The following is a 72,089-nucleotide window of genomic DNA, read 5'->3' on the forward strand; positions in this document are numbered from 1 at the left end:
TGCGTAATTATTTTTCTGCAGTCTTTAATTAAAGACATTTACTTTTCTTGTAATGCTTAAACTATTTTTATACAGGTTTTAAATGACCGTGCTGGCACATCGCAATGCTTAACTTTAACTTTCATGTATATAGGCAGGGTGCCTGATGTCCAGTCCAATTATGAAAGTGGCTTTACGTAATAAAATATTGATTAAATTATATAACGTTTAATTTTTGATTTTTTTTTTTACGTTTGTTACATGAATATTTTACTTAATGTTTTATAACAAAATAAATATTTTTTTTACTATTACAAAATTATTGTACAAGTGTTTGCAGTGTATAGGTAACCGTCAACTGGTGTTTAGTGACATATTTCCCAAAAGTGAAAACGGATAAAGCTGATCTTGAGTATTTAAACAGTCTGAAACAATCCCGACATATCGAGAAATGAGCAACAGCAAAATAGAATATATCCCCAAAGCGAGAAAAAGTGTAATTCTGTACGTGTTTTCACGGTAAATCTTGACGTCAACTGTTCAAGCTACATGTTACAACAATCCGGGAAGAGGTTCAATATTCTTGATTGATAAAGTTTACAAATATAACTGTCATTTTATTATTTCAGAGTTTAAAAGGAAGCTCTTTGTAAATATCAATGATAAGGGGAGGGGGTGTCCTTCGCCTTCGCAATAGCGAGGGGACATTAAATCTCATTTGTCTTACAGTCCGCCAGTCTGTCCGTCAGTCACAAAAACTTTAACCTGGGTCATAACTTTTGAATGAGAAAAGATAGAGCTTTCATATTTTACATGTACATTGCCTGTGACAAGACCTTTACAATTTTAATGTAATTTCTAACATCATAACCCCATGACCTTGACCTTGAAGTTTGACCTACTTTATCTTTAACATTGGTGATAACTTTTGAGTACGAGAAGATAGGATATTCATAGTTGATATGTGCACTACCTGTTACAAGACCTTTCCGAATGTACTACGGTTTTTGACCTCTTGACTTGGACCTTGAAATTAAACCTACAATACTTTGCGAAGTTATAACATTGGTAATAACTTCTGAGTGAGAGAAGAAAGGACTTTCATATTTTACATGTACATTACATGTACCTGTGACAACACCTTTCGGAAAGAACTATCATTTTTGACTTCATGACCTTGACCTAGAAATTTGACCTACTTATCTCAAATTTTAACTTTGGGAGTAACCTTAGGTCAAGAAGAGACAGGTTTTCATATTTATTTTTCTTATGTGCATTAGCTGTGACAAGACCTTTCAGACTGTATTATGATAATAAACCTCATTGGCCTTGATCTCCAAGTTTGATGTATTTTTAAGAGAAACTTTAATTTTGACTGTAACTTTAATTAATTCAAAAATCTAAATCTTTTTTGTATGATGGACAGACAATTAAGACAGGACACACAGACAAGACAGTTACAATACGCCATAAATTAACTGCATCTCAACCACTAAGACACCGAAAGCGGGGGACCACAATTCTTTGAATTTTGCTTTTTTAATTATCTTTTTTTTTTTTTTTTTTTTTTTTTTTATTATTATTTATTTATTTACTTTTTTTTCACTTCCAGAAAATTGTATCATATAAAGGTGTACATACTGGGTACCTGCCATATTTCTCCTGGAAAAAGTATCAAGACTATGAAATTCTAGTATAAGTACAAAAATCATTATTTACTTACATTGGGGAAAAACATACAAATAATGTACTATTTAATTATCTAATCAAGGTCAAATATCATTTTAGTAATACTTTAATCTATTTTTATGTTTCCCATTTTATTTTTAGAAAAACTTTTATGCTTAAATATATCATTGTATGCCGACTGATATTGATTTGACAAATGCATTTTACTTTTTTAGTTGTGTACACATGAGGTAAAAATATGGAACCTGACCGATTTATGTTTGTGTTTGTCTAGTTTCTGTAGTATTTATTTGTTCATTTTGTTTTACTTGTATATTAAGAAGTGAACTAATTCCATTTAAAATTAATACTTAAAAAATTCTTTGTTTTTAAGAAATATTACATGTAGGTACACAAAGGTTTGAATATTATGTTTGAATTATTTTAAAAGGCATAAATTAGGCAAACAGTCCGTTAAAAAAAAGCAAACAAAAAAAAAACAAAAAAAAAACAAAAAACAAAAAAACAAAAAACAAAACAAAACAAAACAAAATTTAAAAAAAACGAGTTTTATCTCTCGGTCTTTACCTGTCGACAAAAACATTGATTTGCAAATTATTAGCCTAATGCTATACATAATTATTATCCTTTAGAATAATACAGTCAATCTGATTGGCTTAGAGCATATCACGTGGTGGGAAACAAACCCTAACCCTCGGGTGACAAACAAATCTATAATCTCCCCCCTCTAAAAAGTCCATAACTATATATTGTAAATTTATCTATCGATAATGCTGAAGCCAAATATTTTTGTTCAAAAGCAAAAATGTATAAAGAAAACATCAATGAATATCAGTAGTTATGCAATTGTATATAATAGAAAGTACAAAAATATACAAATCATTAGAAAGTACCAATATTGTTTATATTGTCAATATTGTTTATAACAAATTCATTCGCCTCTTTAAAAAAATCCATTGTTAGAGAACTGAATAATAAAATGGGAATTGAACATTTTTATGATCATTTAACCATTACATTTACTCATTAGTGGCTAGAAAAATACTGAAATACTCTTAAGACAGCTTGACCAAGCAAACTTATAAAAGAAATTATTTTATACCGTAAACCCAAGCGTCAACAGAGAAACAATTGTTTCTTGTTTAGAATACAAGATAGCCCACTGCCACTGTTTACAATAGGCGTTAAATGTTGTTTACTCCTGTTACATACGTTTTTCTTTGATTTTAGTTTCAAAAGAAAACCTCTGGGTCGTTTAAACCGCACATCCAAACTGTGACCTGTATCATGTGATGACCTATTAACCTCTGAAAAACTTCATATAGAAATTATAAAGCAATTAACGCGCTTGACGTCATATTCAGTATTTTACTTTGAGGACAAATCATTTTATTAACTTAATACTAGAAAATTAAAAAGAATGAATTTTATAGTATAATACTTCGTTTGGTTTGGAGCAGTCTAGGCAAATCACTTTGCGGTTTGCAAATTGTAAACTGTCATAGCTTAGGCTAATTTGTGTAACTTAAATTCATTACGTATTTCAAAATTCTACCCAAGACAGATAGGTTTCATAGCTTATGCGAGTTAGTTACCCTCTTTTTTAAGCTTTCGTTTCTTAATCATTTTGTCAAAACACCAAACCCATTCCGAATTTATTTTCACAATTTTCATGTAATTTGGCGGATTTACAAATACAATATGGTACATGTATAACCTAAGATGTTATTTGACTCGTCTATTATAATTTATTTTTGTTCTCTTTTGTTATTGGGTGATAATTTGCATTATTAGGGTCAAAGTATTTGTGAAAATAATTTCCGCAGAAATCAGTATGCTATTATCATTATCATGAACATTTTTATGTCCATTTATTCAAAATGTATGCAACATTTTCGGAATGTCGAGAAGAAATGCAAGGGAGAGGAGAAGAGTTCGAGTTATCAACGACATGTTGAAAATCCTTCGAGATAAATTACCTGAAGAGTGGACAACTAGAAAGATGAGTAAACTCGAAATTTTAAGGAAGTCAACTCTTTATATCAGTCGCCTAGTTGAGCTAGCAGAGGAGAATCCTTTTGTAAAGGAGATTCGTCAAAAATATGAAATGAAAAAGTCCGTGTCAGAAAAACTGAGACCTGCGTCCGGAAAACAACGAAGAGAACCGAATGGGAAAGACAACAATCAAAGGGAGGGAAGCTTTATTTCAAGTCGGATACGAAAAGAAGGCAGTGTTTCATCTGATGATATGAATGAACCTGTCGTGGATACACAGTCCTCGGGGTTTGGAGAAAATTTTCACGGAAATTCATTCGATGAATTTAATACATCCGAAGAACTGATGCATGTTGATACCTTTGTCAGAACTTGATTTTTATACTGGAAAATTTACTAATTGTTTTCATATTTTTTCATGCTTTGTGAGGCAGTATAAATATATTTTGTATTCATTGCGTGATAAAGGCATGCGTCTGAATGATGGAGACTAAAGTCGAGAAGATTTACAGAAATCTTCTAATCGGATGAAAATCGAACAAAAACGATACCATTCTAAACTTTATCATTACCTCAAGTGACTGTTGGCTGCATAAAATGTAAATTAGAATAAGACACATGTATCACCTATCATCAAAAATATATTTGACTTAAATAATGTAAAACACAAACTTGTGTAACATACGTTTTTATGCGATAAGTAAAATTTAATGTACTAAAAAAGGGACCTGTCGTTTAGTTGATAGCAAATGATAAGCAACTTTGTACATTACATATGAAAAACATATATATTTTTAAAGATATACTTCAAGGAAGTAAATATATTGTGTATCTCGTAATTTATAAAGGGAAAGAACATTCTGATGTATAATCTTTTTAATGTAGAGTTAACCTGTATTTGTGAATTACTTCTCCACTTCAATTCCAAGGCCATACACCAAAACTTAAACTTCATGTATCGTCAATTCTAGTTATATCGCGGGTTCCACTGTATCGCGATATATTCCAAAAAAGGATATATATGCTGAGATTAGCTCATATCCTTTTTGTTGATGAACTATCTGTCTGTCGTCTAGATGTTGAATTTTGTGATGATTAAAAAGCATGGAACATCCGTTTGAATTTTTTTTAATTTAAATAAAACGTAATTTTACAGATTTCATTCCCGTTTTTATTTTATTTAGACCATTTAATTTATATCCTAGAAAAAAAAACCCATAGAAACGTTCATATTGTGAAAGTCTTAAGTTTCTTTTATTGTTTAGTTTTCATGTAGATTTAAAATAAAAAGTGTTACTCGTGACAGCGCCAAGCTTCCATATTTTTCAGTACCGCGATAATATGAGACTCTCCACTTTAGGAGGTAAATACAATGTAAGACTTCCTGTTTTAAAAAATAGACCACAAATTAAACGAAACAAGCTTGGAAAATAATTAGCCACGAAAAAGGTAAGCCATTGTTAGGTTTATGAATAGCATTTGATGAAAAGTTAAAGTAAGAATTTGGAATAACCTTTTTTAAGCAAAAAAAAAAAAATAAATAAATAAATAAAAAAAATAATAATAATAAAAAAAGTACCGCAATATAATGAGATAACAGTATATAGAGCAGCCCAGTCCTTCGGGCTGCAATAAATTATCTGAATTTTGATGTCACCATTCACTGAATTTGTTTTATAAATGAAAATAATGTCGGAATTTAGACTTTGATAAATTAAAGGTCGAATAAATTCTTTGCTACCTTTATTTCATTTTTTATGACGAAAACTTTTAATTTTCCTTCGTTGATTTAAAATTTTACATTATTAAACCGAAAACATCAACATTCTTTTATATCGATAACCATAGATGACTGTTATTCCTATTAATTTGGACTATTGTATTGACATAGGAAATACATGTAGTTATCAGAATTACATGTACATTTGCAGGTAAAACGATTCGTGTAAAAAAATTAAATTTCTTCCGTAAACGATCGAAGTCCTGATTTACATATCCTTCATAATTAGCTGTCTAAAACGTAGACATACTATACTTTATATCAAACGACATCAGAATTTACAAAGCCTGATTGATAATGGGAACATGTACCTGAATAAGAGTTTTTTTCTTTCTTTCTTTTTTCCCCCGATTTTTAGTAGCGATGAGCAACACCACATTATGCAGGAAAGATAACTTCTCTTTTTCATATATGGACAAAAAGCCTTGTCGTGAGTTGAAGTTACCTCTCTTGCTTCACTTAATCCCCGCATGAGCAGGTGCGTGAATTCAACCGATCAAGGTTCGATTACAAGGGCTACACCAACATCGCTCTTTTTTATTTTGAATAAGAATAGAAAAGAAAAGGTAATTTAATGGACATGATTGTTGTGTACTTTATCTTATTCAATTATGTTTTGGGTAAATATTATAAACAAACTTTTTTGATGTGTAACAGGAGAGGAGAAATGCGACGGACCAGACCGGGATTCGAACCCGGACCTCTGAATTTCTGCGGAGAGGTTCTCTACCAACTGTGCTATCTGACCACCGGCGATCGAACCCGTCTGAACGCCACAAATGATTCCCACTGGATAACTTTTAATTTCATGACTATTCGTTTTATGACTAAGATTTAAGAGTAATAAAAGAGTTTAGGTAAATATTTTTTTCAAATTCATGCAAAAAAAAGTTAAACGATTGTAAAATCAACATCTCTAAGTAGAAAGTACCTTTAAAAAATCGGGTCATGTGTCAATGTCCAATTAATTACGTAACACCATATCATCACTGCTTGGATCTCTAGCTCAGTGACTTAGCCCGTTGTTGAGCATATAAAAAATATTTCATTTATTGTAGCTAGAAAATAGATCAAAGTTAAACGAGGAATGCAAAGACATCACGTTAAATATAATGCATATAAAGCATTTATAATTCAGGTTCTAAATTTACATTCAAACAAACTGTTAATTCTTTCAAACATGCTCTAGACCCATTATAGTTTTTAAAATTCATTTTCTTTATAAATGATATCTAAACTTGTAACAAAAGTATATGAATAGACAATGATTTTAATTAAGTTAATGGAAATCAAACATAAAATGTCTTATCCGTTCAAATAAATTATTCAAATGTATTCAAATGTACCAGAAGAATTGGTCTTTCTTTTTTTAAAAAAAAGAACAATTTGTCATTTGTGAGATAATACGGGGCTAGATCACTAGGATATTGCATATTAATATTTATTCTTGCTATGGTTATCAAAGATTCAGAAATCATAACGCTGATTTCCCTGTAGTGCTGTCGGATAGTTTAATGGTTAAGAAATGATTTGTTGGAACGTTCTTCACTTTTCTATACAAAATGCATTTTTCATCCACATTCCAGAAATAAAAAATTAATTGGAAAACCTTTCCTTTTGTATGTGCAACATCTTTCTTTCATATTTTCCCCTTTATGCATTTTTTTGTAATATTGGATGGGATCATATAAAACTATAGAGCATGATTAAAGAAAAAAAAAGTTATCTATTTGTCATAAATTCTCAAATAAAATCAAAATTTACAAATTATTCCCTATTGTGTCATAGTCATCAATTCCATAAATCAAAGGTTTGTCGTATTTTCAGCCGTCATCAATAATCTTAGAAATGCAAATGTTCAATAGAAATAAAACATTAATGACACTCTAATTACACAAATAGAAAATTGAAAAAAATCAGAATTGAGTAACAGTACGGAGTTTTTGCAATAAAGAGAAAACAAAAAATTCCATACCCAGTGATGGATTGAGCGCATACCTTTCTTCAGTGATCAGAAAATAAAAGCTCGTCTGATGAAGATTTCCCTATAGAGTAATCGTTAGTGATTCAATAACATTAATTATTTCATATTTTCTCTATCATCTCATCATCGGAAGCGCCGAGTTGTCGTGCAGATCACAAAAATGATGTTTAACGCGGTACGACTCTGTAAGCATATATTTGCTTTTCTCATCCTTAAATCGTCTATACATTATAAACAAAAAAAGAGAATTATTTTCATTTTTGACTTTTACAAATAGGAATGTTAATTTATTATTACGGCTTTGGATAAATCACTATATAGTTATTAGTAGTTCACTCGGTGCATAATGAAGCAATTTTGATTCCTAAAAATTAAGCAGTCATACATGAATAGTCATTTACATGTATTAAATTTAAAGTATGTCTGTCACATTGCTTAAAATACATTATTATCAAACTCCGCACTTGGATTTTCCAGGAAATAATCTGTTGATTTCAAGTTTGTTTGTTTTTTTTTTTTTTTGTGTTTTTTTTGTTATTTTATTAAGATTTTTTTTTCGTGTTATTATATTAAGACTCTTTACGTGTTATTTTTTTCCAATTCTCCTCAAATATCCATGATTTTGTGTGGTCCTGATACCAAACAGATAAACATTTTCCTGTCAAAAACAACAAATATATATATCAACCAAAATAGCCTATTATATATCATTTGCAGGAGAATATCCCTCCCGAAATATTCACCTAGGTATGGAAAACATGCATGTATTTTTTAGCTGGATGGCTCAATTCTTTTTCACAAAGGATGATTTTCGAATTATCACCCTCGAGAGCAATAAAAAGATCAGTACACAATTTTATCATCTCATCTGTAAGGGACGGTAACTCACACTCCCCGACAGCGCAAGACCGGAACAATGATCGTGTGAAATGTTAATTTGGACATGACATCATCTTTGAGACCATTTGTAAAAGACATCAAAAGATCACACATCGAGGACTGCCCATTGACCGCTGAAGTCTAGATGATAGATAGGGTATTTGACCACTGAGTTTTGACGCCTCTCCAATGACCAGGTGATAATGTTCTTACACCTAAATGATGTTAGCATTATATTCGGAAGCTAACACCAAATGGCCCGCGACCGATTACTTTTCGTCTCAGAAAAAGTGATAATAGTTTTAATATCTTTATCTATCTTTTGGTGTTAGTGATCGTTCAGTGGTCATTAGCAATACATATCCTAAATATCGTCACATTAGAAACTCAAAAAAAGCCACCCATTGTGAATTTTTGATTACAAGAGACACCCCTTTGACCTTCCTATTTTACAGTGTATATAAATTACAAAATGGTTAGGCATGAACTTTCTCATTCAAAGCATTTTTTCAACGTTTTATTCTTGCTGACTGTTGTTTTTCCAAACGGGGCACACCACAAGAAATCTTTGATCAATCATGCATTAAACTCTAATTTGTCTGATAATTGTTCATTTCCCTAAAAGCACCTCGTCTCATGAAAATATCATTTTATGCAAAAAGACCTTTGAAAGTATTTTTTTTTTAAATAAACTTTCTTTTTTCCGGGGGGGGGGGAATGAATTGCTCACAACAAGGTCCTGTTTAGGATCTTTATATAGTTGTTTTTACTGGAAATATACTTTATTATATTTCACTGCATCTCTAGAAAAACAAATTGTATGATTTTTATTTCATATACAACCAATACAATTCATATAGAATATAAATTCCAGAGAAAGAATTATTTTTTTACATGGCATTATTCTTTTGCAGTGTACCTATACGTAAATATATGTATCTATTTATATAAAAAAAATATTGAGAGTAAATACTAGTGGAGTTATATTCCCAATACTTTTTATAGTGTATATGGATAACGTCAGAATATTCGTCGCGTTTGTTCAGACCTCAAATAATTTGTATGCATGTAGAAGTTCAAATAAGACAAATAATTTGGTACTTTTTTCATAAGATTCGTATTGTCACAAGAAGCATCGACGTCTTTATTTTGGAATCATGTATTCCCATATAGAAATTGAAGAAGGTAGTGAGTACATTTCAGAAATAATTACATTCAATGTATTTTTCTTCGTTGAAATCCATTGGAAATCTAAAACATTCAACGCCTATGAATGAACACACTCATAATCTGTCACGGCGAAAGAATTCAAAAGAGAAAGTACATATAGATTCGATACATTAGGAATATCGTTTTGCTCAATTCAATTGAAAATATATACCTTATTAAACTATTGTACAATTATAATAATATAAGTCTTTAAAAAATATTAAATTTGTCATTTTTTCCCAGCAATATTCATTTGCGTTATTTAACTTTCCTAGCTGTCAAAACCACACCTTTACTCATATCCACCGGCAAGTGGTGGCATCTCCATATGATGGAAGAATTCTCGAGGGGGACGTTTAACAACAAATTAAACAAAAAACTCACAGCAGTTCTGAATGGCGCTAAGTTTTAAGATTAAGACAAATGATAATTAACATTTACAAAGAGACTTAATTACATGAAGAAAACGTAAATGTAAACATTGAGTAATTACTTTTGGATGTCGTCGATGGTATAACAGCACCTGGCCGTGCGATACTGCGCTAAGAAAGGCACGGTATTCAATTTGTCGGCACGGTTCACCGACGACATCCAAAAATCATAATTCATTGCTTCAATGTAAAAGAAAGATAGTAATTTTGAACTTGAGACGAAGCTTTTTAAAGATGCTTTATTTAGTTTTTATTGTCAATATATCAGTATAACAATAAATACCATATTTATATCGTGTAATGAAATACCACGACTTTATTGTACTTTGTACATTTACAGGAAGTGTACACGGTATGCACAAGATGTTAACTCACATAAAGGTTTATATACATGTTTTACACGTACATATTAACAGAGAAGTAGCTAGTGAAAGAGAGAGAAGGGGGTAGGAGGGAGAAGAAAAGATGAGATGAGGTGATCCACTATGGATTATTGACGCTACTTTTGTAAGTTCTGCTTTTTACTCTTTGTACAAAGTTACAGTAAAAAAATCCATGTTTTCTATGTACATGCAGAAAGAAAAGAAAAATAAGCATAATCTGATTTTTATTCAATTTCTGCTAGTATAATTATATTGCTTTTAATTCTTCACATTATATAACTTTATACAAATATTTGTCTAAAATAAGATTTTTTTTTTAATTTATGTGTATTGTAGATGAGTGAATATGATTTATCCTGTAGCACTGATCTCATTACTGTTAGTCCATAGAAATGTACATGTACATGTATCTAACTCATATTTTACTCAAGTCATAAACACAGGTAATATCTTTTAGTTTTTAGCAGTATACGATAAGAGATTCATTTTAGTATTATCTTATTTTCAACTTACAAATGTATTAATAGAGTATTGCTCTAAGAAAAAATGTGGACAACTAATTAATGTCCTCTAGCAGCGCCGTTTGTTGCTTCTTTGCTGTTTTATTTTGTACATGTATTTGAACAATCCATTTGTAGGAATTCATTTAATTTCTGGTTCATATGTTTCTATTCCATTGTCTATGTAAATATGGATTTGTCTGTAGAATTGTATGGAACGCCATAGCTGCCTGAAGGTCATTTTCATATTATATGAGGTGGAATATCCTTTATGTGAAGTGGTGAAGTCATTATATATAGTGGTAAAATCATTATATTCAATGAAAACTTTATTATATGCAGTGGTTTTATCTTTATATACAGTGATAAAATCATTATATTCATTGAAAACTTTATTATATGCAGTGGTTTTATCTTTATATACAGTGATAAAATCATTATTTTCATTGATAACTTTATTGTATGCAGTGGTTTTATCATTATATTCAGTGGCAATGTCATTATATGTAGTGGTTAAATAATGTAATGAATTGATAATATCGATACATTATGTTGTAAAATCATTATATGCAGTGGTTTTTCCATTTTATACATTACTGATATCTTTCTGTGATGTGATGAATTGAATATATACAGTACGAACATAATTTGTGTGATAAAGCAATCATTACATTGTATGAAACCCGCTGCATGTGGAGTGCCAAGTTAATTTCATTCAGTGCGACACCTTTACATGAAGTGAAAAATCTATTATGTGCAGTACTAAGATCATTATATTATATAGTAAAATTATTATATATATTCCTTAAATCATGCTTTGCAGTAGTAACATCTTTATATGAGGTGGTTAATTAATTATATGATGTTGTTAATTTGTTATATGATGTGCTCAAATCTTCACTCATATGGAGACGCCACAATTTGCCAGTGGAGAGCTGCAAATTTTGTCCTATACTCGACACTTACGGCCATTGAGCAGTAAGGGATTTTTTCGTGCCAACACCTACTGTGGAACGGGACCTCGGTTTATGGCTTTATGCGGTCTCTTACGAAGGACCGGTCTCAACGTCCCACTGTCGGATTCGAACCCGTGACGTAAGGATTGACTCCTTATTCCGCGTCTCTTAGAGCAGACACTCTAATCACCGTGCCACGTTGGCGACGGCAAAGATGAAACTTGAAAATGAAATGTTTTCATGCAGCAATTTTTATTTTAAGCATTTCAATGTGATTTAAGGTTTTCTGAAGTCTTAGAAACAGTCTTATAAATAGTTGATATTAGTAATTTAACATCCCCCCCCCCGAAAAAATTATTAAACAAATTACATATTTAACGTAATCCAGTTTCCTTCCATCTACTAACAAATAGATACAAGTGCACATTTGCATATTATGAAATTAGAAATGATTTATGGTGTTTTGCACCAGGTTCTTCCCGGATGATCGGATGTGGTTTAATAATCCTTTTTTTTTTTAATGAAAATGTGTATTTTGCATAAAAATAGCATTTTCAAATAAAGAAATAACTATCAAAAAGAAAAAGTTTTTTTTTAGTTAAAATACAGTGTTTAACATCGGAATAATTTTTAAGTTTATTAGATTTTTATCAAATATGTAAACAAAAAAAAACACACACACATAAAATATCGCCAACCCAGTCTACACATTTTACCAACATGGAAATCAACAATCGCCAAAAAAAAAAAAAAAAAAAAATCTAAAATACTAAGTACTTATAGCACAATGGATAAAATATTAAATCAGAAAATTGAAACTGCCTACCAATTTTACTTGAAACCAAAAATCGTAAAGAAAATCTAAAATACCAAGTATTAAAATACAATTTTTACAGCGAAAACACATTAGCCTAAAAAAAGAGTCTGAAAATTTTAAATCAGAAATTTGAAAAATCTCGAATAGTCCCGGCTTTTAATTTGCCACGGCCCGGGTTTCCTATTTTCAAACACTCTTTAAACTGGAACTCCGCGCATTTTTTAAAAATGTTTTTGCAAGAGGACCAGTTTAGATGATGATAAAGAAGTTACCACTGCATAACATGAAACGACTAATGCATAAAAAGAATTGACCACATCATATAACAAATTAACAACATCATATAATTAATTAACCACCTCATATAAAGATGTTACCACTGCAAAGTATGATTTAAGGAATATATATAATAATTTTACTATATAATATAATGATCTTAGTACTGCACATAATAGATTTTTCACTTCATGTAAAGGTGTCGCACTGAATGAAATTAACTTGGCACTCCACATGCAGCGGGTTTCATACAATGTAATGATTGCTTTATCACACAAATTATGTTTGTACTGTATATATTCAATTCATCACATCACAGAAAGATATCAGTAATGTATATAATGGAAAAACCACTGCATATAAGGATTTTACAGCATAATGTAACGGTACTATCACTTCATTACATTATTTAACCACTACATATAATGACATTGCCACTGAATATAATGATAAAACCACTGCATATAATAAAGTTATCAATGAATATAGTGATTTTATCACTGTATATAATGATTTTATCACTGTATATAAAGATAAAACCACTGCATATAATAAAGTTTTCATTGAATATAATGATTTTACCACTATATATAATGACTTCACCACTTCACATAAAGGTTATACCACCTCATATAAAATGAAAATGACCTTCAGGCAGCTATGGCGTTCCATAGAATTGCATCAAGTATTATCATTTATATATGTATATATATATATATATATATACATATATGTATATATATATATATATATATATATATATATATATATATATATATATATATATATATATATATATATATATACTTTGCCAAATATCATGTCATTGTTGCATCATAAATATTTTCTATATAAGAAAATATGATATGCAATATTATATTATGCTTGTGTATCTAGCAATCAATGAGGCTATTTTTTTTAATATAAATCAGTATATTGTTACTCAATATTAAATGTATAAATGTGTAATAATAGGGTATAATCATGCCCCATGACTCCTTATTTTTAATTATGTATATATATTGTTTATCACCAATTTTTCGTGAGATTGTTGTTTGGTATTTATAAGAGAAAGAAAATTTTCACGATGTTTTCTATTGCTCCATATATAATCTTTAATAATAGAATTATTGGCGAGACTGAAATTTTCGCGATCGAGCAGACGGTCTCGAATAATTACGCAAAATTAAAATTTCTCGCGAATAAAAAGGTACTAACTACAATAACAATCATTGTAGACATGAGACACTTGTGCGTTTATTCATCTCATCTATTAAGCTATATTTTATTAATACAGTGACAGAAAAAATGGCATCATTTTGATTCGTAATTCTTGAACCGGATTTACCTTCTGTGACTTTGGTAATATCGTTAATGTAGAGACTATAGAAATCAGTAGCTACTTAATCTTAAGCTATGTTTATCTTGGGACCTCAACAACCTTGTTTAGCAAGTATATTTCAAGTATATTTCATACCTCCTGAAGAGAGAGAGAGAGAGAGAGAGAGAGAGAGAGAGAGAGAGAGAGAGAGAAGGGGGGAACGAACAGAAAGCACCCAATTTATCTTGAACATATGTTTTATGATGATAATTTATAATTATTCAATTTTTCGAGTGTTTTCGTGAGGACGAACATCCCTAACAAAAAATACTATAGTTAACTATAGTTTACTATAGTTAACTATAGTTTACTATAGTTAACTATAGTTAAATATAGTAAATGAAAGTGTCAAAGTGATCACTATAGTAAATCAAAGTTTTCAAAGTGATCACTATAGTGTCATAGTTATCACTATAGTAAATCAAAGTTTTCAAAGTTATCACTATAGTAAATCAAAGTTTCTATAGTTATCACTTTAGTAAATCAGTGTCAAAGTTATCACTATTGAAAATCAAAGTGTCAAAGTTATCACTATAGTAAATCAAAGTTTTCATAGTGTCAAAGTTATCACTATGGTTAACTATTATAGTTAACTATAGTAAACTATAGTTAACTATAGTAAACTATCTATTTGAATTCCCATGGGTACCAATTGCGCCCCGTTATTAGCAGACCTTTTTTTGTATTCATATGAAGCAGAATTTGTCCAAAATCTTGTACGTGAAAATAAGAAAACACTTGCTGTGGCCTTCAACTCGACATTTAGATATATCGACGATGTATTGTCAATTAACAATGGCTATTTTCATTCTTATGTCGACACGATATATCCTGGTGAGCTTGAGATAAAAGATACCACAGAGTCTGACACATCTGTTTCATATTTGGATATTTTTCTTGAAAAAGACGTTAATGGTAATCTAACAACCAAGCTTTATGATCAACGTGATGACTTTAACTTTTCTATCGTCAACTTCCCTTACTTATGCAGCAATATACCTTCATCACCGGCATACGGGGTATATCTCTCTCAGTTGATTCGATACGCAAGAGCATGCTCTACGTATGAACCATTTCTAAAACGAGGTAAATTATTGACAAACAAGTTGATGAAACAAGAATATCAGCTGTCTCGTTTAAAGTCACCATTTCGTAAGTTCTATGGTCAATACAATGACCTTGTCAGCAAATACAATTTATCATTGAGTCAAATGCTGACTGACGTTTTTCATACTAATTGTTAGGCCATTATTTACACACTGAATTGTCGACGGATTTTTCCGTTATTTCCCGATCATGACAAGGAGCACACGGCGGGTGTGACCGGTCGGTAGGGGAAGCTCACTCCTCCATGGCACCTGATCCCACCTCTGATGTTTAGAGGTCCGTGTTTGCTCTGCTCCTATTTTGTATTGTTTAATGGACTTTTGAGCTTGAATACTGTTCGTTATCTCCATATATGTCATAGTTAACTATAGTATTTTTTTGTTAGGGATTTTCTAATGTAATAAACAGTGACAACTCTTTATTTGAAACTTGATTATTGAAAATGTTTGAACACATATTTACATATTCATTTTAATATTTAGTTGATTCATAAAAGTCAATTTTTTCAACCGATTTACTGAACGCATTCCAAGTATTTTTTTTTAAATATGTCTATCGTGTGAAAATATTATAAATATAAATTACTTGATTTTTTTTCAACTTGTTCATTTACACGTTTTTATTATGTATATAACTTGTATGTATAAGTTTCATTTGTTTTATGAATAAATTCTGTAATCACTGAGAAAATTGTGTTCAAGAATTTCTAAAATATCTGCTAATATGTTTGTTTTTTTTAATGTAAATATAAAAAGTTTTTTTTTTTTTCACGTATAATTACTATTGTCGAGTCATCCCATTACTGTGTGTTTTATGTGTTCTTAAATCTGTCTCTTTATACATATACACATATCCAATAACAGTTTTACATGTACATAAACACATATCCAATAACAGTTTTACATGTACATATGTGCAAATGAATTTTTCTTGTTTCTTTTACATTTAAACTCTGTAAGAAAAGGTATCCTCAAGTCTCTTAAATGTTAACGAACGAAAATTTCTGCCTCTGCAGTCATAAATGTATTTTGGGGATGGGAGCTAAAGTATATCATCCTAAATGTTAAAGAAAAATTAGCATTTTTCTGTTGCTGAGCTTGTAACCGACATTGTAGTGGTAAATTTTAGAGGGATAAGGATTTATTAACCTATCTAGTGTCGATTTTTCACTGTCGCGGACACATATTAAAACCAATCATTTATTAGCATTACAGACGACAGCGATTCGTGGCGGGAATTTTTCATTTCTTCTGCAACAGGTCATTTAGTTATCGATTTAGTCTTTTACACCTAAGCCTTTGTTCCCCAAATCTTACATGGAGTGTGTCTCTTATTAACGGGACAGATTTACTGAATAATTCAACATGCTACCTTTTGAAATCAATCAATGAGAAAACAATTTTCCTTCACTTTGCTTTTAGAGGAATTACGTTTTTTGTAGGGGAAATGTAATTTGAAGAAAATTTCCTTAAATTATGTCAAATTATCTTGCATAATTATTATTCATGGTAATTCCTTGAGCAAACTATTAACCCAGTTTCTCAAACTGAGGCATTTTAGCCTTTCAAACTTATTATAAAGACATGTTTTGGATTAAAGGAATGAAAAGCAATGTCTTAAACTTACAGAAGTATATGTCAATGGGTTATTTATCCACCCTTTTATGGTTTGTTAGAAAGTTAGGACTTCCGAAGCATATTTTGCGATGCTACTATCCCGTGTAATTGCTTCAAATTTTATGAATATTTTAAGGGGAAAAAAGAAAATTGAAAAGAATTAGTTCCAGAGTCTAGTTCTCAAACAAATGGTGATAATTATTAACAAATTTGGTAAACATCCTTGACTTTTTAACTCTCGAAGAATATCTCACAATTATCTTGTTTAGTTCCTCTTGCTTCATTTATTTTCAATATGTTCGCTCTATAGGATGGGAATAAAAAGACTGATAAATTTAGAAGTAAGTCTTGCCTAGGACCCTTTGAGAAGAAAAAAAAAACCTCGGTAGGATCTTAACACTGAACCCATTATCACAACAGGAGTGCTTTACAACTTTAAATACCACCCGTTTGTCTGTTGGATTGTGTTAATATACCCTAGCCTGATCCCATTGGTTCTTCCTTTCAAAATGGGCGGAGATAACATCTAAAAAGGCGGGTAATGTTGATTAGTTAACGGGTCGCGTGGCACACAGTAGTTTGTTCACTTCTATGAGGGGGCAAGAAAAAAATCATTGAACGATGTTGGTTGGACCGATGTCCAGGCAAAGCAAATCTGGCAAAAGCTAATGTATGCGTTTTCCTAATTACTACTGTGACACGAACATCTCACAACCTGAAACGAACTTTTGCGAACTGATTTAAGTTTGTAAGACTTGCACGCTACATGCGTGTCCAATAAACATTCACTTTGTTTTAGTATAGTAGAAGCATGCATTTGGAATATTTGTTTACATTTTTCTGATTCAAGGAGCATTTCCATTTTTACCTGAAAAGGGCGTTGGTGAAACCAAGAAATATTTTTTGACGAGAAAAGTATGATTCTTAGAGACAGATTGCAAAGATTCAACAGACAATGAATATGATAAGGTTATACTAGTGCTTGGAAGTAAATGACACCAGGGGGTTCAGAATGTATGCTACAAAACGGCGGCGGCGGACAGTCAAAACGTAGGTAGAACATGCTTTCTATTTTAAATATCTAGTTGTGTTTTCAAACTTTGGATATGTTCTCTGATTTACACAAAAAGCTCATTTTCTGTGCATATATACATGACATTACATGTAGGTACTTTCACACATCACATCAAGGATTAATGAAACTGCATTAAAAAGGTAGTAACCTGTAATAGCTCCATAAGAATAGAGACCAAAAAAGAAAATACCAAAGAAAGTTTTAAACTATTAATATGTTTCCAACAATTATATGTTGAATCTAAAGGACAAACCCTTGAAATAAAAACGAAAATGTGAATTCCTGTTAAAATATGAAATATGTTTTGTAAATTGTGGAATGCTACTAATATATTGAAATAAAATACAATAATTTTTGTAGAAAAATGTTAAATGAGCTTCAGATATATTATATTTTTGTGGGTTCAAAACAGCTGATTTGTTGCAATATGTCCTGCTAAGTTGGAGTTTGCATCTGAAGACCTTTACAATGAATGAAAGACAAAAGAAGCTTTTATTTTATTTAGATGCAAATCTCGTCACAAATGGACAATTCTAAAGAAATTGCAGCATATAAGGAAATGGGTAAAGTTTCAGAGTTAGTGTATTCTTGACAATATATTTTGGGTAAAACTTGTCGCATTGCTGTCAAATTTGTATAACCAAAAAGCTGTATGTCTAGCAGGCTGTCTCTTAATTTTTTATGTCAGTGTTTCGATTCTTTTTTGATAAAACCGGCGAAATATCCCCCCTCAAAAGAGGCATTTATGAACGTTTTCAATGAGTCCTCATTTAAAAAAATTAGAATAAGAAAACCGGTAAAAAGATTTTCCCAAAAAAGAGAGATATTTTTGAACATTTCAATACATTTGGAAATATATTTGCCTGTACAGGCCTGTTTTAATTTAAATGATATAAAAATACAAGCTTTACTCGTGGCAAAGTAGAAATTAAAAAATATATACATGTGCTCATAATATCTTCAATTCACTTTATTAAAATACTGCAATCTAAAACAATATAATGATCATTTCAACAAGGATGTTGTGAATATTATGTTCAAAGAATTCACTCATATCAACATATCTTCACTGACAACAAGACGTGTAATTAAATCGACGATAAAAAGGTAATATCAATTATATGTAATTGTTATTGGTCGACGTATGACAAAAAATAAAAGTGCTCGGTCGATCAGCCTTGATGAAATCATTGGAGGCAAATATGAACAATTAAATAAAAATAAAGCTGACAATTCCAGGAGAGCAATTTTCGATACTTTAAGCCTACATTGGTCAGTTAGCATAAGATCACGATGTGTGCTTTTTATGTTAAAAATGCACAGGCGGTGATCACAGAAAACTTCTAAGGATTTTTATCTGTCATGTTTAAATCTAATGTTAGTATCACATTGGGTTAATGTCTTTATTTTAGCACTAATTTTAAAACAAACCTGGACACATTCCAGCTTAATAAACAAGGGGTAATTATTACACCCATCGTAAGGTTAATAGGAGCAAGCCTTTATATTTAAAGAATAATCAAAAGATGTCGTAAAACTTGATCAAGACCAGTTTTTGTTATCTTTTAAAAGATCTACTTTTGGTTCATTCTAGAGATGAATTTTCTTTTTCTTTTTTTTTCTTTTTTTTTTTTTTTGACAATTAAAAAAAGGAGAAAGAAAAGAACTGCAGCGTCCACGTATTTGTTTTTTTATTTTAAATTTCTTGATATTTAGGCCATAATTAATCCTTCACACGGAGAAACAAGCTTTGGCTTCAAAAATATACAAGTGCTTGTAGCAAAATTGTGCAAATGCAATATATTAAGAAGTAACAAATAAAAAAAGCCTCTGGAGCATGAACAAAAAATGTCTTTATTGGAAAAAAAAATTAACAAAAAACATTTTTTTTAATTATCAGAAACTGATTTAATCGAATAAAAAGATATTTTCTCGAAAAAAAAGAAACATTGTAGTCAAGATTATTCCAGAGCTGAAAACAAGATTTCAAACATCTTCAGATAATTACTACATATTTTTACATCAGACTCTCACTGAATTAAGATCAAAACAATTATTGGAAAAAATACTGATTACTAAAGGCAATAATCCTGTTTTTATGTGTAAGGTTCCCAGATAAAGCTAAATTAGCTGATTGGATGCGAATGGGTCAATGGTGTTATAATGAAATACATTGATCTAACAGTATACAATGCGCAAAATATTTTTAACATAATTTGAATCTATTTTCGCTTATACATGAATGACTATGTAGAGTGATTTTTGACAAGGATTGGAAAATGTAAAAACACAATTTTACATTGAAATTTAAACAAATTAGAGATAAAGCAATGCTCTAATGCACATGTAATGTATTAAAACACACCACGCATTTCGAGAAATTAATTATCAAACTGATATAATCACTAGAAAGAAATATGTGTTATATATTATGTGTTATATATGTCACTAATGTGTTCATAATGTGAACAAAATATGCAAGCTATTGCAATTGTGATAAATTTCTAAACAGTGAGATATTTGCTTCAGAATTACCTCGTTTGCCCCATAAAACTTTACTCTAAAGCTACAGTCTATTTCTTTTTTTTGGTCAGTAAAGTGATTCAAAGAAACTCTGTAGCATGCATTCCATAGATACTAATCTGGCAAAGTACACAAAATACATAACTAATACAGGCGGAATCCATTTTAAACCTGTGTCGTAAAATTTACAACATTTGCTACTTTTCTTTACAAATTATATGGGCGGAGTTTGGTTCGCCCGGAGAGCCGATCTGTTAAAGCAAATTTGTATGGGGCCGTTTGACCCCCATTGTTGGCAGACTTGTTTTGGGTTGTCTAGATAGCGTGCAGCAATACGGAAGCACCTCCTGATTTTACCATTACTACACATTGTCATGCAAGTTTTGTTGATCTTTTTCCCTCTGCTCTCTAAAGCTGAAGTTGATTAAACTTCAAAATGTTAAAACGTCTTGAAGTTCATTCAGTGATTTTTATTTCAAGCACTTCTTTTTTGCTTCATTCATCACAGTATGCCTTTGCCTTTTCATTTTCCTGTTATATGTTTTCAACACTCATTAAGCATTTCAGAACGTATAATTTTGTTTCAAATATAGCTCTTTCTTAACAGAGGACCAAAAGATATTATGCATTATTGGTATTAACATATCTATTTTTGATTTTTCACAGAAATAGATATTGCTAGTTTCTTTTACGTACCCGTATAATTTTCCACAATTTGTTGAAATTTTCATATAAAAGGATGCTGAAACATCCTTATTTATGTCTTAGTCTTGTCAACGTTCTTTTTAAGAATTTTCAATGTAACACTGTATGGATACTGCGTAAGTAAAAAATATATTTTGATTTATTGGCAATGATTGCTTCCACTTTATACTCATTAAAAAATTAAATACTTTTCAGCTTTATTATCACATCAATATATTTGTATTTTGTGGTGAAATGAATGATTGCAATTATTTTAAAGATTGCAAGGATTCCATGGAATGAAAATAAAACTCAAAATACTTAGACTACTTGTTTTTTTTTTCAATAAAAATAATATTTTCCACCAAAAAAAAAGGCAAAACGACATTTTGGGATATCATTATCATTAATTTAACAGAATACCCAAGTTACGTCAAACTTTGCTTTGAAACAACCATCTTAAAGTATGATGAAAATATATATTTGTAAATTCACTGACAAAACTTGTAATCTTCATATTATTTCCGCACTGGTATTTAAATATTGTAATGTTCTGTATCAACGAAGGGTCGAAACTTGATGCTTTCTTGGAGGTAATGTGGAAAATGATCTTCAAAGTTGTTTTTCATTTCACAAAGGACCATTCTTAGTTTAATTTTGAAATAATCAAACAATGATGTTCGACGATAATACACAATAAAATTATTACATATCTAAATTCAAGTGTTTGTTTGATATTCAAATTTTACGAGAAGATTTTGTGAGTACCAATGCTTGTGTAATTCTTTAGTGAAAACGTGTAGGTTTGGATGAATTTAAAAATAAAGAACATTCACGAAGCAATTCAACTCCACCTTATATAGTATGAGACAGAAAAAGCAAGGCCAAAACTTATAGAAAAAAATGCCACAATTAGTAGGTTTTCTTCACCCAACCCAGAATCTTTCCTCAAAATTAGTAAGGTGTAATCGAGATTTAAATTATTCTATTCTTGTTCACTGAAGTGATGTCGACCCAACACTGATCGTACCGGGTTCCCCGAGATCTCGTCGTCTCGAGATTTTGATCAACTCGACGTATAAAAAACTTATGTCTTATTTCAACGTTTAATTGTTTCGTCGCTTCGTTTCTTTTATGCAGCTGACAATGGACAATGATTAATTTTGTAAACGGTATTGAGGCATCAAGATGCTTGAAACATTAGGTAAACTAATACCCTCTACTGAATGGAAGTTCGAAATAATTTGTTTCTGAATAAATATATTTTTTGAAAACTGCAGTCAAGGCACATTGTGAATAAAGAATTTAAAGGTACTGAAAAATGTTGATGTAAAATGATCCTGGAGTGTTGAGCCCCGCAAGAGTGTTTCGGAAAAAAAATTCCTTATGCAATCTCTAAAGATGTGTTGTGTCTTTTCGTACGACAAATTTGCAATGTTTGGTCTCTACATTCAAACTTGGATTTGGATTTTTAAAAACAACTCTGAATTGATGAATATATAATTCATGAATGTACTGTATCCACCATTTGTCCTTGAAGTATAAAAAAAATGGTAATACAATTTTTATTAAGAGTGATTTTTTTTTTTTTTGTTATAAGAAACGGTAGAAGTGTTTGCTGGCCCTGTGTGTCATTTTTTTAATAACTGGGATGTGGCCTCTAAGTAGGTGGTCCCCAGAACTCTCACCTTGAAAGTGTGTGGTACATCTGACACATTGAGAGAGTATATAAGCACCTGTAATTACCATTTATCAACAGGTGCTTTCTGTAAAATGTTAAACTAGATCAGATTTTAAACAAAAAAGACTAGTCAATATATTCTGGACAAAAACGACTACATACAATGAACACAATACATTTTGTTTAGGATTAAGAAAATATATCAATTTGAAATTTGCCTTTTCCTTCGAAACCTTTAAAGACACTATAGATGAATAAAGCATAATACATATCTATGTGTAGAGATTTAGTATAAGATTATAAATTTGTTATATTGTTATTTTTAAAAATTGGAATGTGAAAATAACCAAATGTAATCATGCTCAAATGTCCAATTAAACTACACAAATTGAGAGCAGAGGAAACATAACGCCCTTAAAGCATCAGAGGTGGAATCAGGTGCCATGGAGGTGTAAGTATCCCCTGTCAACCTGTCACATCCACCGTAAGCCCCATGTCATGATCGGATAAACCGAGAACTCTGAAGACAATTCATTATGTAAATAAGAAAAATGTTTTGTTTTAAAAAAAAAAATCAGAGATTTGAACATGGTTCTCTTTTAGTCCAATTTAGAATAGATATTCCAAACTTTCAAGATAGGACATTGCATTGGAGTATCCTTCAAAGAAGCAAAGACTACAATGTGTTTCCTGTGCTTAAGATAATTTTCGTTTTTGTTTAACCGATATTCTTGAGAGGTGGGTTACGTTGCAAAAAGGTTAGTAAAATTACAGATCATTTTAGAGTCTGCCTTTCAATTTGTGGGGTCATTCTAATGACATTTATTCCTCTTTGAGACACTTCCAGTTCATTAAGCAATGGCAGTCTTCATAAATGATAGACCCCCCAAAAAAGCTACCTACATCAATTTTAGTGCATGCTTCTCTTAGATCTGACATTAACATAATTGATGCATTGTTTTGCAGCTTTGCCTTTTAACAACTCGAATGCTAAAAGCCTTCACTATATGTCAAAAGCCAGAATAAATATTTACTGTGTATTAAAAGATTTTTATCTCAAATCATAGACTTTTGCAAAACAGTTCTTGTTTTAAAGATTGATTCTATCTTGCAGAAACCTAGATGAATCAAAGATCTCGCATATTCACTTTTTCAATATCTTGAATGTCTTTTCTACACAACCACGCATTCCTCTGCGATTACTTCAGCAGATGTAGTTCTTAACAACTTTTTTAGTCGATGGCATTGAAAGCCCGAAACTCAGGCCAGATATAATTGTTTGAAGTTATTTCATAATTGCTGTTCTTTATGCTGTCTCTTTCAAATCTACCTCAATTATAAGATCCTGGGGATCGGATAAGGAACCGTGTCAATGCTATCTCTTTGGAAAAGGACAATTTACAACACATCGCTAAGGGACTTAGCACTTTTACATGGGTGCATTGCAAAGCAGGTCTTTACAATTCTATGAACTGCAGTTGGACTGATTAAAGATCTTTTAACTTGGTTCATATATTTATCAATAAATGTGTGAATATGTTCAAATGTCACTAATAATAATATCAGTTTCCCCAATTTTCAATGAATATTAATGTTTTCCTGTTCCTATACAAAGGTTTCATTGATTTACATACTGTATTTCAACTTGTTTGATTGAAAGTTTTTCTCTTTTGTGACAGATTTCAATTTAGCAAATATATCAGGTGAAAGAGAGAGAGAAATGTTTTTTTGTTTTGTTTTGTTTTTTTTTTTGTTTTGTTTTGTTCATATTCAAAGTGTAACAACTGACCTTTTTAAAGCAAGTTACGAAAACGTAAAGATATGTTTATATAAGAAAACGTAAAGATATGTTTATATAAGAAAACTTGGGATTCAATGTTGAATCCTCTGAAACAAAAGCAAAATTGTCTGAAAATTGAAAACCTCATATGTGCACTGCCAAACCAAAATATCCAAAGGAGTGCCTAAAAGGACTAGGACTTCCTTTCCTAAAGGTTGTTCCGTAATTGATACCCTCAAAGTTATGTCTGATGACTTAAATGTTGCCTTTTCTATAGGGTTGACTTACCTTGGGTCTACCAAATGAACATGTCAAACCATGTAATGGTTATTGGCAGATGTCAATTTTATGTGAATTTTGAATGAACTTTAAATGACACAAAAATAGGGGACCTACAACTTTACGGTTGCTTATTGTTTTGAATTCTTGCTACATTTCATGATCATGTTTCACTTGTTTGAAACAACCTAAATATAATGTCAACGAAGTCAATGATTTTCAACAAATATTCGAGTTAATTAAAATGGTTAGTGGTGAAGGGGAAATTTGAGTAAGTTTGTGGGGAAAAAAAGTATTTTAATTTTTCAAGATCAGGTTTTGAAAAAGGTAATTCTGACAAACAAAATCTTTTTATCAATCTTCATATTTGTAAACTACACATGTACTATCACTATTGAATAGAACAATATGGTTTTCACTTCCAAAGTTTAAAAGAGCATTTGCATTGCTTGAGGGTTCTTGAATATTACTATGAAATTCAAGATGTGTACTTTAGTGATAGCTTGATCAGATATGTCGTTAAAAGAGGAGGTTCCTATACACATAATGGCTAACAACCGCTGGTCATCTTTTGTTTAGGTTTAAAAGATTTAATGTCTGGACAATTTTGCTCAATGATATGCATTACTATATTCAATGAACCGCTTTTGTCCGATCGATTTTAGGCAGCAAAGTTTATAACAGTATAGTATCAATTTTCATTTTACACTCCTGTACTTTAATAGAACGCCTCTTTCTTGCCCATCAAACATATAAAAGCAAGTTTATATCTTTTAAATTCGTATGTTTGAGCGAAAATTTGGGGGCGAGCAGATTTACTGGCCTAAAAAAATCATCGACCAGGACATTTTATTTGAGAGGTCATCTACAAGCGGATGTCTAACAACATAGCTATAAAACTTTAATTATAGCTTACTTTCAGTCTTTTTCTAGACAGACTGCTGCTTGCACTAAATGAACTGATTTACTTGATTTTATGGGCAATTGTTAATTAGACAGAGGGGTTCCGAGTAAGGGGTTTTAGAGTATGACCACAATATTTTATGAATTTGATTATAGGGAAATGAATTGAAACTTCAACTGTTCATTTTGCCCTGATGTGTTTCCGGATCAAATATTCAATCCCAAACAACATCTTATTTTTTTTTTATATCTTTAAGGTACGTGATTCTGGGATTGTTAACATTTATACAAGAATTGTTATATTTTTTTCAGCTAGGGAATACTTGCACATTCTGTATGATTTGTAGGTAATTTGATGGGGAAAATGTAATGGTTGAAAATCTTTAGAAAACATTATTTTGAATTTCAACAATTGCAAGTAACTTTCATAAAATGTGTATAATGAAGTCGAAATTTTCTCAATGCTCTTGAAAGAAATGTATATGGTATTAGAAATACTTGTTAAAAATGCCTTCCCTTATGAATTACAGAATTGATAGCAACACCAGAAGGTGTGAAATATATATGAATATTTATAACCATCATACATCGCCGAAGATGAGCAAGCTCATTTTCTGGTCATAAAGCCATCAATTTGGATAGGAAATGACCTGTCTGGAATATCAACATTCTTCACGCACTGGTCAGTTTTCTAGTTTCTTTCTGAAACGTTTATGTGGAAATCTGATTGCCTTATCGACAAAATATCCGAAACAAACTTTCACATCACCTTAAAAAGCAGAACAATCAATGCATTTTTTTTTTTACGCCTTTGTATATTTTCCAACTTTTGAACTTTGAGTCTATGACAATTTCTACTTTCATACCAAAACATTAATAGGATTTTAAATAAAAAATAATACATGCATAGAACATTTTAACTCTTGTCGAACAAACTGAATTTCACAGACTTTTTGGAGATATGTTGGTGTACTGAATTTATTAATTAATTAATTTATTTATTCTTTTATGTTTCAGTGATTAAACAGCTTTACATACAAACATTCCTGACATTAAATATTTTGAGCAGAACTTTTTGTTGGTCATCCTGACAAAATTCACAAAAAAAAAAATTAAGAATAACCTTCTTTTTTGACGAGTTTCAAATAGAGAAAAACAAAACATGAAAAACGAACAATCAGACATAATAACCTAATCAAATTGTTTCTTTATGATGCATCAATGCGAAATATTTTTTCGGGGGATGTTGTAGATGGCTGCCGATAGAAGCCCGGGGGCAATTTGACAGTTCCCTAATGCAATATTCCACATCTGGTTCTTCTGCTAGAAGGAGAATTATTTGATGAACTTGCTCATAGAAATAACTGTTGTTTTGCCCTTATAAGTGAATTATTCCGTTAATGTTTCTAAATATTTCGAGTTATTGTTTCGAGTAAATTTTGACGTAATTTGATACAATCTTGTAATTGTCAATATCAAGGGATTATAATGACTTTGCTTCTGTTCTGTTACTGTAATCATTTAGCAAGTTTGATTTGATTAACAAAGAAAAACGACTACCCCGAAGGTAACTTGTGAATGACTAGAGAATATAACAAATCTATGTTTTGTTTCAATGATATGAGCGTCACCTACAATAAAGGAATTTTTTTTACACTATTTTATTGCTTCTGAAATTTATCTTTTGTTATATCATAAAAAATACATCAAGATATCTGCAAAATTATTATCATAGATAACCTAGAAAAATGTGAAAATAGATTTTTGCTTGTATTGGTGAGTAGCCTCAAAATCAGTTGTATTTAATCTTTCAAAACAGGAAACAGAAAAAATCCCTTTGTACTTCAATGAATGGAATGACTGCAAGAAATGAAAGAACTTTAAAGCAAATATGATTTTTATTGAACATGCTATTGTGTATTTTCCTTTAATGACACTCTTTTTAAATTTGCTATGCTTGTTCATGTTCACATCCATATCATATATTTCTATTCACATATGGCTTTATCGGTGGATTGGGCAGAATCCAGAGACATCATTTCTAGAGTTTAAAGACAACATTCCTAAATTATGCCTATTAAATGGTTCCTCGCAGTAACAGATGCATCAAAAAGTCAAAGACGACACCAAGCAAAATATGAAATTTACACAGCGAAGAAGCCATTCCATCTCCACCAACACAGTCAGGGAATAATGAACGTTTAATTGGGTCTCTGTAGGAGTCCTATTGTCAATAGAACTTAGAAGACTCAAGGGAGCTAATCCCTGTCAGAAAGTTTAACTAGCAGCGTAAAGGGCAACATGAATGATTGTCCTGCCTTAATGAGCCCTTGCATCATTTGATGGCAATGTTGTGTGTGCATTTCATTAAGAAGGAGTAATGTGTAAATACTCACAAGTTTTTGAAAGATGATTTATTTGCTTCGGTCCTATGATGACAATACATTTTAACGGGGTGATAATGTTTTACTATTACCAAATGTTATTTGGAATAGTTTTCGACCACATGATAAGGATGTCAAACAATATCTACGAGATATTACAATATACAATTATTAACTATTGTATGGTTATTTATCTGACATAATTGTGCATATCTTGCAATTTGGTGCCGAACCTCTACATTTATGTAATTTAGTCTTTATTAACATGTATTCTTTGATCATCGTTTATCAGGCACAATAGATTCAAAATACAATTTTCACAGGGTCATTGTATAATAGTTTTCATGTTTTGAACTTGTAGACAAAAGACACCGGTCAAAGACCCTCCTAAAAGCAATCCCAGCAAAAGACATAGGGAGAGACTTAATTCAGAACTTGACCACCTTGCTAGTCTGCTGCCATTTGAACAATCTGTAATATCCAAATTAGACAAACTTTCAATTCTTCGTCTGGCAGTCAGTTATCTAAGAACAAAGAGCTACTTTGCAGGTAAGTTTTTACCAATGATGAAGAATAAAAACTCATACTGTATTAATGATTTAGACAACATCTGTGCAATTTCATACTTTACATTAATTAATTGGAAACATACAGATGAAATAGAAGCTAAAATATCTTAATATAAAGTGCATCATAATGTTAAGTACTTAATTACCCAACGTAATCATAATTACATCCTGTAAAAAGGAAATTGCTTGTCAAAGCCAGTTTTGAAAGTAACCTTTTGTGTACATACATGTATCATAAGGATATCAACTTCATTTTTGTTAATTCCAAATATAAGTTTCATTTTAGTGATTTTTTTTATTAATTCTAGTTTCATCAATATTTTACTCTGCATTGTAGCAAACAAAACCTTCAAAGACATTTTGGCAAGACGAATAAATTCAAAATTATTCAATGATTTGTGAAATCAGATAACAAATTATCACTGATCCCCGAATTTGCTATTGATCAGTTCTATGAAGCAAACAAATAAAAACATTGAAAAGAAAAAAAATATTCATCAATAATCCATGCAAATCAGTTAGAATACAATCTACCCATTTTCCCGTTGATTAAATTGTAGCCGGGTACTATAAGTTTGTGCAGATTAGCGAAAGATATTGGATCAGACAAGGGACAGATGGGGAATCTCCTTGCGTTGCTTCTCAATGCAGTTCCTTACCTGGTTGTTTCTTTTCTCTACCTGAGCAGATTGCAAATATTCTTTAATTGTTGGGGCTTTACCGCGAGTTTGTCCCACACAGATGTTGAAAATGAGAAAATTGTCGACAGGCATAGTTAGTAGGAAAATTATACGAATTACGGGTGCCATTTTCTCTTAGCCTGGTATAGGGTAAAATTTATGAAGGATAATTATGCCCCATCTTCTTTCTCAATGTCGTCATTTCTGTGTTTTATTTTCATATGGGTATACTATCTGAAGATAAGGAGATTATCTAATTTCTATAGTATGGGTCACTTGATACTAGGATATGTTGTCTTTAGGACACGTGTGAAGATGAATTTGTACAAATTGTTATTGTATAGCACCTCCAATTTGATTATTAAATAGAGGTCTTGTGTATAAAACACATCAATTACTTAGGGATGTTTAGATAATGTGAATATGCCAATTGTAAGATCCAGGGTGTTGCAATCCCTTTTGATGGATGTTTTAAACTTTTTTGTTCAGAAATAATATCCTAGACACGTTGATTTTTTTTTATGCATAGTTAGTTAAGTTTAGTTTATATTCAATGCAAAATAAACTTTGCTCTACAAAATAATACAGTCTGTCATGTCTCTTAATTTATGAGTTCAAACTGAAACATAGTTCAAGTTTAGTAAAAAGATAAAGATTTAGAAGGGGGTATTCCTTATATAAAAGAATATGTGCTACGTCAGCCGATGGCTTGTTGTAGTAGATAATATTTCATGACACAACATTTTAAAGTGGAAGAAAAGGAAGAGTACATAAGACGTTTTTATAGCCAGATGACTTGTGAAATATCAAGTGAAAAGTGATATTTTAAATACTGTCAACTACTTTATTCCGCGGGGTCATAATTTCGCGGAATCACAAATGTGATGTCAATCTGCGGATAGAAATTCATGCGGATTTCTTGGATTGTATGTCTTTATTGCACTTTAATTAAGTACATTGTGACAAATTTCCTCGGAAATTCTGTGATCGAGTTCATCGCGTAAATGGATCCCACGATGAAAAAAGAACGTCTACAGTAATTTCGGAAAAATTTTCTTCATAGGAAGTGGTTTTATTTTTGTTGTTTTACCTCCTTTGCTAAAACTTTTCACTCATACGAGGCAGGGAAGTGAATATTTAAACGGGGATTATATGCTATGCTGTGCAATTGTCATTTTTAGCACATATGTATACTATATTATATTTATATTATACTATATGTATACCATATTTCTGAAGATTAAGCACCAATACTTACCCATTTATGTTACGTAAGAACAATTCAGCAATGCTCACATATAGCCGATATTGCTGCAATAATCTGAGTATTTAGGTTATCGTACCATAAAAACTCAATTGGCACCCAAATTGATTGATATCGAATCTAGATATTCTGCAATTATCGTAATAACTCATACCTTAAACAAGCGCATTACATTCATTATTCATATTGTCACTTCGTTTGGCCAACTACACGCTGTAACTTCCGATTTTTGCTACCTATTCATTAATGGATTGTGTTCCTTATTATATGCAGTGTCTCATGCTTTGTTCCTAATGGTCGGCCTCCATGTGATTTATAGAACAATTATTTTCAATGGCTACTCGGAGGATATTTTAACGTCGAGCCATCTTCCATTTTGGGTTCTTTCTTTCTCTGTTCACTGTTAGAGTTTCTTTTTTATTCTTATTTGTGTATGTCTTAAATTTTCATTTTGGAGATATGCAGTAAGAGTATGATCTCAGTCTCTTATAAAGAATCAATAACGTGATCAATCTATTAACCTTCTAATGTCTATGGTATATTTTGACGATGATATCAGTTTGCCTTTCTTCTTAAGTATAGAACATATCTTTTGTCTTTTTTGGCCATATAAAGTTTTTAAAAAAAAAAATGACAAAAAATTTAAAAAAAAAAAAAAACCAAAAACCTGGCATTTTACGTGCAAAATTTTAGTATTTTTGGTTGTTTGCTAATGTCTTTAAAGAGAACTCATGAACATGAACGTTTAAAAAGAATTCTCTTTCCCTTTATGGTATTGCAGTGAGTACATTTCTTCTAGTACTCTATTTAAAACCCTTCCAAGTATATTCCTTTTAGAAACTGCAATAAAAATCGAACATATATCTGGCAAGATACTTGACGTTTGATAGCAAATGGGCAGTATGTTTTTAAAACGGCTAAAATAAACGATACAAATACCTTATGATATTTTCTAGATGAATCTATTTTGTTTTTAGCTAAAAGCATGTTACATTATATCTATAATAAAACCCCAATCAATAAGTCACTTTTCCATCAATTTTCCACTTTCGAAACTACTCAAGAAGCATTTTCTTATGTCTAATAAAGCTCGCAAAACTTAAACGCAGCAAGAAAATGACATCCGAAGAAATTTACGACGCATCTGAGGTGTAATTGACCATATTTTCTTGCAACAGACATTAAAATCAACTAAGTATCTATTTCAGCGTACTTCTTAGAGCGCATTTTGAAGAACACTAATTACTTCCTATTTTCCCATAATGCACTGGAGACATGCTATTATGGAGAAAGGCAGAGCCCACGTTTTATGGGGGGATAGTAGCGATGAAATATTATTTATACAGGCATTTTTGGGACAACTCATTTCCTTAAGGAAACTGAATGGGCGCTGTATGAAAGGACGGCGTACGTTCCAATAATTACATTTACTACAAAGACAAATTTTTAGGATGAAAATTGCAAGGATTTTCAGAAGAAATGAAACCTTTGCCTGTCAAACATTACATTGGAATGTTTTGAATACTAATTTATAACTTGCTTTTTGAGGAAGTCTTTTGTCAATAAATTTGAAGGATGATGGCTGCAAATTATAGTGGTTTCTTTTTTATTTTGACAGTTGAAGATGCAGGGTTCTATTTGTAAGACTCAAATCGATAAATTTGATGGTTTATACGTGATTTTTATTTTTTGTATAGTTTTTCTTTGTTATTTTCTGGCTTCCTTTCTATTTTCCCTATTCTTGATATTTTTAATTCTTAAAACAAATCCTTTCACAAAGCAAAAAAAAAAAAAAAAAAAAAAAAAAAAAAAAAAAAAAGAAGGAATTTTTATGACCCATAAATATTTTCAGAAATTCAGCATTTCTTCCCCCGTTTTGCAGTAATATAAGGACATGTTTAGTTTATACTATCGTGATATAAATATCATTTCACTTATTATGACTCATGGCTTCATCTGGAAATGACCTCTAAGTTATATATATGATATGATTTTTTTAAAACATAAAAGCACGGTATTTAAAGTTTTCTTTTAAAAACTCCAACAGTTTAGAAATAAAATAATCTCCTTTGTAAAAAGAAACTGAAAAAAGCTTAGAATTAAGTTTCCATTCATTGGTTGGTGCGAAAAGTTGGATCCATACAAATGACACACCAAATTGGCAAGTATTAAGGTCAGTCTCTAAGGAACATTGCGGGGTACAAAGGTGTTAGATAATGGTTCAATTTCTGTCACCTGATACTACTTGATGGGATTAATTAAACTTGTGCTAGACTTGATGTCAGCTAAAAGCTATGTACCTGAAAATATTTGGATTCGTTGCATCACCCGATAGCCTTGTTACAAACTGTTTTCTAAACTTGATCTTCAACTTTTATTTCTAGAAACGATGAGCTCAATCTCTTGCTTTATTTCCACATGATTCTATTTAAAAATCATAGACAAAATATATTATCCAGAAATCGTGAATGTAGAAACAATGTTTTTTTATTTGGTTTTTCCTTGTTCACATCGGAAATGCCCAAAAGAAGAAAAATAGGCTGTTTATAGACAGTGCTCCGAAAAACATATGACCAAGAAGCACTTTTAAGAATAATGAACTAAATGTGTTATCAATTTTATGAGAAGAAAACTTATACTGTGTCATCCCTTATTTTCACCTTGTATTTTCAATCGTGTATCCATCGTATGATCTGTTAATACTTCAACTCATTTGTGTATTAGTCCTCTACTTATTCCATTCTGGAACATTTCAAACTTCTTTAATATAATATTTAAAAGCCACCCCCAGGAAATGTATATTGTGCCACATATTCGTATGTTTTCATAGGCTCACATACATTTGTGTTTAATTGATTTGTTGATTAATGTCTGATCTTTACTGAACATTAAATATATTTGAGAATAGTTGTAAATATGAAGTCCATTTTACCTGAACAAATCGATTATTAAATCAGATTTGCTAATTTTGACTTTCGAGTGCCACTACTGGAAAAAAAATAGGAAAAAATTCAAAGTTTCTATCATTATTCTCTTGTCAGCCATCAATGCCTAATCTGTAATTTTTACGCTTGATCAAACAAGCAACAAAAGAAACAAGGTTTAGCAGATGTTTGCAGTAGTGATTACGATTACTGTTAATGTCAAGCTTCTAGCAAACCTAGAATTTTCAAAGCTTGTTGAAGATGACTTATCATTGGTCAATCATAATTAATTTTTAGCCTCACTTTCTTTTCCTGTGGCAATAATGGCTAGGGTGTATGACGAACCTGAATTAATCTTGATTGACAGATATGCACACAACCCTCTTAATGCCATGGATTTATTGATGCGTGATGTTTTATACACGTATGATGTGTCCTTTTAGTTGTTGGTCTTTTCAAAATTATTTTATTTTTTCAATCTTCTTCATATTGGATCTTTTTTCTTTTATATGAACTTAAGATTGTAAAAAATTGTAAAATTGTTCATGGATTCTTTCCATTATACTATACACGAATTGTTATGCAATGTAAATATTAAACGTAAGAGATAGCCAAACAAAAGCTTCTTTAATTATTATCTAATACACTAATTATAAAATTTAAATATACTAACTTCTTTATCATTTTAAGCTAATCAATTACATTAGTTTTATTTTCTTTTGTATTGTCTAAGAATTTACAAAATATGTTTCATTTATTTTGAAAAGTAATCGTTAATCACGAATGATCAAACATGAAAATCGTTGTCAATGGAAAGATTTGTACTTTATGGAATTGTGTGTATTTCAGTATAATATTAGTTCATAATTTATCTTTTAATTTTTAACGAAATGGCACATAAGAAGAGTAGCTTTAATAAACTAGCAAAAAAACTAAGTACAATACATAGATAGAAACCTGTTGTGATACAGGAATTCGAAAGTGCAATTTTAGAAAATGTTTATCCACACTACTGTGACAATTGATGTGTAAAGATAGAAACAATGTAAGGTGTTAATTAAGTCTAGGGATGGCTCCCAATGGGATTTGCTTAAGAAAAAAAGAATTCAGTCATTAAGCAGTTGCCCATGTGCTTACAATTCTATGAATAGAAAGAAGAAACATCTTTCTGATTTCCCTTGAGAATTTGTTTTTAACTATTCTCTGTTTTCTTTAAGTTTCGATTTTTTATTTAGTAAGTCTTTTCATTATGTAAAATAATGCATAACAAAACAGACATTTTGATTTTAGAATTTTTGTTTCTTTTTTTTCTGAAACTGACATTGGATACTAATGAACACTCAAAGATTCCGAAAAAGAGCACAATGATTAAAGCTAGCTATAAAACGTTAGATGATACTCGTAAGCCAGAGTACAGTGAAATCTAATTCTATTAATTATCAGATTCATCGTCCAAGATACTAATTTTCTCTTTGTCTCAATGTAATCCAGAAAAATGTCGCTGCCATTCTTTAGCAGCATCAATCGCGCGATGAGTAGTTATGACTGACATTATCACTATGAAAAGGCCTGGAGCCATAGTCTGGGATGCCATACCCTTACGATTCCATCTGATTTGTCTCTGGTCGACAAATATACCCTTATAAAATCCCTCATAAAGGTAACACTGATCCGCTTGGAGATGTCTCGGAGGCAGTTGTGTTGTATCGATCCTGGGATTACTGTTGCCGTAATTAAGTGTAATTAATTGAAAAGCTGATAGAAAATATATAATGCTCTTTGATTTAAGATTGCTGGAGAGGAGACATGGTCCTCCAGGGGATCCTTTTGTGGCTCTGTGACACTTGTTAAAGGTGTTGATTTATATCTGAGGATAATGCAGGAACATTTACAAGAAAAGTGATGAAGTGCTATGAAGCCTTTGTTGTGAATTCGCAGAAGATATATATATTATATTAAAAAAATCAGTTTTTGTCAGGAATATATATATATATATATATATATATATATATATATATATATATATATATATATATATATATATATATATATATATATATATATATATATCTGACAAAAACTGATTTCTGTAATATAATAAAAATCAGAATAAAAGATATAATTTTATTGTTCGTATGATTTTAAAGTTTTTTTTAAAGTATGCTTATTCTTTTTTTTTTTTCAAATTACATGTGGTAATCATTCACTAATTCTAGTTTGTGTGCCTCCGTTTTTATTTTTCTTATTTCATCACATAACTAAAGTCAATCTAAATAAAAGAGAGAAAAGAAGTTATTTTCTTTATTTTTATATTAATAGAAATATCAGCAACATATTGACAACGCCACTTTATTTCTCCCAGTAGGAGAAATCTGATATAATAATTTGCACCCTTCTCGTTTTCTTGATTAATCATTGCACCAATTACATAACCCTGTCAATTGATTTCTTGAAATTGATTGTTTTCTTTGTTATATGAAAAACATTGATACATTTAGAAAAAAAAAGTAATTTTACCAATCTGGTTACACATCTACATCATATTTAGTTTTTGCATTTTCATTTCATTGGCATTCACTACATTATAAATATAAATAACTGTTGTTAAATTATGATTATGATATAAAATTGTTTATATAATTAATTGTAACAATATATTTTGAAGAAAAAAAATAAAGCAATACCATGAAGTAGGTAAAACAATGTATCATTTTGAAAGTTGATTTCCTGTTACCTTTGCTTTTTACGAATTTGAGGAATCGAAATTGACAGATTTTTTCTCCTTCTGTGACGTGTTATTTTGCTCTTTCTATAGACTAAGGCTTAATAGTACTTAGGTACAAAACCACTATTATAAAAATGGATCACGCCATCCATTTCCAGGGGATGCTCACTCCTCCATGGCACCTGATCCCACCTCTGATGTTTTAGAGGTCCGTGTTTGCTCTGATCCAAAATCTGTATTGTTTTATGAACTTTTGAGGTTGAATACTGTTCGTTATCTCCATATATTTCATTTCTAAGAGGTGAAAGGACATCCTTATCTAAAAATATCCCCATTCATGAATAGTAATCTTCGTAGAGTGTCTTAATATGGATTATATTCTATAGCTAACATTTAGAACTGCGTCTATATATGATGGAATGTAGAACTTCCCCAATAAACTGCATCATATATCAACCTTTCCCATCTTTACAATTAATTATTGAGGCTAAAAACCTGAAGTAAATAAAGCAAATGATTACAACACTGTTCTCTTTTTTATCAAGATAATAGCCACATATACACACATAAAAAGCCAGGTTTATGCATAATTGATGTTTCGGCTGTGATGTACAATTCCCTTTCAAGTGTAAGTTTCGGCCACTTGTTGAAAAGCCTGTCTTTTAATGGTACATTTTTATTCTCTGTTTGACATTAATTACGTTGCTTTTTCATTACAATTGCAAGATGCAATTGATTTCGGGATAATTCTATTAAAGTGGCTATAGGAAATTGGTAGAAATTGGCACGAGTGCTAATTCAGAGAATGGCATCGGAAAAATATCCCACAAAACACTATCCACAGCCGTTTGACTCGGTTGTCTGTGCTTCAATAGAATTATGTACTTATCCCAGTTCTAAATTGTATATACCTTAAGTGAATTCGATGGTACGTTTCCTCATAGTTAGAGTTAGTATCATAAAAAAACCACTGAGTGTCATTTGTTTTATTTTAAATCTAACAATTTTATAGAATTAATTTTATTAAATTATGTGATTAAAATATTTATTTTAAATTATTTTTTTCTGCTATCTGCTAGTTTTTTTTTCTATTTATGTCAGTAGGGCAAACATTTTAAAAAAAAGACATTATGCATTCTGTCCATAAGACGGTTTGTTGATTGTCAAATCAAAACCATAATATTATTTTTTTTACTCTAGAATCGTTAAATTAATTGTATTTGCCAAACCGCCATGAAATGTTGCATAACATCCGGGTCTTGAAGATGGCTGACTTTGAAGTCGACACAAGGATGATGAAAATAGAATTAGTCAAAGTTAGAGCACGTTTAGCGTTTACTAAATCAGAGCAAACACAAAAGACACTATTGACATTAGATTGTTATCAACTGGAGACGAATAGAGCTTCCATACACCACCTCTCATAAAAATTTTGACTTCATTGCCATATTTTTCTGCTTGGTAGGTCATCTGAAAATTTAACAAATCCTAAGCTAATTATCTAATCGATCGTGAACGTCGGAGTTCATCATAACGATTTTTTCCTCTTTCCATTCTGTTGTCGTATTTCTTTTTTGTTTCACGGAAGTAATGAGATTTACTAAATATCTTTAATAACACATTTTCATTAGTCCACCGTTTTCTTCCTTTTGTGTGCGTGTCGTGAAATGTATTCTGAAGTAAACTGTTTATAACAAAATTCTAAATGTACTTTGAACCACAACCACAGAAAATTACCCGTTCTGATTATCTGGAGGCATCTTTCTCATTTTTTAATTATTTTTTTAGTCTACAGTTCTAACCAAGGAAAGTTACGTAATTTTGTACTTTAAATGAAAGAAGTCGCTGATGGAATGGTAAATCAAAACTAATTTATTCTCATCAACTAGTCTTAGGAAAGAAAATTGCATGAACTACATGTAGGGCATTTGTATTAAGTCAACTTAATGAGTATCTATGAAATAATTACACTATGTTTCACGATTTAAAGCTTCAAATCTGCCATCTTAAAGTCTATTATATAAACTGATTAGGCATCTTTGCTAGTGACATTTCTCATACACCTTAAAAAATTCTGATACAGATAGTATTAACATGTGACAAGCTGGCTTTAATGATCTGCAATCACGTCTTTTTGACGAATGGTGGGTGATGATTTGGTATGTTTATGTCGAGAAAGTCGCGGGCTGGACAAGAAATAATTTTGAGATGTCTGATTTCCATAACTTTTTTTCAAAAACACAATTTCATAATCACATGAACATATAAAAACCTTCTCAAAGTTCATTTAATGGACATGGTGTGCGGAGCACATAGAGTCTTAGGAAATTTGAATTAATTCAATTTCACATGAACAAGGTTTACTACACTTAACTATTAACACTTTAGATTTATCATAAATGTGATTTGCTAGTTTGAGTTAAAGGGTATATGACAGTCAACAACAAGACAAAATTCAGTTTCCAGTAGAAACCAGAATTTAGACTGTTTTGTTTGCACCCTAAACTTACCAAATCTAAAATCTCGAATTCTCAGGGAAATCAAAAAAATGATAAAAAGAACATCGTACTTTGAGAGAGGAACACAAACATATCGGCACAGTGTCTTTCCATTCTAGAAAATGAATTTGAAACGAAAGAGTCAACATTAAAAAAAGGAGAAAGCCGTCATAACTAAATGGCGCGGAAATTTGCCTGTGATTTATTGCATAATTACGGCAGCCGAGCATCAATCTTGGTTTTCTATTACTAGCCGATTTTAAATCCATCGACAAAATTGCCGGCCTTGCCTTAATTTAAGCTTGAATTGTCTTCTTGCTATAATTTCCCTGTCTTAGTTTTTCGTCTTTGATTAAGTAATTAAGTTGTAGATGAAACGACCAAAGACGGCAGTCCTTGTCTTTGAACATTTTCTTGTCTTCTTTCTCATTTTGAGAATTTTTCTGAATAATGTATGCGATAGTTTAGTGTTCTCTATATTGTTTAATTAGAGTCATTGCTTTTCCCTTATCTAAGTTGTCCTGTTTATTTATGTGGATATGTGACGTAATTATTTTACAATAACACAGACAGGTATAAGCTTAAAATTCTTGTACTATTAAAGTGCATATATTTTTCAGATATTCCTTGCAGAAGACATTTTATCCTTTTGATTTTACAATAAAATTGCGTATTTTTGGCTTATGACTAAGAGAAAGCATGTTTTGAAATTTCTGCTATTATTTTATATATGCGTAAAATCATAGGAAGCGGTTTCAATGCAGCAGTTCAAATTCCGCTAAAATGTTTTTGTGTAACGTTATAGAGAGTTGAAATTACTATGCGTGCAATAGTAACACGTTGTGAACGGGAAAATGAAACTAGTTGCGTGATTGCAACAAATCATGATTTGCCATAGCATTTGTTAGGGTTAACAGCATGTATGTGTCATAATGACGACTCGCAAACATTGGTAAGAAAGTTCAAGCTATTTGATATAGTTATCACTTTTATCAAGCTAGCGTGTTGGAACACTCTTAGTCAATTGGAGTAATATTCATTTAAAGTGTGTTCCAATTTAGTAAAAGTATCAGAGAGTACTATGAGGTTTATAAATTATTTTTTTAAATTTTATTTAATTAAATTAATTATTTATTTTATTTATTTGTTTATTTATTTATTTATTTATTTATTTATTGGTATTTAATCTTTTTACATTTATTACTTGACTGTGGAATAATGCAATGAATAATATTCTTTACATAAATTTACTATAGTTGACTATAGTTAACTACAGTAAATATTTTGATTTGCTATAAAGTTAAGAACTTTTTTTGAGATTTGGAAGCTTAAAATCTATTAAATTCGATAAATATGATTAAAAATTTGAGAATATACAAGTCATACTTCCCTTTGATATAAAAAAAATGTGCATATATGAATTGGAGAACATAAAATATAACAATGTGATATCTATAGTAAAATGCTTTGATTTACTATAGTAAAATCTTTGATTGACTATAGTAAAAACCTTACAATATATACTATAGTAAACTATAATTAGTATAGTTAGCTATAGTTAACTAAGGTATTTTTTTATTTGGAATAATTGGAATTTTGTTGTAAACAAATGAACATTTCAGATTTAAGAACTTTATAATTATCCTTATTTTTTAATATGAAAAGTTTGATTTCAGTATATATGTTTATCTGGATTACCATGTACTTAAAAAAAGTTATCAATCTATGAGATTCAACTCAATATCACACTGATTGAAGATTAAAAAAAAATCATATCTTATATAATTATCTTTTTTACCATTTCTATGCATTTAGATGATGATTTCAGAGATGACATGCTCGGAATTTCAAAGCTGATATTGCACTAGTACTATTTCATTTATCTTGTAATATGCTATATAAATCTGATGCACATCTGATATAAAGAGATAAAATCTCCCGATATTCTGTTTACCAAACAATAATGCATTGTTAGTGCTTTCCTTTTACAAACTGCATTATCGCTATAACCTCAAACTTTACAAATAAACTTAAAGCCATGGAAACTAGATAGGAGTATCTTTAGTTCATTCTTGACCTTTGACAACTCTCTGAAAAATTGTGGATAATTAGTTCTCAAAATTTCTCAATGGTTGTGGAAGAGGTTATGGACATTTTCCGTCTAAATGAACAAACACAAGCGTCTATCTCTGCGCGAAACTAAGGCCTTCCATTTCTTGGCCCGACTGCTCTGTTCAAGGAAGCAAACAAAACCATGTTTGTCACAGTAGATAAAATGTCAGCTACCATTTTTAACTTTCGCATAATTTGATATAAGAACAAGCTATATTCTGTCCAGATATCAACTTCGTTCCCAGATCTGATCTAATTGCATTATGACAAACCGCTTTCTGTTAAAATTTTCTCAGGTATAAACACTCTAAATTGTTACACCTCATTTCAGACAAGATTTATCCGCTCTTGGTAAAATTTGATCAGCTCAGTATTTCTTTGGGGAGTGGTAATACAATGTCGTTGATGGACATGGCACAACTTTATATGGTTGGGATCTTTGGTGAATCACAATATATTTAATTACCTGATATTCATCCACTGCATCAGTTTTCCTCCAATATTTTTGATGTACTGATATGCATATGGTGGTATTTGAGGGGCTGCATTCCTGAAAATTTGACTGCAAATTAATACCAAACATCAAACCTCTTTAAAATAAAAAAAAATCAATAAAACAAGGGTATTTATGAAAAAAGATATTTTTCTCAATTCTCAAATACAATGATAAACAATACTTTGTCATGTAATGAAAAAAGTGTGTATCCACCTTAACTTAATGTAAGGAGAGGGCTAAAATTTAAAATAGGTCATGCTTGTTGCCAAATTCCATTCACTTTTTGTGAAGAAAATAATGTTTAAATAAAAAAGGAAGCAAAAGGGACTTTTCGAAAAAAAAAATTCAAAATACATGTAGATAGAATTTAAGTTAGGTGTATATATAGAATGATGCTTTATGATATTATGCGGTATAAAGTATATACATGTAATTATTATTGGAATAAATAAATTATTAATATTTTATAGCTCATCTGATTTAAACATTGTTTTATTGTAGCAGTTTTACCCGACCGATACAACTTGGATAGCCATCATATCATTGGAAGATCCCATCTCTTTCATGAACCCGGTTTTTCAGAAGGAGACAGTATTTTACAGGTATTACTAAAACAACTTGTAGAGAAAGGGCTTATAAGGGTAGTTTGTATGCTGCTTTATCTTGTGTTTTATTTAACTTTATTTCGTGCATTGAAATATCTTTCAAATAAAGCATCTTAAAACATTAATTAGTTGTAAACGTATCTAAAGATTTGTTTGTGATTTATTATATCTTAACATTTAACAATATATCTGGATTTCGGGTTGACACTTCAGTTTTTTTGGTGATATTTTCTACACTACCATATTTCTATTGGTGCAATTAATGTAATTTAAATCACATATGATTACTGATACCATCATTTATTATCCGGTTGCTTTATAATTAATGTGGATCGTGGGAATCAGAAAACTTGGTAACTTTGATAATATTGATATACAAGTAGTTTAACACAATGGTACATACCAAAACTTTTCGTTCATAAGAGTCTGCAAAAGTCATCAAGAAAAGGTAAAATATTAATTATTCAAAGTTAGGCACAGTTAATTATAATACGAGAGAGATGGAAGAAAAAGGTTGCAAACAAGGAGTGCATTTTAACACATTTCTATAAGATCACCTACCTATACTTTCTCCTTTTACAGGCGTTATATGGCTTCATGGTTGTGATAACATGTGATGGAGAGGTTTTCTATGCCTCCAGGACCGTAGAGCAGTACCTGGGATTCCACCAGGTAGGTTTACATTCATAATTTTATACAGAGAAAAAATAGGGAGAGAGAGAGAGAGAACTGAGAGAAAATAAGCCCTTATATAATTAGAGAGAGAGAGAATTATACTGACATACTAATATATCAGAGAAACATTTTTTTCTTTTTCCTAAAAAAATAAAGAAATGCAAATGAATATAAAATACGGATTTTTTTTTTTTAAATGCTGGGTTTCTTTCTACAAATAAGGTAAAACTACATAAACACAAACATATTTTGTTATTCCTGGATGGTAGAAAAATAAAAGACCAAAATTATTATTGTATTTTTTGTTATTTTTCTTACATGTATTCAAGAAAATCGTAATGTGTATTCCATATTATTGTAATGCACTTACTATTGATTAGTTATTGAGCTCGATCTTGTGACAACCCCTTTGAATTGTTTTTGCTCATGCTCGATTTAACGGTATTGTCCAACAAAAATTCAATTTTCCGATCCTCCTCGAAGTAACAGATAAAATCGCTTTAAGTAATATCTTTTTACCGTCCAAATGATTTAACTTAATGTCATGTAACTGCGGCCTCTGAAGACTGTAATTATCTTCCTAAATGTTTTTGTATCGTCATAAACATCTTTGTTCCATTCTCTTTTAAGTCTCTGGAAATTGAGCTGAAAACGAAGGAAATCTTCTAATCATAAATTTACAACTGGGTGATATGAACGTGCAAATTTAAATTCTTCTCCCTCTTTTGATCTTTGAGCGGAGTATTTTCCTAATGCAACCTCAGTGTTAAGAGTTTGAAATATGATTTCACATTTTTGCAAAATTTAAAGCAATTGTTTTTCGAGAAAGGGATTCTATTTTATCAGCAAAATGTAAATCACAGATCTTCATTTTGTATTTTTTTTTAATATGAATGAATTGCTTGAAATGGAAACACCGCTGCCCTGTGTGTACTCATATGAGGCATGCAATGCATTTTTTCATCTATTTTTGCATTTTTTTTTAATTACTGAACAACAAATATATGTTTACAATAAAACAGTGACGATAACGAACTTGGTCAATCTCAAAACTCTTAAATGTGAACAGAACAACAATCGTCTTTATTTTTAATTTTCATTGTAGTATTTATAGAAAAAGTAAAAATCATGATATACATGTATATATAAGAATAAAACCTGAAGTGAATGATATCAATTGAACCAAGTCTGGTGTTATACATTCTAATCATCTATTAATTTAAGCAGGATCCCACCATTGACTTTGTACACGAAATAAAACATAAATGTATTGTATGTTTAGTCGGACATCATCCACCAGAGTGTTATGGAGCTTATACATTCAGAGGACAGGGAGGAATTTAAACGTCAGCTTTCCTGGAACTCTGCTCTTCCCCAGGATAAGGCCAATATGTCCCTCCACGAGCTCATGATGCCTGGTTGGTTTCTATAGGGTGCATACTGTATCTATAACAACATTTAAAATAATGTTTAAAAATAGTTTAGAATTTGAATTATCTCATAAATATTGAGTATTGATTACTTATATCATTTATTGCATGCAGCGACTGCTTAAAGCAATGTACATATCATAATAAACAATATGGGGTAAAACAATACCGGTATCATATTCATCCTATCCTATACATCAAAAGATCTTCCATTTATTTATTTTTTTTAAACTTTTTTCTTGTAGACAAAAGTGCATTAAGGAATTTCTCTTTATCAAAATATGCATCTCTTGATATCATATTTTTATGTTTCAGAAAATTCTAGACACCTTCATAGATCTTTCACTGTTAGGTTTAGATGTTTGTTAGACAACACCTCTGGATTTATTGTAAGTTTTTGACCACTTTCCATGTTGAAAACTACAGCTGTATTTGCATTTCTCTCCATAACCTGAAAAATATAACGTGTCACTCTCAAATATGTATTTCAAGATATGAGGTGAATTGAAAGAAATCACAGCTTAACTTTGAGATATATACATGATATATGTACAGTGAATGTATGAATTTTTCTACAGACCCTAGAAATCAGTGGATGGATACGAATGTTACATGGGCAGAATGCACGTTCGGATGAGCCACAGCTGGCGTTATTTGCCACATGTTGTCCCTTTGGTCCACTCTCCCTTATGGACATCCCGTCACGAGAACTCACTTTTAAGTCCAAGCATAAGATGGATTTTTCTCCCATGTCAATGGACAATAGGCAAGTGAAATCTACATTGTGTTTTAATAGTATTTGTCGGAGTAAAAAGAAATATGGTCATGTCCGAGTGAATTTTTTTTTCTGTTTTGAGCATCTTTGACTAGTAAGTTCCTTTAATGAGTTTTATCGTGCACAGGTGCTTGCAGGAAAAATCCATTCATCTTATCTGTAGAAAAGGGTTTTTTCAAACACAACAACGGTCGCAAACCTCACAAATAAGATTACTCATTAGATGGAAATTTCAGTTCTATTGTGCAATTTCTAAACCAAATACCACAAAAGAAGACTTTATAGAAATATTACAAATTTGAGGTCAGAAGTTTTCAATGCTGATATGGAAAGAGGTTGGGTAGTTTACAAAATTTAAATCTAGGGAACAGCGATTTAGATATCAGTTTTAAAGACCAGCAAGCTGCTTTCTGTAACCTTTGCCATTAATCATATCTTTTCGATGACATAATTCCAAAATACGATCCTTTAAATTCTTCTTTGAATTTCTGTATTTTATATTGGTTGTCATTTTAATTTATTTTTCTTTGACATCTCGTATCCTTCGAATGGTGAATTATTATAACTTTGACCATATCAGATATCTGTTATCATTATGTGATGATGACTTTACAGATTTAACAGTGGAACAAGTTAATTATGCTAAACGGATTTAAGATTTTATGAACCCTAGATAATGCTGAGAAATTTTGGATTACAGTCAAAATCTTTGAAATAGACATTCTGTCAAATCTGATATAGGAAAACAGTGTTACTTTCACATTAATGACTGTTTGCTGTGAAGATAATTGCATTGAAACTCAACCATTAGAAAATGTTAATCTTCACTATTATCATAGATATGTATCGTATATATACAAATTGTAATCAAATTCTGTAAAGTGAAAATAAAACCGGATGTACTCGTCAAACAATGAAAGAAAAAGTCAAAAATGGGGAAAATCAAGACGAAATACTACAAGTGTAACCAATTTCGACTACAAACATCGAACGTATAGCTACACTGTCAAGATTCGTTCAAGCGATCTAATATTGCATGTTTCTATCTTGTCCGTATTATATAGAAGTTTTCACGGGTCCAAGCATATCGGACAAACACGAAGGATGGGTTATTTTTATGAATGAATTAGGGATATTTATCGCCTGTTGTCTGTCCATTTTAGCAATTTGATCACGGGAATGTTACATGAGCATTTTGTGAATGAAAACTTTCGCCTCGTAGTAAAGAAGGTCGTAATTGACATTAAAATTTACGTGACCCTTGTTTTTTCTCACGCGCTACTGTTTTCTGTCACGACTTTGTAGTTGACTTGTAGCAGTATAAATCGTCTAGTCTTTTTCAACATGATAGGTGTTGGTTAAGTGTTGGAAATTGTAACCAACTTGCTGAAGGAACATTCTCTACAAAATAAAAAAAGCAATCACGCAAGAGATATGTGATGACTAAATAATAAATACTTTACGAGCTGTTAGATACAAATTACGAACTCAATATTGGGTATTAATTATTTACAATGTTCAAACAAATAAAATTGTTACTTTGCTGTTATAAATTGCATGAAACTTTTATGAAAGAAGACAACTCAAATTATAATACAGTGGCAAGTTCAGAATGCAATGAAATGCGAGATGAATGACAATTCAGATCATATATACTGACCGTTCAAGGCACTGTTGTGTTCTTTTTTTCTTTTGAACGAAGCGTTCCATAAGCATTACAAAATTTGGAGGGAAAAAATGAAAATTCTATTTTTAAATGCCCTTAACTTTTTAAAAGAATTATTTGGTTTGGATGAATAAAGAAGGCATCTATCTTAAAAATAAACAGTTTGTCATTCTGCAGACTGAATCAAATCACAGAAGCAAATTTCTAAACCCAAAATATCAATTTATGTATATATTTTGTTTCTTTTTACACCAAGGATTTTAATTTGCAAAATACTATTAATTCAGAAACAGTCTAGACAAAGAAAAAGAATATTTAATACTTATTTTCTTCAGGAAAAATAAAGTCACAATCGACAATAAATATGGACTCGAGGGTTAAGCAGTATACAAGCCCTGGCTTTTAGGAAATCTCCCGGCTCGTTTTATCCTGAAATGAGATGTTTATTAATATTTGAAATATGTAATAAATAAAATTATGCTAGTAAAAAACACCTTATAAGGCAACTCATATGAGTTAAATTTCATTTCTATCGAAATGTACATGTATCAGCTTTGAATTAGATCATTTAGTCTTAATGTATAGAATGACACATAGAGGACTAACGCTTTCTTTCATTTTTATCTGCGTAAAATTTTCCTCTTGTGAGAAATATTTCTTTCACTTTGTGAATAGTTATAATGATTCCTTAACGGAGAGTTTAATTATTGCCTCAAAAATAAACTGAACAACATGAAAGTAACTCTGTAGTTGTATTCTGGTTTTATTCTTTTATATATTTAAGATACAAAATATTCTTATGATTCATAACAGCTTTCTAGAATACAAACATGTTTGTGTAATATCTATGCAGATATGACAATGTCAACTTACATAGTCAAATGTAGTCAAATGTAGTTGGTTTTTCAGTTGTTTTTAATTTGCCAGAAGATGACATTTTCTTTCACCAGAATATTAAGCAGATTATTGATATTGAGATTTTTTTTGACTCAATCAATATGTCAGCAATTAGCAATGCCTTACATAAATTCGATTGTTTCCTTCAGATCTGCTAGATAATTATAGTAAATACTTAGTACTTTTATACTTTAATTTACTATGAAACTTTACTTTAGAACTTTTTTCTGAGATTTTGCAGCTTAAAATCTCAAATTTCATACCAATGAAATTGGGGAATAATATGTGAATATACAAATAACATTTTCATGTTATATAAAAAAAAATGCGCATGTTCAAATTGGAGAACATAAAATATAACAATCTAAAATCCATAGTAAAATACTTTAATTTAATATAGTAAAAACTTTGATACTATATATAGTAAACTATAGCATGTTTTTTGTTAGGGTAATATGTATTTCTGTACTTCTTATACGCATTTTCATAACGAGGAGTCTTAAATGTGTTTTTTTTTTCTTTTAAAACCTTGTTCTCTTATACATTTATTATATAGCAAACTCATTCTTTCTGAAAACCTTTACTTTAAGTTTCATGTTAAAACTTTGATCTCTTATATGAATATGAAGATTTTTGTAACGCCTTCAAGGTCGACCTACAGTAATTTAAGATCATAGCTCTCAATATTTACAATGACACAGCTAAATTTTGTTGGTGATATGTTTGTTTATATTTGGGACAACTATGTACTTGTAAATCAAACCATTTTTTTACAGATCCCATTTCGTATATTTTTGCGATCTTCTATTGTTGTTAAACTTTGTTGAAATTTTGATATGTTGTAATATATTCTTAATTTGTAACCTAATAAAACAGTAATTTCACAGGTTTTCGTGAGACAAGCAGTTAAATATTCTAACTCTAAAAATTTATTTTAAACGTGTTTACATATTGTCAAAATCTGAAAGAGAAGGTAATTTTCAATGCATTTTTTTTTACATAATATCCTCCTACACTTTGTTTAGAATTACGAAAACATCAAAAGATCAGAATAAAAATAGTAATAAAATGAACTAGTTTTTAAAAAATTGTATATTTCTCTCACGTGCATCTAAAGTTCATTTTTTTTTTGTTGAAATGTTAAAAGAAAGGGAAAAAAAAACATAAAGTGGCTGTTTCACAGTATTTTACACAGCTTGGCAACATTTTTGAAAAATGAAACTGAATATTCTTTAAAGTCTTATGATTTTTCTGAAAGGGACATGAGTGTAGAATTTTTAAATATTTATGTGTAATCACTTTTTTGGAACCGACTAACAATGTGAAGAGGAAGGAAGGGGTATATGTATACTATTCCTACCGTAGTAATAATGTTATAACCAATTTTTTTTTTATATTTGTAATTAAAAATTATAATAGTGTTTCAGTATCTGACACAGTGTTTAAAGTTATCTTAAAGGAAATATTGTATATTTACTTTAATTAGAAGAAAAATGAATCTGAGATTGTTTCTTTGATAAAATCATTTCATGGTAGATTCGACCATTCTAATTTACCTACTTATGACATAATGTGAAAAATATTTACTAAAAAAATCACAGTAGGGAAAAATAAAAGAAATATTACAATTTATTTAGATTTTCATTGCTTTTCTTTCTTCAAATTTTTGTTTATTTCTTCAAGGGGATGCTTGGTCCTCTTAGGTACCTGATCCCACCTCTGGTAGTTCCAGCGGCCCGTGTTTTTGTCTTATTTATGTTTTGTTTTGTTTACTGGATTTAGGAGATTGATAAGTGTTCGTTATATTCACTTTTTACATTTCTGAGGATATCAAAATCGTACTGTATCAATTCGTTGCGGACACAATAGATAATTGAAAACACTAATTTCATTTCTTTTGAAATTTCTGAAAAAATAATTAATTTTGCAAATCCATTGCAACTTCTTTTTGAAATCCAAATACATATAAGCAGAATTTTTAGCAAGGATTTAATTTTGGCATTATTAGCGAGAGTGCTAAGATCGCTAACATAGAATATCGCTAAAAAATAACTTTGTGTTATCTGTAATAGCTTATTAAGTGAGCATTATAAAATCGCTAAAAATAAAATATCAAATTTTAGGACAAATCACTAAATTTGCGTCACGCTAAAATTTCCACTTATACGATACTATGCAATTTTGTTTCAATGTTCACACAATGCAACAAGTCACAAAACTGTGAAAAAATACCAATTAGGTAAACAAGCTCAAGATATTGTGTGATAGTTCTCTTCTTTTCCTCATATAGAATTTATTCAATATTAAATGTATTTTACTAAACCGTCTTTTGAAAGAAGCAAAGTAAATTCTATTAAATCACAAAATCGTTACGGACACTACAAAAAATTTACCGTTCCAAAGAGTCTTAATATTTTTAATTTTTATTTCATTTTATTTTTTTTTTTTTATTACTATTTCATTTACGTTTTTTGTTGTGTTCGGACCTGAAATAAGCTGAGAAATAAACCCCCAAAAGAAATCATGATACATGTAGCTATTAACATCTGCAGTTATATACATGTATATACATTAATTGTATTTCTTCCTGAAATTTCAACACAAAATAAGTTCTCACTGGTCTGATGTTTGTCACCTAAATGTTTCTCTTCTCTTATGACATCAGCATCAGATGTGTCATTTTTGTGGTCTCGGTCTTGCTGTTGCAGGACCCTCCAATTTTAAGCTCGATCTTCATGCACTAATTTTCATCTAAAAACTGCTTCCGAATTGTCTTTTTCTGCTGAATTTTTGTTCTTATATACATCCGGTATCTGTTTTCTCCCTTTCTTTACTGCTCCTTCAATAACGAGATTTAGATCTATCATTCTGTAATGTTTCTTCTTTTTTCTGTTCTTTTGAATTTTAAGACTTATCATTATCATTATTATTATTTTGGTGACGTTACTCTTGATCAACATTTTTCATAGGACCTTGTTGCTTGTTTCCTGATTTATCTTTTTCTTTTCTTTTCTTTATTTTTCTTTCAGCTTTTGTCTGTATTTTCTACAATTTTCAGTGTTTGTCATTGAATTTGTCATTTTTATCACGATAATAAAAATTGATTGATGTTAATAAAATTGGCGCTCATGAAATATAGTGTCCGCAATGATTTTAAAATTCTAAAATCTACATTTATTTTTAAGTTACAAACCAAAAACTATATTTTAGGATAAATTAATGAAAACTGATGTTCAGTTTCTTAAAAAGTACTACCTAAATGAATTCAACTGTAATGGCAGAGAAATCAGACTGTGTATTGAAGTTGTTATACGTTGTTATGTTGTTCATTCCATTTTTATTTATTCAATTAAAATAGACTTAAAGCATTGAAAACATTTATATAAATATTTGATTTTAGATATTTTGACAGGCATTAAACAGTGTATGAATATTTCAGAGGGTTATATAAAGCATGACACTAAATTTGTAAAATGCATGTTATTTACTTCATTTCTTCAAAACTTGATTAATTTTACTCCAAATATGAAGAAAAATTTATTGTTTACCTTTTGCACTAGCTTCACAAATTTTTGGATTGTGCTTGATCAAATAAGTGCAAAATGTAGATTATTATATACATGTAATAGGCTTTAAGACAAATTTTGTTATTTGACATTCCATTAAAACAGTTTCAAGGATAAAGAATCAAACTTATCTTTGTTTTATATGTTATCTCATAAGAGGGAAAATTGACCGATTTTGGCTGACAAAAATTCCGATTTCAGGAATATAACAGCCTATGGCATATGGTATATCATTGTAAAGGTAAAACTTTTTAATTGAATTTTTCCATTGTATTTTTGCTTTAAAAGGTTAGTTTCAATAACACTGACGACTTATAACAAGCGCTTGCCATAAATGTGAATTATATTAAGAAACAGCCTAAAACGATTTTTTCCAAGACATTTGGGCCTAATATAAGTGATACTGTTTAACAGTTGCATAGTGATAAGTTACGTTAAGACTACAAAACTTTTCCAGTATATGTTTGCTGTCTTTTATTCCCTCGCAAGGAAGTTGGAGGAGATATAGTAATATAGTAACGCATTGTGTGTGAATGTGTGTGTGGGGGGGGGGGGGGGGGGGGCGTAGTGATAGCTCTTTTGCGAGGGCAACCTCCACCTTGCGGTGTCGTTGTTTTTAAATTGAAATAGTACATGATGACAAACCTCCAGAGAACTTAATTATATTCACTTCTAATAAGATATTCTCTTTTTTGCAGAGGAAAAGCCATGTTTGGATTTTCAGATAGAGAATTGGCAACTAAATCTGGATATGACCTTATTCATCCAGATGACCTCAATTATTTCTCATCTGCTCATCAGGAATGTAAGTTTTTTTTCAATTTTTTTTTAGATAACGTCAAATCATGTAAATATTATGCCAGCATTAAATGATCAATACTTATTATCCTAAACCAGATTGAAATTTTCAAAATCGTAGATCCTTAAAGCAGATTTTCCTGTTGTTTTTTTTTTTAATTGAGATTGTTTTCTTGCCATTTCAACCACAATATGCTCACAAAATTTCTATGAAATACCGCTTTTATCACTGCCAGCGTATTATAATCCTAAACAATGAATGAAATTTCAAATAAAACTGAAATGCAATATCGTGAAAGACAGACGTTTGACAATTTGACATATCCTTTGCTCTCAGTTGCTGTTAAAAATCAACCTGGCAGCTAATAGTTGATCTTCATGGTTCACCTTGTCTTTGTTTACTGATATCTGTGTCCCCCGACGAGGACAAGGGAAGCCCAGGCTGTCGCCAGCAGTCAGTATACAGTACATAGCTGACACCCTTTGTCACACATTTCTCTTGTTGGGGGAAAATTGATCCATGATCCATAAATAGTTGCATTTGATTGACTATGTCTTTATATTATGTAAAAGGAATTTGGATAATTATCATATTTTTTGTAACAATTATGTATTATCCGGTTGGCTAATATTGATAATAAAAATATGGTACATGTTTTATTGATAGTGGTTTTATTTTTAACATTGACTTGTTCAACACATGTACAAATGTAGTTGGACTTAGTTAAAAAATTCTAGTACGTATGTACCAAACACAGTACAGTACATACACTAGTCACTTTGACAATTTGATACTTATTATTTTGTTGCTTGAGCCTTAAGTTTCTTTCTTTAATATATTCAATTCCTGTCATAAATTTTATTTATCTTTGTTTCCAGTGATTAAAACTGGTAGTTCTGGTTTAATCGCGTACCGTTGGTGTACTAAAGAGTTTAGATGGTTATGGCTCCAGTCAAGCTGCAAGGTCATCTACAAAAACAGCAAACCTGATTTCGTGATTTGTACTCATAGACAACTAACGTAAGTTTACCTCCAACTCTGAAAATTAAATAATTGGCATGAAATAATCTATTGCATTTGATTTACTATGTATCAACCCCTGCTTATTATTGTATTTTTGTGGCACGTTTTAGTGATGATGAAGGAGCTGATCTTTTTCACAAGAGAGGAAACGAGTTCAAATTGCCATATCCATTGCTTGACTTAGACATTTGCTCAGGATTTGACTTTCCTAATGACGAAATTGCATCAAAAATGAAAAATGTGAAAAACAAAAAGCAAAAAAATTGTGTACGTGAAAACTACATACAAAGTCCGGGTCGAAAGCGAAAATGTTCTCGTGAACCGGTGCTTAATGGATATGCGGGATACCCACAATACAATGGATACGAAGGTGCAGACTTCAAACCCGACATCTTATACCCGTATCCGTCACCAATCGAACCCGACATTTATCGAGGTTACGCTAGTTTTCCTGGAACTGTATATCCCACAGCGGACAGTTACCGTCTGTCGGACACAGAAAAACACGCCTACACTAATGGATATTACTTAGATCCTCATAGACAATACCAGCATACTCTTGCTTATCCGGGCAATGGTTACTCAGACTTGATGGCTCAGCCAACAAAGTTTGGTTATGATGTGACAAAGTACGGATTCAATTCTTATGACTTGGACATTGCCAAAAAGGTCCATTACGGTGAAGATGTCGGTCGCTATGACAACGATTATCGAAAATATGCATACGAGTATGGCAACGAGAGACTCCCTACAAGACTAAATGGGTCACTAGAACCTGTAGATTTAAGGTCGTCAGCCATGTATAATGGAGTTGATGGAATTGTAGGGCATAATCCATGTCTATCGACGACGTCTTCTTTGTTTAAAGAAACTAAAGTGATATGTTCTCCGTCTGATATTGGATCAAATCAGGGAATGAGTGCAACGATGCCATTACATCACAGTTCCGTGATTAAAAACGCTGCTAGTCCAAGATCTCTCCAATCCTCTAGGAACTCGGACCATATGGGAAGTCCCCCTGTGAATATATACAACAATAATTCCACGCGGGTAAACGTTATAAACAATACAGCGTCATGGCATTGTACAAAATCAAACCAGAATGTTCACCCCAGTCCTATTTCTACACCTAGATCAGATCCCGTAGAAAGTCCAAAAGTGAACTGTGTAAATAAGAATGACAGTGGTATGCTTTCAACTAGTAGTCCCGTTACCGGCGCCACCCCAGCCTCAGTGATACATTCAGCAATTTCTAATCGAACACCTCCTAGGTTTGTATTTGATAAAATTCATTTTTCTAAAATATTGACGGAAAAAAAGGATAATTTAGATTTTATGTTAAAGGTTAAAATGTATGGTTCTATGTCTTTTCATTTGTTTCATTTTTTTACAGAATGTACGACAAACAGCCTATGACCGGTGGAATACCTGTCCCTGTTGTTAAAACATCTCCATGGTACCAGTACCCATCATCCCACACTGCATATGGCGACCCAAAGGACTGGTCAATCCAAGCGGATGATATGTACTCATGTCATCAAAAACGTGGAATTATTTCTGATAATATGTCTCACCTTTCCAAAGTCACAATTACATGATCGATGGTTCGGTTGTTTGTTTTGTACGTGCTTCTAATTGAATAAATATGTGTTCACACTCATATAAGGTAAACAATTTCATAAGATCTATCATCGATGTTTGTTTCTATCCTAAAATGTAAATGTATGATCGACCACTGATTCAAAATAATATCATATTAGCTTTTGTATATTTGTAAAGCATATTCAAGTAACACGGATGTATGGAAAGCAAGTTCATCACTACAGATCATTCTTTTTCTTTTATGCTTCATCTCCTAGACATGTTTTAGCAAGCCAGTGCTTTCCTTGAAACTGTTCAAAATTTGTTTTTCAATTTTTAAACTGAAAGGTTTTTTTTTTTAAAAATATATATAAAAATGAAAGAGTAAATTTTACCTGTAATTTATGCTCTTGTTATTACTGATAATTTGTTATAGTTTTAGTTATTTCAAATAGCAAGTTCACACGAAATAAATAAATTTGTTCCAAGTATCATATTTAATGCTATATAATAATATCATTATTCCCTATCATGATTGATAAGTTTATATATACCATTGGATTATCAACATAATGTATATGTTTTCCTTCTTTACATTATACAATATCTAAAGAAATTCCCTGTAATTTATTCTGTTGCAAACCTAGTGTTTTAATTTATTGTAAAATATTGTACATGACCCTAAATGATATTAAATGTACTAAATATTTCGTAATGATTATCGTTGAAATTTATGATTTTGTTGTCTTTTATGTTTATTGCCATATAAAATACATAACGATATGACATGAATATGTATCTAAATAAAATAAAATATAATAAAACATGAGAAGTATTTTTATTTTAAGGCAGTGACTGGAAAGAGTTTTTCACAAGATCTTAGCAAGTCAAGCATTGATTTCATTTTTGAGTGATGGAAAAGCCTCTTAGAGAACTTGGAATCATTGCTGATATTAGTCTTTAGAATTCTATTTACATTAAAATTTTGAAAACATAAACCCTTTCATAACTAGAATTGATGGCTTTTTCTGAATTTCTATATCAAAAAATGTCTTTCTATTATCCTACTCAATTATGGATTACAACTATGAATTATAATGATATTCTTGTATAACGGGCAATATAGCTGTAGTTGGAGCTTCCATAAAGGCCTTTTTTCCTCAAAGCAGTGGAATATACATGTAAATTTCCTCACCATCAATGTGGTATTAGATTGGATTGGCGGTTCAAATACATGTGATTCTTTTTGCGTTTATTTGAAGATCAAGCCCCAAGACTTTAAACTTGAGTCAAATTGTTAAATAATTTTGAAACTAAAACAAAATTTTTCTCAGTTCATTGTATCTGAACTTTATACAAACCTGCAACTTTGTTAAACATGTTTATTCAATAAAAATCAGGAAGATGGTATTCAAAATCAAATTTTGACTTACGTTTGTTCTCAGTTTATGGTCTTGGAATCAGAGCTCCAGTTTTCTTGATATGATAGAATCAATTTTTTTAAAAATTATTTTTTGCTTTCTACCACATTTAGACCTTTCTTTTAGCTTCGGAACATGTTCTGAATAAGAAATTCAAAGAAATCTCACTTGAAGTCTGAGACATTAACTAGAATTAAAAATAACTCTTCAACCATAACAAAAGAAAAAGAAATAAGAAATGAATCCAGTTTGTAATTAATAATGAACGTTATTGCATACCTGGTGTTTGACGATTATTATATGGTCAGGAAACGTTTAGTGGCCTACAATAGAAAAGTGACATCCGTGAATAAACTGGTCTTTATGTTATATAAACGTTATTGACACATAGCGGTGCGTAATTGAGTTACGACATAATTTTCTCAAATTATGTTTGTAGATTAGTCGAGGTGGTGGAGTACAGAAACTACTTTAATTAATCAATGATCCTCAAAAATCCTTTGGAAAAAATATCGTGACAAAAGATGGGTATTATTCGGGAATATTGTGAAAAATTTCAGCGGAAGAAGTCGACAAATAAAAAGGTGCTAGGCGTAACACAGCATTAGGTTTTTCATTTTCTTCCGATGGAAAGCTGGAAAAAGTCATAGAAAATGACAAAAATAAATTGAGAGACGAACGACTTCGTCGAGGCCAATAGAATACTGGGCAGCTGTCGTCCGCCATGGCTGATCGTCTGTATCTTAACACGCGAATGTAGTCCCAGAGTTGCCGCGGATGAATAAATTTTGTTCAATTGGCACGCAAGGCTTAATATGTGTATAATAACTGGTAACCCTGTATCAATTTTCTCTCACTCGAGGGACATGAGCAAAAATGGGAAACGAAGCGCTTTTGAATTAAAATTGAATAGAGTTATTACAGAAATAGTATTCCAAAGAGCAGCAAATATAACAATTCTATCTTTCATCCCGAAGAACTGATTGCATTTTTTCGAAGGGAAAAGAAATCATTATTTGACCATCTTGGGTGTACTTAATTTACAAGACACCGCATCAATCTTGGAGGAAAATTGGACGAAAGTCGCTGCAATAGGATTATCACAGTATGGTGTATTACTGAGGAAATAAATATTCAAAAAAAGCAAAATGCAGACATGCCGTGACATTCCAATATTCGTCTTGTAGAGTCTAACACTGAGTACTAGATAACGCCATTGCCAAAAAACCGCACAAGCATAACCTAATTGAATCTAAAATAATTTAATTGCATGTCATGTGCAAGACTCTTGCTCCAGTAGGAACATTATAGAACAATTATGTAACGGTTTATCTGATATACGTGAACTTTTCCGTCAATTTTCTTCATGGCTAGAGGTCATTTTGGATGGCTTTGGATGTGTTGTACCAGCAGCCTAAAAAGGCAACATGTATGAGTGGCCACTGGATAAATTTCCCCTATATTAAATGCAAAATTCTTGCTTATACATCTACAAAGATTAGGATTTATGCTCTCGAAGATCGACGTTCTAATCATTTTGTCCAGTCTGCCCAAAACTTAAATATTTGGCTACTTTTAAAATGTAGTAGGTGAACTCTCTCTTAAGCCCTTGCAAATATATAGAGGATATTCAATATTTTGTCTTTGTATATGGTTTTTATTTCACGAGTGGGACAGGATTTTTTTTTTTTTTTTTTTTTTGATATTTTTACGAGTGCGAAGCACGAGTAAAAATATCCAGAAATCATGTCTCACGAGTGAAATAAATCCCATATCCAACTACAAAACATTCAATTTTCTGTCTATTATATTTTCTTTGATTTCTCTTTGGCAAAGACGTCTTAGTTGAGTGGTTGAGACGTCATAGCTTAGCAATTGTGATATTGAAAACATTGTAATATGGGTTTAGGCAATATCTTTAGGAAAAAATTTACAGTTTTAGTCTCTATCAAGATGGTTTAGTTACTATCTCTATCTTATGACAGGCCAGAAATCGTATTTTCTTACTTCGATATCCTTTCACAGTGTGACAGAATATCATTCTGGTATCCTTTCACACTGTGAAAGAATATCACTTTTATTCAATAAATAAATTACAGTATTTTACTACTGAAAATGCAATAAATAGAGGGTAATCAATCATGTAATAAACAGAAAATTTTACAATTTTTATTTTATTCGTTAGACAGGAATTTTTTTATATTTTCCCTCGTGGTTCGCACTCGTGAAAATATAAAAAAAATCCTGTCCCACTCATGAAATAAATTCCATATCAGACTACAAAACATTGAATTTTCTGTTTATTACATGTTCTTTGAATTTCTCTTTGCCTCTGTCTTAGTGTTATAGGCTGTGAAGTCATAGTTGAGGAGCTTAGCAATTGTGAGATTGAAAACATTGTAATATGGATTTTAGCAACTTATTTGAGGAGAAATCGGCAGTTTTAGTCTCTGTCAAGATGGTTCAGTTACAATGCACCATCTCTATCTTGTTACAGGTCAGAAATTATTTTTTACTTACTTTGATATCCTTTCACATTGTGACAGAATATCACTTTTTTCAAAAGATAAATAACAGTATTTCTCAGTTGAAAATGTAATAAATTCTTTTATAAACCCGGTGTTCGTATGTTTTGGCCCATCGTTCTTTACAATAGTTTTTAATATCTCTTTATACAGTACATGTACTAGTATACGTATCCTTTCCAATATAAAGTTAATCCATTACTGGATCTTTGGGCTGTTATCTATATACTTAGAAGGATACGTATCTTTCCAAATACTATATATTCCTGTTGTGTAGAACTTTTTGTGTTAAATAGATAATCCAAGGGAAGACCTAAAAGTGGTTTTAATTTTTTCATCAAGGGTATTACTTTTCCCTAAATTTTGTTCCCACATTTTCTCTAACTATTTGACATTTTATGTGATCAAGGATAAATCTTTATTTGATATTCTGGTAGCCGAGAGATTTCTATGACTTCATTCCAGTTCGTACTCTCTTACCATTTTTTCAGAAAAGTTCTCAGAACTAACCAAGATACATATATGAATGATGAAACAATTTAAAACTCTTGTGTTTAAAGAATTATATACATCTATGGAATAGAATAGAATTTATTTCCAAATTATGGCCTCATGGGGTATATAACAATTATGATTACATATAAGTATACATAAAACACATTAGTACAATTTACATGTAACTAATTAGCTCATTGTTCAGTTTGTATAGCGGTAATAATATAATGATGACTAGATCAATGAGTTGTTTCTCTTGGTCACATTTTGCTCAAAGAAACTTGTACAGGCACATCTAAATTTACAAGGACAATGGCAAAGAAACAAGTTAAAAATCAGTAGATAAATGATTACACATACATGCACAAAGAAAAACAGCACGAAGTAACAAGAAGCGGTGCTAAAGGACATAAATTGGTCCACTTTTACTTGGAGCAATATTCCAAAGTTACATAATATATATGTTATATAAGTACAATAACATAATAAGGAAAATCATACCCTGCTTAAGAAATATTGCATGAATTCACGACTTGAGTAAGATATGGGATACATGTGCATGGGTTAACAGCAACGAACAACGAGAGATGGTGCTACAGGACAAATCAAATCCACCCTTTCTTATTGCAATTAATACATATACGACACATATAAATGTGTAAAATCCTGTAAGATCACATTATGAGATATATGATAACCAATTCTATACATGAAAATTCAAAATCCTTGAAGTAATAGATACACCTATACCTCATGAGCTAAGCATCTGACAAAGTATGCAGAGTCTTCACAGTTCAAAAGCAACAAAAAAAATTATTAGTGTTAAATCATTGAATAATTGAGAAGTGCTCTGTATTTTCAAAAAAGTAACTTTCTTTTGGAAGCATTTGCCGGAAATAATTATCATAAATATGTAAATTTCAATTCTAAAATTTATTTTTTAATTTTTTCTTCCTTATAATATTCACTTGCGTTATTGACTTTCACCTTGTCAAAATAGATCTCCCTTCTATTACCAAAACCAGGTCCTAAAGGCGCTATGTTGTACAATAAAGATGAATGAAAAATTTATAAAGAGAAAAAAAATTAGAGAATATATATAAGCATTGAATTAATTTTTTTTGTTGGATGTCGTCGGTCGTATAACAGCACCTGGCCGTGGCGACAAATTATCATACAGAGCGACCAGGTGGTATTATACGACCGACGTCCAAAATATTAGATAAATGCTTCAAAATAACTGGTAAAATACAAATTGTCCATTCATGCAAGTATATGTGCAAACATCAATTTTAAGCCAGATTGGCTTTCCATAAACATTTATCTTAAACTTACAAGGGAAATTAATTATAGAAGAAAATGTACTTTACTTAGTAAATAGTAGATTTTCTTATTTAATGGGGGGAAACTATCTAGTTCATTTTCCGAAATGAAAAACTTCTGTGCGGCGTGGAAAAGCATGTAGTAGTGACTGTTCCTTCGTATAGCGCCCGGCATTAATTAGAAGTGAAAGTCAAGGATCTTTCAAATGAAACCTTAAAAATCGAGGTTCAGTGTCACGGTAGCCGTTGGCAGGATTAAAAAAATACTCACTGCTCAAAGGCCCTGAGTACCAAGTAAAGGTCTGAATCTGAAGTCATTTACGGGTATATGGTGACGTCTCTAGATGCGGTAAAAAATTCTCGAATGGGAAGTAAAACAACATACAATCAATCAATGAAATACGGAGATAACGAACAGTGATCAAGCTCAAAAGTTCATTGAAACAATACAAACGGGAGCAAAGTAAACACGGGCCTCTAAAAACATCAGAGGATGGATCAGGTGCCATGGAGGAGTAACCTTAACAAACAATTACTATAGTTAACTACTAGCAAATCACATAGGCTGGTTTTTACCATTTTGCTTTTCCTCATAAAATTCACCTGGCTTGGTATATTTTTTTTTAAGTTTATATTACACTTTTAGCACCAAGCTAACATATTCTGAAATTTATTTTTATCTGTAAACCTTTACTGAGTGTGATTTGTCCATATTTGTAATTTTATTGAAGTATCAAGTAATATTTTCCAAGTATCATTTCTTTTATGCAAGAAAATACAACAGGTTATTGAGTAAATGTAACATCAGTTCGCTTTGTGCTCCTTTAAAAGAAAACGTTTTTGAAGAAAAAGAGAGGGCAAATGAATGAAGATTAAACAATTTTACCATGATTACTCTAGTTGTGTACTTTTTGGGGGATATATGGAAGGTATTTCATTCTCCAAGTCTAAGGAGAAAAAATTTAAAGAATTATCCACTTTTCTAAAACTGTGATATGATATTACGTCTCCTCCAAAGAAAAAAATTGTTTGTATCATATGTCCTTAAATAACATATCATTTATTTATTTTTTTTTAAAAATGATAATTATGTAGATATACAAGTAAAATATTCTTTAAATACAAGAAAATTGCTTGTGGAAATTCAAACCAGAAAAAATATTATAACAAACTAAAAATCATAGTAAAAAATTATTTGATTTACTATAGAAAAAACCTCTGATTTACTATAGTGAAAACTTTGAAACTATAGTTAAATATAGTAAACTAAAGTTTACTACTTTTAGTACTTTTTGTTAAGGGAGCCGCCGTGTGCTCATTGTCATGATCGGGAAAACGGAAAAATCCGTAGACAATTCAGTGCTTAAATAATGGTCTACCAATTAATATGAAAAACGTCAGTCAGCATTCGACTTTATGCAAGATGGTATTTGCTAACAAGGTCATTGTATCTACCATAGAACTTGCTAAGTGATGATTTTGCACGACACTTTTGATATCCTTGTTTCATCAACTTGCTTGTCAATAGTTTGTCTTGTTTTAGAAATTGTTGGTATATGGAGCATGCTCTTGCATATCGAATCAACTGATATAAACCCCATATGTAGATGATAAGGGTAAAATTAAAGTCCTGGCTTTTTGACATCATATACAGCTGCTTTTTCAATAAATTTTAATTTTTTTTTAATTTATTTAGAAAGATGCTTCATATTTGGATATTTTACTAGAAGAAGACGTTAATGATAACCTAACAACAAAACTTTATGATAAACTTGATGACTTCAACTTCTCCATCGTCAACTTTCCTTACTTATGTACCAATATACCCTTATCAAGTTTTTTTTTTCAATTTCTATGGTCAGGAAAAATTATTTGATGTAGCGAGGTTGGTACAATATAATTCTGACTCCTGACACTTTTTTTTAATTTGTAGATCTCAGCCGAAAAAAAAAAATTATTTCTTTTCTTTATTTTAGCAACACCAAAAGTTTCTATCCCAAAGTGCATTCTACGCTACGTAAAAGTAAGCTGAATTTGTCCAGTTTAAGAATAATCTATGAAAGGTATCTCTAGAATTAAACTATATTGTGTGGTTATATCTAACAGTATCTACTGAAAGAAAAACTGAAGTTAGTGTATAACTTTTCAATCGAACTTCATTGTGCCCTCTAGAATGTCTTGAGATAACGATCAAAAATGACTGGTAATCTGCTCTGGAAATAAGCTGCAATGTTTGGGTGGTATTCTTATAAAGCAACAATGATTTAAGCTCAGGTGATGCAACAATACCGCGACTTTGACAGGTTTGATTGGTGCAGATTCTTTTGACATTTGACCTTAATTGTATTTAAAACTCTCATGTAGTTCTTTATGCTTTGCAATGTTTCCAATTTTACCTTTTTTTTTTACACAAAATACATCGCTTCTTAGATGATTTTTTCTATCTTCGAAAACATATTAAAAGTTATATCGTAAAATGCTCCCTTGTTTTCGCCCAGATCTCTTGAAGGATGAGGAATGGTGTTTGACCGTATTCGGATTACACCAAACTGACGGAAATGGGTTCTGTCATGAACCAAGCAATTGCACGATATTCAACAAGCGGAATTTAATTCGCGGTCATCTTGGTGCTTGCTATTCATAAGTCGACAGTTTTATCAACAAGCTTGCGGTTTTTAGATTTTTACAATTTATCTTCTGAATAGCATACAAAAACAAAAACAGTGAATTGTATTTGCTTTTGTTTTCTCCCCGTTATGTATTGAACTGAAAAAGGGCCTGTTTCATAATCATATGAAAAAAAATTTATCTTTATATCTGTATCATCAGTAATGTAATTGTGTTTGCGCCGTAATTCCCAAGACACAATAAATTATATTTTTGCTTGTTATGTGCCGTTTGAACTGTCAAACACATCAGTTTACAGAAAAGTCTGTCTTTCGTGATAGAGAAAATAAAATAAAGATCAAAACTAATTGAAAAACTTGTATATTTCGTGTGATTACGTATGCTTCCGTCTATTTCGAATAAAATGTCTCCGGCTTGAAGTGAAATTAAAAAAGGTGGGCTTATATAAAGGTTAGTTTCCCCTCTAGATATCTACCTTAATATTGAAAAATTAAACCGAATCTTTGAATAAAACATATGAAACCTAACGGAAAGCATATTGTTAGATTTCTCTTTTCGGAAGAGACCTGTCAATGACCAAATGGCGCCATATTCACAAGTGAAAGCACATATCCCAAATCACGAAACCCAGTTTCGTGAGAAACGCAAAGTTTACGACTTCCACCAAGTCACTTCCAAGCTTCGGTCTTGTCCTGGCACACAATATCATAGTGTATTAAAATATTACGCCGCAGATCGGCCCTAGTAAAACCACACGCAATTGTCATATGATTGAGTCCCGTTTCTTATAGATACTCTAATTAATCTATGTTTTTCATCAAATGTGAAAACACACGGAACCAACCAAAATTTGCATGTATCATGCAAAATGGCGGAATAAAAACTGCAACCTCTGTCACGAAGCATTTATTCTTGGGGACGATTTCATGGAAGGCACAATAAATGTGTTTAGTTTAACATTTTGAGCTTTTTAAGTCTGGAATTACAGGAATCTTTATTTAAATGTCTCAGTGTTGTCTTAACATTTGTACTCCATCTGGATGTATGGATGTGTTTCTTGGGCCAACGTGAAAACAAGAATCAGGAATAGGAAAGTGAAATATATGTTGCTGCTGTTTTATATGGATGTATTAAATGTGCTGATATGCTATGTAGATAGTACTTTCTGTGTGACCCTGGTATCCTGATGATGTTTCTGCCGATATGGTTAGATTGTTTGATAAGACAAGATCTATTGGATTACTTTGACATCGGATACACATCACACGGGGTCAATCTAGGAGTTCGTCAGTAATGACTAATAAAATTCCTATAATTCCAAATTTTAAAATATTTGGTATTCAATTTGTGGAATTATTTTTTTAAGTATTCGAAAGGATCATTCGTGTATTTGTTAATCCGTGGTAGAAAAAATATAATTCTGGATTGATTTATTACCAAATTATGGATATACATGCAAGTCACGTGGCCTAAACATATGCTTATATATGCAGCTTTGTTTATACTTGTTAAGTACATTCTAATAGGACCAGAAGTGTAATGAATCAAAATTTCAAATATCTATTAAGTTAATACCGTTGTAATTCCTAAAATTTCACACAAATGCATTGATTCAACTCTGCAAAATTCAGGTTTTATACACCTACCAAAATTTCTGATTTTTAATTCAAAGTCATATTGGGACAAAAGAAATTAGGTTGGAGAATTTTTAATTGTAATAAAAGTGTATCAAAAGAAATAATATAATTTTAACTTTATTCGGTTTCGTTGAAGTATTTTGAATTTTTAAACTTTTTTAGGAAAACACTTTTTTATATTTAATTATTCAAATAAGATTAGAAGAAATACAAATTATCAATGAAAATAAAGAAAAAATTAAAATGATTTTCATTATTTTAAACATGCATACGTTTCATTTGATATTGTATAAAACTTAAGGATAATTAGTCTAAATTGTGACGGTTTTTTTTTTATCTCAACAATTAAATGGTTGCTTTTTGTATTGTGTAAAATGCAACGACTGGAAAGGTCTTTTTTTTTTATTTTCGGAACCATTGTCGCCCTAATATGAATTTTAGATTATGCACGTTTAAGTCTACCTCAGATCATTTTATTTTTTACTGAAAGAAACGAAATGAATTATAATAGTCATGCAAGCAAGGTTTTAGAAATACAAAACTTTATTTTCTTTCTGAGAAAACCTCTTATAACTATAAATAACAAAGCTTTAAAAGTTTGACAAAATATTTATTTCTTAGGACATTTTGATTAACACAGTTATTGAAACTAGTATAATACAAGTAAACACAATCATTGATATCAAGATATCAAAGAAATAACCTCATTTAACTGACTGAATATGAGTAATTGATGTAATAGAATATTGTATACTTTCATTTCATGCACGCTTTTTCCCAGCAGTCTGAAGTTTTAAATACTTTCGTTTAATATGCCATCCATCAAACTTGCTCTAACTGCAAGAAGTTTCGTGTAGCGTGTCCTTTATCTTTCTAAGCCTTTTCTCCATTTTATCATTTATCTAACTTACCTTCCTTGTAGATCAAAAACGAGATTTAGCAAGACATTTTTAAGGATCATCGAAGCTCTTAGATTTCCATGTATTTTCCTAAATTCTTAAAAAATTCTTTTTAAAAAATCATTTGATAAAATTTAATGGATTGGAACTGGTTTTTCTGTGACGTTGATAATTAAAATTTAGTATTTCTGTTAGGATCCAAAAGATTATAAAATTTTGATTTTTTTTTCTTTTTAATATTAATTTTCGTGATATTAACTAGAGTTTTTATTGTAATCATTTGATAAAGATAATACATATATCCGTGGTGTATTTTTTTTTTCAAATATACAATAAGAACTTTATGATCCACATTTTGAACGTTGGGTGAGTAATCTACAGTCTTTATGCTCTATTTGTTAGTACAAAGAATGATCTCTTACATCTTAATCAGTACCTTTAAACTTTGTTCATTTGTTATTCTTTTGTCAGATTTTCTTTTTCATTTTCATAGACATATTTTTTCTGTTATCAATAATTTATTCTTGAATTGTTTTATCGTTATTTTCTATAAGCTATGTGCGTGTTTAAGCCGATGCCAAAATAAAAAGTGAACATATGTGATTTTTTAAAGTTTTAATGATTAATTCTATTTAAAGAATTCAGACTTATTGTTTTTATCTAGACTGCTTTGTTAAATTTTTAATTGGTTCATCTTTAGATTTTATCATTTGAACATTCTCTAGAATTATTGAGGATGTATCTGTTTTATTGTATTCCGTAGATTATTCTTTAACAAGTTCTTAAAGACTAAAATGATACAATGCATATGCATGAGTTCAATTATATTCTTTAAATAGAGCTTTCTTTCACTTTCTGAGAAAAAAAGTTAGTATGTCTATAGTTACAAAGATAGGTTGAGAAAAAAAATGAGCAATTGTATCATCTCTTACGAAAATATAGGAATAACTCTAATTTTTATTGGAAATCTAAACACCATAGTTAAAATATGATAAAAACATATATCGTACATGTTTGTCTGTATATAAATGCATATTGATGATATTTATGAAAAAAAGTACTGTTTTCAATTTTAAACTCAAAAAAACTTGTCAGTTGAACTTCAGTTTTTAACAAAAAGAAGACCATTAGTAATCAACGATAAATTTCTGAGGAAATTCTTTCCTTTATCTTAATCAAAATGATGGTATTTAGAAAAAAAATTATGAGAGCAAGCTACCTATATCAAGGTAAATATAATACCTATCAAACCAAAAAAAAAAAAACCCATTCGATTTGAGCGGTTTCTCAAACAAAAGCATAAACTGGCGCCTAGCAATATTCCACAGCTTAAACATTAAAAGTATACAATTCATTAAAATGTAACTTCATCTTTTTCAAATATTGAGGGGGCTTGAAACTTCTAAATATTACAGATTTCATAACAACTGAAGTATCAAGTGGTTATTGATAATAATCTGTACAAGGATGACGCTTTTAGAATGCAACAAGTGCTACATATTTTCTTTCCACACACATATTGAAATTCAGAATCGCCTGATGCAATGTAATTACACTTAGCACTCATTTAAAAAACATTCTTATGTTGCAAGTGTTGATAAAATTAGATGGATATTTGAACATTTGTACAGAAAAGGAGAGAGTACACCAGAAGATTGGTGCCACAAAGTAATACAATGTGAACTTTATTAATAAGTACCTCATTTAATAGATGGTTAATAATTTCCATATACTTACTTGTAGTAACAATTACATGTATATACAGATGCGTCAAGTAAATTTTATGTTTGATATAATGTATTTACAGATGCGTCAAGTAAATTTTATGTTTAATATAATGTATATACAGATGCGTCAAGTAAATTTTATGTTTAATATAAAATATGCACTTAGTACGATGCATATGTACTTTGGTATACATATTTCTGGTGAGGAAAATTCAAAGGTGTAATCAAGTTCACATTTCTGTAACATTTGAAGACAAAAGCAAAAAGAAAAAAAAAATGTAACGAAAGAAAGGTTGAATCAACAAAGTAAATCAATTCTCCGGAGACATCAAGCGATTGATTCTCAGGTGCTAATGAAGGTAAAATCCGCCCATTATTTCAAAGAGTCTTCGCAGGTTTCTAAAGATGCATTAGGAGATAATTTCCGGTCTCTCTAACTCTACGAGACACCCTCATTTGTCAAGGGTTTATGTACAATTTAGAAACTTCTGATGAAGTCTCAGAAACATGTTCAAACATTTTTACCTTGATTTTGCCAGGTACGCCATAGTCAGTATTTAAGGTATCGGGGACTTTTGTGTTTTGTTTGTTTATTTTATTTTACGTTTGTTTGTTTGTTTTGTTTTGTTGGTTTTTTTTTTCTTGTTTTTCTATTAATTTTATTTTCATCAGCCTCTTCTATACATGGCATAATACTGAGAATATGTAGTCCCCATCTTGTACATTTCTTTATGACAAATCCAAGAAGTTGATTTTTTTTCGCATAGCGGCTTCAATAACATTGAAGCAACACAACGTAAATATGCCAAGTAATTTGACAGATCATTCATCTGTCTTACATCCATCATCAACATTCCAAATTTGGATATTTACATAATTTTTTTCTTCTTCCAGAAAATCTAAGAAAAAAATTAACCAAAATACAAACAGAACAAAGCAAACAAAAAAAATTAAAGAAATAAGAAACAAAGAATTTAGATTTAAATCCAATTTTAAAGCTTATATTCATCACTAATAAAACTGTTACAGTTCACTAATGTATAGATGTATAATATATTCACTTAATGAAAGAAATCTCTGTTGTTGGAATTTTTAGAAAATAATATAATGTAAAGCACTCTTAATCTTTAAACATTTATTCTTTGTGGTACAGAGTAAATTAGTGAAAACATGGCTTTATATACCTGTATATAGTTAACTATGTTATTTTCAAAAGCCTCACTTTGAAATTTTTTGGCAATGATCTGTCAAATTACTTGGCATGTTTACGTTGTGTTGCTTCAATGTTGTTGAAGCCGCTATGCGAAACCTTGTCGTGGGATTTCACAGGAAAATTTCTCTACTGTTGATAGACTACATTATGTCGTTGAATATGCATAAGCAGATTTATAATCAAATTGTACAATTTATGCAGATCCAAAGTCAAAACAACAAGATTGACCAATGTAAAATTAAGCACAAAAGTATTACAGCCTGCTGTCCTTTCAAACTAATGTTTGACATGCATCGAAAAGGCAGATTAACTGATAGTTTACATTCTCTTTCAACATTATTTTATGAGACTGATTACTTAGAAACTTAATTAGTATCATATATATATATATATATATATATATATATATATATATATATATATATATATATATATATATATATATATAAACTCTAGGAATGCTATCTTTCAGGATTTATACAGTGTAGTATGCATAATAATAATAATAATAATATTATTTCTTAACTGTTTTCTAATTCTTATCAACACTTGCAATAGTAAAAGAGATCTTCGATCCTCGTACAATGTCTTCAATATTTCTATCTTTCTGCAAAGTGTTTACCACTGAGTTTTGCATGTGGTTGAAAGAAGACACAGGTGATAAATACTTTTACCTCCAAATTTTTCAAACACGAAACACAGGACAGACAATTAGCGCAGTACATCTCTTTCCATTCGCAGTATTTTGGCAAAAACCTAACAGGTTTCTGACGCTGTAATTTTTCTCACCTGAAAGAAAAAATGTAAAATTCATGTCTTGGTTCCGTGACAGCAGGCAATCCGGGTAAACCAGTGCCGTACGCGGGGGCTTTTGTGTCTTAATTAAATATTTGCATTATGGAACATTATCGATATTGGACTTGGGGAATCTTAAAAGAACTTGATCAAATGATAAATCGTCCGTTGGCTGTCTAATTTTACCACTGTAATGTCTTGATGAAGAAAGTCTTGCCACATTGCAAGTTTTTTACGGGAGGGTTCGCAGATCGATATATCTTATTGTAAGACTATGTAGATTAGTTAACTCTTACTTTCACTAATTTGATCACGTTTTCCTAAATGTACACGGTTTCCACCATTCTGAATCCTGTATGTTATAGAAAAAAATATAAAAATACAAAAAAAAATATATAAAAATACAAAAGAAAGCTTTTTCACAGCTTGGGAATAGATAATTTACGTTTATTTTTTTCCCACTGATGGAGAACATGTCCTTTTTAATTAGGTATTTGACTACATGGACAATGCGCTGTATGTGATGTGGCGAATTCTTAAAATTAAGATTTTAGTATGAATAATTGAATATCCCAGAGGTGTGAGTGATAGAATTCGAAAAAAAAAACTTTTTTGAAATGCAGAAGAAAAAATATACAAAAATGACTATTTATAGAGCAATTAAATGACTACTCCATCATGACAACCTCTTGCACACGGTCGTCACTGTAGAGCATTAGGCGTTTACCACCGGAACACAGGCCCTTAGATCGCTTTAAAAAAATTAAGGTGTTAAAAAAAAATAAAGGTATGGAACTCCTTTCATAGGGTACCCACATTCGCCAATAAAATACTTTTAAATCAAATGATCTAGAACTCTACTTTCTATTCACAACTATTCACATATAAACAATCTACGTTACTACAAAAGTTCTTTCCGAAATTCCGTATACTTCCCGAGATATGCTGAAATCATATTCCAAAATTGGCCTTATTTTTTTACTCGACATTAGCTTGGGCCTCTGAATAGTTACACTAATTGTAAAGCGGGAACGACGGGACGAATTCTTCCCGGAATTTATTCTATACTCTCTGAATATTTGTTTTTTAGCACTCAGTCTCTACAAAATTTTATCTGATTTGATCATATGGTCTTATTAAGTTACCAACAACATTTCAGCGGTATAATTTTTAAAAAATCAAAAGGTATACTATGCATTCCGGGAAATTTTCGTTCAATCATAGTTCTTTTTACATTTATAAACAACATGGCAGCAAACGTTTTCTAATTTTTTTTTCGCGAAAGTAATTATTACGGACTTAACCTTACGATCTGGAGTAAAAAATCAACTTTAAAATGTTGAAAGATTGTGCAAATACTATGCAGCTGTTCGCTGCAGTTCAAACACCGTCTGTATACATGTGGATAACCAGGGCCCAAGCTAATGTCGAGTAAAAAAAAAGTAGGTCAATTTTCGAATTGATTTCACCATATCTCGGGAAGTACATGGAATTTCGGAGTGAACTTTGGTAGTAATGTAGAGTGATTATATATGAATAGATAGGAATAGAAAGTAAAACTCTAGAGCATTCGATTTAAAAGTATTTTATTAGCGAAAGTGGGTACCCTATGAAAGGAGTTCCATACCTTTATCTTTTTTATACACCCCGATTTTTTAAAGTCGGATTTAAGCGATCCAAAGGCCTGTGCACCGGAATGGGCCATCCTGCACTTGCATTCGAATATATTAAATGATAACTACATTTGCACAGGCATGCGGCGTTGTTTTTCAAAGTGGGGATGGGGGAGCGCAGTCAGAAAAATAAATAGTAACGTACCTCTAAACATAAAAACAATACAGTTTACTGTCCTCTACAAATTTAAATTGAAAAATTGTAGAGGACATTACGAACTGTAAGCAGGATTTAGCGAACTTAGATCAACGAACGAAGCCATTGTTAACTATAAATTTGCATTTGTAATATATGTAATAACTTTCCGTTAACTATAAATTTGCATTGTAGAATATAAATGAATTTAAAGTTATGAAATATAATTCATGTTTAAAAAAAAAGGCAAAATCATTCCACGTCACCGCCACCCGAAAACACTTGTTAAAAGTTTGTTTTATGTTTGTTTTATGTTGTTTAACGTCCCTCTCGAGAATTTTTCACTCATATGGAGACGCCACCACTTGCCGGTGGATAGCTGCAAATTTTGTCCTATACTAGGCACTTACGGCCATTGAGCAGTGAGGGATCTTTTCGTGCAAGCACCTACTGCGACACGGGACCTCGGTTTATACGGTCTCATCCGAAAGACCCGTCTTCACGTCCCACAGTGGGATTCGAACCCGCGACGTAAGGATCAACTCCTTACTTCGCGACTCTAGAGCAGACGCTCTAACCACTGCGCCATGCGGGCGACTCTTGTTAAAAGTAATACGATTCTTGAAGCTTCTTAGTAATGACGATGCAAGTTTCAAGTTTCTCTTTATTTCCTTAAGCCAACTTGCTTATCAGAATAACACATACATGTAATTAAAAAAAAAATTACTGAAGTATATCTTCATATGTGAAACATGCAGAGCTGTAAATATAAATAAAAAAAAATAGTGACTGCGCAGAATTTATGCGCGCAAGGTTCACTGTTATATGTATTTGTATAAAACATTCAGTATAATATAATAAATATTGCATGTAGTTGAGTGTAATATTGAAAATTTTCACACCTCGAAAACCATTGTCAACCTCGGCTACGCCTCAGTTGACAATTGTTTTCTTGGGGTGAAAATTTTCAATGTTAACTTAACCACATGCAATATTTATATAATATTAATTTTTTGTTAACATGTGGCAGCAATCAAAAATT

At 30.8% G+C, this 72,089-nt stretch overlaps 2 protein-coding genes across 2 annotated transcripts; both read left to right on the plus strand.

Annotated features, from left to right (window-relative positions):
• The first annotated feature begins 3,568 nt into the window (after window positions 1–3,568).
• Window positions 3,569–4,039, plus strand: LOC133204243 (achaete-scute homolog 1a-like). Its single transcript, XM_061339985.1, has one exon. The coding sequence runs from the start codon at window positions 3,569–3,571 to the stop codon at window positions 4,037–4,039; it is 471 nt and encodes a 156-aa protein (XP_061195969.1).
• A 13,892-nt stretch (window positions 4,040–17,931) lies between these two features.
• Window positions 17,932–54,650, plus strand: LOC133203901 (aryl hydrocarbon receptor protein 1-like). The gene is made up of 11 exons (XM_061339700.1): window positions 17,932–18,032; window positions 28,653–28,840; window positions 42,061–42,161; window positions 42,747–42,836; window positions 44,122–44,257; window positions 44,585–44,658; window positions 44,848–45,035; window positions 51,872–51,978; window positions 52,851–52,992; window positions 53,106–54,266; window positions 54,389–54,650. The coding sequence occupies exons 1-11, from the start codon at window positions 17,995–17,997 to the stop codon at window positions 54,591–54,593; spliced, it is 2,430 nt and encodes an 809-aa protein (XP_061195684.1). The 5' UTR covers window positions 17,932–17,994; the 3' UTR covers window positions 54,594–54,650.
• The last annotated feature ends 17,439 nt before the right edge of the window (window positions 54,651–72,089 follow it).

The sequence above is a fragment of the Saccostrea echinata genome, unplaced genomic scaffold, assembly GCF_033153115.1.
Source record: "Saccostrea echinata isolate AGI-Se365-2 ecotype Australia unplaced genomic scaffold, CSIRO_AGI_Sech_v1 ptg000052l, whole genome shotgun sequence".
In the NCBI taxonomy this organism is placed as follows: domain Eukaryota; kingdom Metazoa; phylum Mollusca; class Bivalvia; order Ostreida; family Ostreidae; genus Saccostrea; species Saccostrea echinata.

Excerpts from the sequence above, each read along its gene's own strand:
- LOC133203901 (XM_061339700.1), top strand. The coding sequence starts at position 17,995 with ATGTATGCTACAAAACGGCGGCGGCGGACAGTCAAAAC. Across the intron at positions 42,837-44,121 it reads AGTACCTGGGATTCCACCAG|TCGGACATCATCCACCAGAG; the intron begins GTAGGTTTACAT and ends TTGTATGTTTAG. Across the intron at positions 45,036-51,871 it reads CCCATGTCAATGGACAATAG|AGGAAAAGCCATGTTTGGAT; the intron begins GCAAGTGAAATC and ends TCTTTTTTGCAG.
- LOC133204243 (XM_061339985.1), top strand. The coding sequence starts at position 3,569 with ATGTCGAGAAGAAATGCAAGGGAGAGGAGAAGAGTTCGAGTTATCAAC.